At 36.5% G+C, this 60,948-nt stretch overlaps 1 protein-coding gene and 1 long non-coding RNA gene across 3 annotated transcripts; both read right to left on the bottom strand.

The window, feature by feature from the left end:
- Positions 1 to 15,268: 15,268 nt before the first annotated feature.
- On the bottom strand, positions 15,269 to 16,757 carry LOC131157093 (uncharacterized). Its single transcript, XR_009137218.1, has 3 exons — positions 16,733 to 16,757; positions 15,451 to 15,499; positions 15,269 to 15,344 (listed from the first exon to the last, which is right to left on the bottom strand). It is a non-coding gene; the product is annotated as an uncharacterized LOC131157093 (long non-coding RNA).
- A 14,115-nt stretch (positions 16,758 to 30,872) lies between these two features.
- Positions 30,873 to 46,085, bottom strand: LOC131157091 (small nuclear ribonucleoprotein SmD1a). 2 transcript variants are annotated; one of them, XM_058110976.1, is made up of 4 exons: positions 45,890 to 46,085; positions 45,719 to 45,795; positions 31,366 to 31,557; positions 30,873 to 31,236 (listed from the first exon to the last, which is right to left on the bottom strand). In XM_058110976.1, exons 1-4 carry the CDS (start codon positions 45,901 to 45,903, stop codon positions 31,175 to 31,177), a joined length of 345 nt encoding a protein of 114 aa, XP_057966959.1. In that variant the 5' UTR covers positions 45,904 to 46,085; the 3' UTR covers positions 30,873 to 31,174. The 2 variants fall into 2 exon arrangements, with proteins under 2 accessions (XP_057966959.1, XP_057966958.1); XM_058110975.1 differs by having other exon boundaries at positions 30,873 to 31,557; positions 45,890 to 46,042.
- Positions 46,086 to 60,948: the final 14,863 nt, after the last annotated feature.

The raw sequence follows: 60,948 nt of genomic DNA, 5'->3' as shown, positions 1-60,948 counted from the left end.
TAGGTTCTGCTATATTATTATTGAAATATCTTTTTGGAAAAAACTTTTGATTAGGGTTTAAATATATTTAAGCACCCTTACTCTACTGAGCATATTTCATATCATATTAGAGTGCATGTATTTTGAGATTTATTGTGCACATGTCTGCTTGTATTTTAGAAGCATTATTATATGTACAAAAATGTTTTTTATTGAAACTAGTTGGGTTTAGTTCGTTAATTGAACTGGGGAGTCTCAGCCCCATAAGTGAGACCGGTTCGGTTCAACCCAAAAATTGAACAGAGGAGTCTCAGCCTCGTAAGTGAGACCGGTTCAGTTCAACCCGAAAATTGAACTGGGGTTTTCCTCACCCTGTAAGGAGAGGATGTAAAATGCTCCTGCTCCCCCCGTTCAAGTGAGCAAGGTTAGTGGAATCTTGGCGGGTATGCGCAAGGCAGGGACATAAGCTGGTTTGGCTAAACCTCGATAACAAATATCGTGTGTCACTCTCTCCCAATCTCATTTACTTTCCATAATTTAATTTCAGTATGTGTATGCTTGTTCATGTTTTTTTATAACCATCTTGCATGTACACAGAACTAATTTAAATGAGATATGTAGCACACGTGTATGTACGCACACACTGATAACTTAATCGTTGTACATACACGTTTTCAATATTGAATGAGATATGAACTGTGGTGAATCGCCGTAATTGTTTAAATTAGCGAAAAATATTTTAAAACCTAATTCACCCCCCTCTTGGGATCACACCAATTCCAACAATTGGTATCAAAGCCAAGTTGCGATAAGCTTAATCGCTATTTGCATAAAAATTGTAATGGCTCATATTTCGGTGTATCCCTACTTTGAGGGTCAAGTCTTTGCAAATCCTCCCGTGGTTTTACTGTGTAGATTTTACGGTTTGAAATTTGAAAATGATTTTTTTAAATCAATTGATTGGAGGATTTGGAAAGTATTTGTGAATGTTATCATATCCCATTGAAAAATGATTTTAAAAATGCATAATTTCCCAAAACTTCAAAATGAATTAAATTTGCATGACATGTGTTTCAATGCATATCATCTGTGTTGCATACTTTTTCTATGCCTTAGTCACTAATGCTTTTGCAAGTTTATATCTTTCTATGTGTTAAGGATTTTGGGAATCATAAGGATTTTGAAAAATTGAGAGAGAAAAAGTCACCACTCCGAGCTCAAACGTTTAAGAATGAGTAAATTAGAAAGGTATGTATTTATCATCCCTCTAATTTATTGTATACTTCATGCCATGATTCATGATGCTTATATTGTGTAAAATATTATTTGAATCATGTAAATTTATTTGTGATTGCATACCAACTTATGAGGTGCACTTAAGAATAAAATTTTATTAATACTCATAAGATTTTTAGAAATTGTTGTAAATAGGGGTTACTATGCTTTGAATGCTTAAATAGTATTTGTGCTTAATATTCTAAATCTTAGTAAACACTATTACCATACTAAGAACCCTAACAAAATCTAGCCAATACTGAGTTTTAGTGATTATATCCAATCTTAGCTTAATATGTACATAACATTTTGATTGGTGAACATGTGAAGATATTGGCTATCCTCCTTGAATGGACAAAAGGTTTTAATTGCTAGAAGATTCTTAATGTTATATATATGCTGATGTAGAATATCTTGAATATAGCATAATTTGTGGGTTTAGCAAATTAATTTTCTATATAATTTATTTTCCTAAACTCAACATTGAGCTTAAATGATAAATCATTTTCAAATGATAAAACAAATTTAAGAAACTCATAAGTCTATCCCCATATTAAAACATCAGTTATGCCAAATAATATTAATTGAACATATAACTCTTTGGCTGCATAATTGCAAGGGGAGCAACAATTTTTAGAAAATTCATCCAATATGCATTTTATTGTAATGAGCTTATACTTTTTGGATCATTTGTTGTTGATCTGAATGCAAATATCTATCTCTACTAAATGAATATATTTTTTTATGGAAGAATATTTTTTAAAATTTGATCTTCTTTGAGTTGAATGTCACTATCCATTAGTTGCCTAATGATTATATCTTTGTGTCGATAGTTTATATTTTATTTGATATATTGATTGAACTACCAAACGCATGCCTGTATTGAATGCCTCCTGTATGGCAGATGTAGTGATGTGAATTGCATACTGGTAGTGGATATAAGTTATCGCATGCTTGAACTGAATTATAAATTGATTGCGTGAATCTATCAAGTTTTAGATACATGGGAAAATGGGAAAATGTTCAATTTACAGATGAAATGCTGCCAAAATTTTGATAAAATTTTTCCTATAAGTGAAACCATGTATTAGGATAGATAATTTAATGCATGCTAAAATATTTTTGAAAGGATGAGTGAATCATAAAAGAATATTAATTTCCATCCTTAGTTATAGGTGCATGCCGAACTGTCTGTTGGTGCATGTTGAATTTTTTAAATGATATATGCTAAACTAAAAAACATGCACAATCTTCATATTTGTTTCCTACGATGCTAGATAACTGAATAGGTAGTACATGTAAAATTCAAACCGCTATATAAATTGAAGACATGAACACATTATGTTATCCTAGGAGAGACTAGTTCATGGACACCATTTGGTCCAATTCTTGGGTTATACACTTTCATTCTGGACCCAAATGGTAAAGCATCATCCTTGTAATTAATCGTCACATGTTTTGATGATAGTCCATAAACTATGAACAATTGCATGACTTAGGGTGAATTTTTCATTTCACACACACTCATTGTGAATTTTGAGTTGTGTCGTCCTTATTAAACCCCTATTGCATTACCCCTAAGTATAACCTTGATTGGTTACTGTGTAATTAAATTGAAATGCAATAAGTCATGCTTGTATGTGCTAAATGTCTAATATTTGCAACATATTGAAATCCCTTGAAAAGGACGAATATTTGATGAGTTTCCTTTATTGTCTACCATCCTTGAACCATAATGTAAGTATGTGTGCACGCAAATATACAGGGGAGTTTAAGCCCTATTGTTAAGAAAAATGAACTTAATGCCTATCATCTCTTGCATGCTGAGTAATATTTAGAAGGATGAACATGTGATGAATGTGCTTGAATGAAATTTATCCTTGAGCGTAAATGCACTCGTGTGTGCGAGACTATACTAGGGAGTTTAAGCCCCATCCTTGAAAAAGGATTTGAATCACCTGACCCATGGACTCATATTTTTCATTGTTTCCACTTTTTGAGTCTGAAGCCTTTCTAAATACCTTGAACATCATATCATATCATATTTCTACTGAATATCTTTGATATGGATTGCTCCGGGTACACATGAACACCATGCATGACTTAGTATTTGATTTTTAGCACGTGTGTTTAGGGATATTTTACTAGTGGAAACCAAACGATTTAACCTATACCAGTAAAATTAGTTTATAAATGAAAAATAGTACTTATATTGCTTAAATGCTTAACTTTTTTTTTTTTATCAGTATAAGTAGTTAAAAGGATCTAAGCACGAACTCAAATTTATAGGGGGGAGCATCTTGGGCTAAATTTCTATATTGTTATGCTCACCAAATTTTTGGCTTAGATCTGTTGTTGAATTCATTGTGGCTTATGCTTAAACGAAATGATTTTATTGAAAATTTTGATTTAAAATATACTTCTTAGCCACGTGTGTCTTAGGTTTTGCCATATGATCCTTATTTTAAATTTATTTAATATATTTGGATTTATATGGTTGCATTTTTCTGATACTCTGTGATTTGTGCTTAAATGATAAACTAGAAAAATAATGCTTGCTTAAGTTTAAATTAAAGTTTCTTTTTCAACAAGCATGAGCCCCCAGTATTTATCAAAAACTTTAAGGGGATATATTTTTATACATATATATATTTATACTTATATACATATATACATTTATTTATTTGCAAGAAATGAACTTGCATAGAACATATCATGTTTTCTTGCTTTGCGATTGAATGTTTTCATGACTGTGCTTGTATTGTATTAAAATTTTATGTCATGAAATTACGTTGTTTATAAATTTTTTTAAGGGGTGTTGTATAGCTGGTTCATGGATCATATATAAAATGCATATGAACTTGTTAGACCGCTTTTACGCTCAAACCTACATTTGTTATCATATGTCGTGTGTGTTGAACTCAAATCTTTCACGGGTTTTATGATATGTTTAAATTGCCATGGTTTGTGGATAATCCTGGTCTGATCTTGTTTGTCATGTGCCTTTCAATCTCTTATTGACCAGTTATACCGTTGTGTGCTTTATTTCCATATTTTTTCAAGAAAATATAAGAATGATTTTCTATGCCCAAATCTTATGCCAAAAAGATGGAGTATTTATAGGAAATATATATATATATATATATATATATATATATATATTTTAAAATGGGGAGTTCTCTTTGCTAAGTTTGTTTCTAAGTGATTAAAAATTTATCTTGTTAACTTAGCATTTTTGCTGATGATAAAAGAGAGAGAATATTTTTTAGTAAAATGATAATGGTCGTAAGGGAAAATTTTAAGGGCAAATATCTAAGCTTGTGCTTTAACGTAAAAATTTAAATGCATAATTTCTTGTAATGCCTTCTTTTGTGAATATGCCTGAGCTTTACTCTTTATTTTTACACTATGCATATTCTTAGGGGGAGCATTTTCAGGTTGTACCCATTTTGCTTTTAGGTATTTGTCATCATCAAAAGAGGGAGATTGTTGACATTTTGAGTTCGATCCCTATTTTGATGTTGACAAAGCACATATATCTTATGTGTGTGCCTAGTGTTTTGAACAAGTTTACAATTCAGAATGCACACACAAAAGAGGAAGATGGAAGCTAGAAAGCTCACATCAACTGGTGTTTTCCACGAAATATAGAAGAACAAAGAAGAAGACATTTGTTTTGTAATTGTATTGCATTTATTTTTTATATTTGGTCTTTAATAATGCATGCATCTGCATGATATGGATTATATGCTCAGTTGGCCATAGTTTAACCATAGGGAACTGAATGACCTTAGAGCACCCTTCGATCAACCGACGCCCAATTTTTAGGGTTATTTCTCAAAAGCCTTAGACTCACGTTAGGACCCTAAATATTGCATAAAAATGTTCCCTATGGTCTTGAAAATAAACATCATATAATTAGAGACAATTTAATAAAGGGAAAAAACCGAAATGCCCAAGGATGACATGTTCGGTCAACCGAACTCAATTACACTGAGATCTTCGGTTGACCGAACTCTCACTGGGTCAACAAATTGACCTCTCAGTCGACCAACCAGAAACATATAGTAACGCCCTGGTTGACTGAACCTCCACCGGGATAATAAGTTAACCTTTCGGTTGACCGACTAGAAATGTAAAGCAACGCCTTGGTCGACCGAACCCCCATGTGAGAATTTCCAACCGCTCAGTCGAGCGAACCTCCAAGTTCAAAATGACCTAGTCGATCGAACCGCGCATATTTGGAAAATCGCCTTTGCAAAACCCTTAAGTACGGTCAACCATCCTTCTAATTCAAAATACTCCTGGTCGACCGAACTTAGCCACTCGGTCAACCGAACCTTAAGTTCAGTCGACCAATGCTCTCGAGTTGGCGAATTTTACCGAGGTTAAAAAAAACTGTTAAATTTTATTAACCTCACTTAAACCTCTTCTAAATTGACTAATATGTCCCTAACGGTCAGATTTTCTAAAAAAATCTATAAATACCCCCTCCATAACTCAGATTAGTAACTTTGATTGACTCTAAATTCTCTCTAATCCCTTGTTAATCAAAGTTCCCCCAAATCATTTCTATTACAAAAATCTTTTCTTTGGGGAAAAGATTTTCAAACTAAACTCTCCAGCACTCTTTCTATTCATTCATTTCAAAATCATTTTGTGAGAGAGTAAATTTGTTTTGGGCAATAATTTTTGTATTCACATGCTATACTCTCGCATACTATTTATTTTTGAAAATCATTTTTTGAGAATATGGTTTGGGTTTCTCCCGATTATTTTCATGATAAATATTTTTCAGGAGAAATTATTTATTACACAAACATTTTCTTGGATTTAAAATCCTAGATTCTCCAAATACTTTTATTCGCAAAAATCTTAGAACATATTTCTCATTTATATATATTCATATATATTATTTGTGCAAAAATTATTGAAAGAGCAAAACCCTAGGTTCTCATATATTATTATTATTAAAATATCTTTTTGGAGAAAATTTTTTATTAGGGTTTAAATATATTTAAGCACCCTTACTCTACTGAGCATATTTCATATCATATTAGAGTGCATGTATTTTGAACTTTATTGTGTACATTTCTGCTTGTATTTTAGAAGCATTATTATATGTACAAAAATATTTTTATTCAAATTCGTTGGGTTTAGCCCATTAATTGAACTGGGGAGTCTCAGCCCCGTAAGTGAAACCGGTTCAGTTTAACCCAAAAATTGAACTGCGGTTTTCCTCGCCCCGTATGGAGAGGATGTAAAAGGCTTCTTCTCCGCCCGTTTAAGTGAGCAGGGTTAGTGGAATCCTTGAGGGGTATGCCCAAGGTGGGGACGTAGGCTGGTTTGACCGAATCTCAATAACAAATATCGTGTGTCACTCTCTCCCTATCTCATTTACTTTCCACACTTTAATTTCAGTATGTGTATGTTTATTCATGTTTTGTTATAACCATCTTGCATGCACACAGAACTAATTTAAATGGGATATGTAGCACACGTGTATGTATGCACACACTGATAACTTAATCATTGTACGTACACGTTTTCAATATTGAATGAGATATGAACTATGGTGAATTGGCGTAATTATTTAAATTAGCAAAAAATATTTTAAAACCCTATTCCCCCCCCCCCTTCTCCCCCTTCTTGGGATCACACCAATTCCAACAGGATCCATTGGGTATACACCTGCTAAAATCCCCTTGGATCAAAATCTCAAGTTGTCAAGAGATGAGGGAGAACCTATTGGGGATCAGACCATTTACAAAAGACTCATTAGTCGATTAATGTACCAGACCATCACTCGAGCAAACCTCTCTTATTATGTCCAACCTCTCAGCCAATTCATGGAAACTCCATGAGTCCCTCATCTAAATGCAGCACACAAGATTCTTAGATATATCAAGAAGGCACCTAGTCGAGGACCCTTCTATCCATCAGATTTCAGTCTACAGTTGAAGGCTTATAGTGACAGTGATTGGGGTTCGTGTCCTGATAGCCGAAAGTCCATAATTGGCTACTGTGTTTTCCTTGGTTCTTCTTTGATCTCTTGGAGGTCCAAAAAGCAAAACACCATCTCCAAGTTTTCTACAGAGGCTGAGTACAGAGCCATGGCAATGGTATGCTGGGAATTGACTTGGATCCGTTACCTTTTTAATGATCTCCAAGTCCCTTATCCTCAACCTGCCACTCTCTTCAGGCTACTATTGGGAAATAAAACCTGGAGCAATAATCACACATGAAGAAAAATTCAAGCACATCCACAATGGAACACCGGATTTACGTGGTTCGGTCCAAACTGACCTACGTCCACGGGAGCACACACCACTGCACTATAAACTAGAGAATAAATACAAGGAGGAGCCACTGATCAACTCTATCTCACTATCACACCTCTCTGCTCCCTGCTCTCTGCACTCTGCACACTACAATACACACAATACTCACGCAGCTCACAGCTTACCTCTGCCTCTCACAGCTACACTACTGCACAACTCCACTACACTCACACAAAGCTCTCCACACACACACACGTATATATATATACAAGAGGGAGCGACGAGTTCAAAGAGGGTGGCTGCAGATTCAACAAAATCTGCAGCATAGGTGGCCACCGGTCTTTAATGTCAAAGGTGGTGGCTGGGTTGGTGCGGCTGTCGGTGGCTTCACACCTGCAAATTCAACAATCTCCCACTTGGAGGTGGAGACAGCATCTCAACCATTGTATATGCAAATGTCGTGCTCATGTCTATCTTCAATCATGAAGACCAACTGAAGTTGAGCATAACTTCAGTTTCTCTGTAGTTACCACCTTTGTCAACATGTCAGCTAGATTTCTGCTACCTTAAATCTTTTCAAGTGTCAGTACTCAATCCTCTAATAGAGATCTGATGAAGTGATAATGCAATCCGATATGTTTGGTTCTGGACTGAAATCTAGAGTTCTTTGCCAGATGTTTCGCACTCTGACTGTCGCTGTACAAAACATTCCTCTCCTGCTTTAACCCAAGCTCTGTCAACAAACCCTAAAGCCAAATCATCTCTTTGTTGGCTTCTGTCACTACTACGTACTCAGCTTCTGTAGTGGATAGGGCTACAATCTTTTGTATCTGCGACATCCAACTAACAGCTGTTGTGCCAACAATGAATACATATCCGGTGGTGCTCCTGTGGTGATCAATTTCACCAGCAAAATCGACATCTACATATCCTTTGACTTTCAAGTCTCCTTTGCCGAAACATAAGCACTTATCAGTAGTGCCTCTGAGGTACCTTAAGATCCACTTCACTGCTTCCCAGTGAGTCTTTCCTGGATTAGACATGAATCTATTAACTGCTCCTACTGCTTGGCCAATATCCAGTCTGGTACAAACCATAGCGTACATAAGACTTCCAATGGCTGAGGCGTAAGATACCTTAGCCATGAAGTCCTTCTCTTCATCAATCTAGGGAACCTGATCCTTGGAGAGGCGAAAGTGTCCTGCCAAAGGTGTATTTACTGCTTTGGCATTGCTCATGTTAAACCTCTGTAGAATACGGCCAATGTACTCCGACTGAGATAGTTGCAATGTTCCCTATCGCTTATCTCTGGAGATTCGCATCCCAAGTATCTGCTTCGCTGAGCCTAAGTCCTTCATGTCAAATTCCATTGAAAATTGCTGCTTCAATTTCCTAATCTCTTCTATATCTGGTCCTACGATCAACATGTCATCCACATATAACAATAGAATGATATAGTTACATCGATACCTCTTGAAGTAGCAACAGTGGTTGGCATTACACTTTAGAAAATCATTCTTGTGCATAGAGCCGTCAAATTTTCTGTACCATTGTCTGGGAGCTTGTTTTAGACCGTACAAGCTCTTCTTTAACCTGCACACCAAATTCTCTTTACCTTTCTCTAAGAATCCTTCTGGTTGATGCATGTAGATTTCTTCATCAAGTTCACCATGAAGAAACGTCATCTTTACATCTAATTGCTCAAGATGTAAACCCTCTGAGGCAACAATACTCAGAACAGATCTGATGGTTGTCAACTTCACAACTGGTGCAAAAATATCGGTGTAGTCAATTCCTTCCTTCTGCTCGAAGCCTTTAACTACCAACTGAGCCTTGTATCTCCTGGAGCCGTCATGCTCCTCTTTGATTCTGTACACCCACTTGTTGTGAAGGGCCTTCTTACCTTTGAGCAACTCAGCTAGTTTCCACATTCTATTGGAGGTGAGAGACTTCATCTCGTCCTTCATTGCAAGCTCCCACTTGCTCGCATCTCCTACCTGACATGCTTCATCATAGCATTCGGGCTCTCCTCCATCTGTAAGAAGTAAATAATCTATATACCTTTTGTTTGGTATATGGGGCCGAGTAGATCTCCTAAGCTCCGAAGCTGGAGTAGGAGACGGTGATGCGACGATCTGCTCCACTGGTTCCTCCACCTAAGGATTCTTGGCATTTTGCTGTTGTGTCCCGACACACTCTAGGACATCATCCATATCTACACAGGTTGGTTCTCTCTGAACTGGTTCGATGGATTCAGCTGTGTGCCTATCTTTGTACATCACCTTTTCATCAAAAATCACATCTCTGCTTCTGATCACCTTTTTGTTTTCATCATCCCAAATGCGGTATCCAAATTCATCTCCACCATAACCGATGAAAGTGCATTTCCGAGATTTCGGATCCAGCTTATCCCTGACATGATCATTGATATGTACATATGCAACACAACCAAAAACTTTCAAATGTGAAAGTCTTACCTCTTTGTTACTCCAAACTTCTTCTGGTAGGCAATAGTCCAATGGTACTAAAGGTCTTCTATTAATCAAATAAGCTATTGTGTTGACTGCATGTGCCCAAAACATCTTTGACAAGCCTGACTGCATACGCATGCTTCTGGCTTTTTCTGTCAACGTTCTGTTCATCCACTTCACTACGCCGTTGTGTTGAGGCGTACCTGGCATAGTCCTTTAAATTCTGATACCATGCTCATAGCAGAATTTCTTGAACTCGGTGTCAACATACTCTCCACCGTTATCAATTCTCAGCCTTTTGATTTTCAAACCAGTTTCATTTTCTACCATCGCTTTCCAATTTTTAAAAGCATCAAAAACATCAGATTTATACTTCAGGAAGTAAACCCATACCTTCCGTGAATGATCATCGATAAACATGATGAAGTAATGCTTTCCTCCTGTAGACGAAATGGTTGTTGGTCCCCATACATCTGAATGGACTAGCTCAAGTCTCTCCCTCTTCGGGGTACTGAGGTTTTTCTGGAAACTGACACTATTCTATTTTCCAAATATGCAATCCTCACATGTGTCGATCTTCACTGACTGTAAATCACTTTGAGTGCATCACCCTAAGTCCCTTCTCACTCAGGTGTCTGAGTCGTTGATGCCATAGGTTGCTATCATCATTTCCTGTAGCAACTGTAATAGACATACATGTATCAGGAGTTACATAAAGAGTACCACTTTTCTTACCTCGAGCAATTGTTAATGCACCCTTCGAAATCTTCCATTCATCACCAATGAAAGATGTGTTATAACCTTCATTTGCCAATTGACCGACTGAGATCAAATTCTTCCTCAGGTTTGGAATATGTCTTACACCTCTCAGTTTCCATACTGACCCATTTATTTTGATCTTCACTGTCCCTTTACCGACAATGTCGCAAGGTTGATCATTGCCCAAATATACTTTACCAAAATTACCTGATGTATACTCCTCTAGGCAATCTCTGCTGCAAGTGGCATGGAATGAAGCTCCAGAGTCTAACACCCAAGACTCCTTTTTGCTCTCCAAAGAGCAGATCAACAAATCATCATTCTCGAAAGCAATATTTGCTTCTGTCTTTGCCCTCGTATCTTTCTTCTGACTTCTGCACTGGTTCTTGTAATGACCAGTTTTTCCACAGTTCCAGCACTCAATAACTTTGGTGCTCTGGGAACCTGTGTCCTGAGTGCCTCTAGGATCTCTGGATTTGGACCTCCTGGTCCTGGATCTGCCACGATTGTTAGATCGTCCATGCCTGCTTCCCTTTGCTCGACTTTCCATAGTCAAAGCTGAACTTGAAGTGGAGGCATTGTTCGACTGCATTCTGATCTCCTCTATCAAAATCATGCTGATAACCTCATCGTATTTCAGCTTCAATTTTCCTACAGAGCTACTAATCGCAGTGACAATACCTTTCCAACTCTCAGGTAGCTGACTGAGAATTAGAAGGGCACGGATTTCACTGTCAAATGTAATCCCGACCGAGGCGAGTTGATCTGACAGCTCGTTGAAATTATTCAAATGCCTTTTGAAACTTTCACCTGCACACATGCTCATTGTAAACAGTTTTTTCATGAGATGTACCTTGTTCGCGGCTGATGGCTGCTCGTACATGTTAGATAGCGCATCCATAAAGGACTTGGTGGTTGTCAAGTGCTTGATGTTGAATGCCACAGGTTTCGACAACGTCATTCTGATGGCTCCGAGGGCTTTTCGGTCAAGCAACTCCCACTCACTCTCCTTTATGGATTCTGGCTTCTCCATCAGTGGTAAGTGCAACTCCTTACCAAATAAGAAGTCCTCGATCTGCATTTTCCAGAAACCGAAGTTCGTGCCGTCAAACATCTCGATGTGAGAGTTCTTTTCGTTCGACATCTTGATTTTCTGATCTAGAGATGGAATTAGCTTAATCGGATAGCACAATTGGATCCGGAACGGCCGAAAACCCTAGAAATGGCTTAAGTTGCTCGAAAAACAAACCCGAAATGGCTTCGAAAAACCAATTCAAACTTTCGGTCAAACCTAGTCAAAATTGGTCAACCCTGCTAACGTGGCACGTGGGCCCACTGCTGACGTGGCACTATGGGGCCACTACTGACATGGCACTGAGCCCACTTGATGATGTGGCACTGACATGGCGTGGGTCTGGGGCTGGCATGGCGGCTGACTCTACCGCTGACGTGCGCGATGCCGTGTCACTGGTCCCCTGCTAACGTGGCGCTGACACAGCACTGACTCACCCGCTTACTTGGTGCCATGTGGCGCTGACAAGGAGCGCTGACGAAGCGGGTCTCTGCTGCGGATCAGATCCGGTTCTCGCAGAGCGGGTTACAAGTCAACCCGTTATGACTGTGTCTCCGGATCGGGTCAAGTTCCAAACGGGTCGGGCTGAGTCTATCCGGGCAAGGAAGATGCGTGGGTGTGCGTGTGGCGCGTGACGGGCAGGCACTGGCGCGTTATCGGTGCGTGCGGAGGCGTCTTTCTCCGGCTCAACGCGTGGTGGCACGTGCTGGGTCTTCCAAGCTCTGTTCGAGCTCCGGTTACCTGTGTTAGCTTCGTCTCGTCGAGAGGAGCTCGATGGTAGCCTCAAAATCAAATTTCGAGCTACTGGACAGAAGGTCAAAATCCAGAATTTTTCTCGATCTGGCGATTTTACTCCAACCAAGCTCTGATACCAATTGTTGGGAAATAAAACCTAGAGCAATAATCACACACGAAGAAAAATTCAAGCACATCAACAATGGAACACTGGATTTACGTGGTTCGGTCCAAACTGACCTACGTCCATGGGAGCACACACCACTGCACTATAAACTGGAGAATAAATACAAAGAGGAGCCACTGCTCAACTCTATCTCACTATCACACCTCTCTGCTCTCTACTCTCTGCACTTTGCACACTGCAATACACACAATACTCACGCAGCTCACAGCTTACCTCTGCCTCTCACAGCTACACTGCTGCATAACTCCACTGCACTCACACAAAGCTCTCCACACACACACGTATATATATACAAGAAGGAGCGAAGAGTTCAAAGAGGGTGGCTGCAGATTTCAACAAAATCTGCAACGTAGGTGGCCGCCGGTCTTCAGTGTCAAAGGTGGTGGCTGGGTTGGTGCGGCTGTCGGCGGCTCCACACCTGCAAATTCAACAACTACCTTACACATTGCTGCAAACCCAGTATTCCAAGAACGCACAAAGCACATTGAGCTAGATTGTCATCTTATTCGCAAAAAAATTCAAGATGGCAGTATGATTACTCAACATGTCAGCAACAGCTTGTAAATGGCAGATATGTTCACCAAACCGATAGGCTCTTCCCTGTTTTATTCTCACCTGTCCAAGATAGGAGTAGAAAACATCTACTCTCCATTTTGCGGGGGGCTGTTACGAATTGAGGATGCCCAGACCTCAGCTCCAGCTCAGAGTCCAGCTCAACTCCCTAGCTCACACCAGAAATTTGAAGGAAGGGACCCCACGTGAATGGCTTGAACAAATCTATTTTTCTGTTCATATTATTCCTTTTCTGTTATCAATTTTGCTTGGTCAGTTCTATTTGCTCGAGATGCTGTAATTCTGTTGTTCCCTCTCCCTATTTATTTTGATCATGGTGTACTCAAGGTGTGAAAATGAGATGAATTCTTGAAGCTCCTTCAGCACCATATCGCCTTCCTCTGCTTTTCTGTAATGCTCTTTCTTCTTCCCGTGCTCTCTTCATTTTGTTTCAATCTATTTTACATGGTGCTTGAATTTTAAATGTTCAATGTGTCTATTTTATGAGAGTTTGCTTCAAATACAGATGCGCTTCCAGTACTGTTCATCAATTTTGTACCCTTTGATGCTAATCCATGTATATTTGAAGCTTATCTGGAAAGTGTTATTGTTAAAGCTTGTTTGGGAACACCAACAGAAGTTCTTATATTCATTTTCACTTTAATAAGCAATTGTGAGAAAAATATGTGTTGTCTGGATTGTATCAAATAAGTACTTATATATCATGAATGTTTATTTATTTTTCCACTTAATTAACACAATAAGTAAAAGTTAAAAATCGTAATTTCTACTTCGGAGTCAAGTGCTTCAGATGGAACTACTTTTGCTTATTAGGCTGAACCGCTTTCTTTTTGTCTTTCCTTGCTCTTCCCAATGAGCTCTCCAGTCTCCAGTCAGTGTCAAAGGCTTTGATTGCATTCCTCCTTCCCTCTCTTGGTTATGAGCTGATTTGATCTTCTGATTTTAGGTTGTTGTGAAGATCTCTGTGAGATAGCTGATACAGCCATAGCAAGCCAGATTTGATAGGCTGCTTCTTCCGGGGGTCTCATATCTGCTTTATGAATTTGATTTGAGGGAGGGATATATCTTTAGAATTACTGCAATTCTTTGATTTATTGAGCTTCAGGTTTGATTTGAGCTTCAATCATTCTTCGGTTTTCTTGCTATCATGATTGGCTGTCAGAGATTTGCATTCTCCTGATTAGTTGGGTAGTTTATTTTGAAAAATTGCATGCCGATATTGAGTCTTTAATCTCTTATATTGAAGCATTAATCACTTGTTCTTTATGTCTATGATCTTTGAACTACTTGCTGCAAATCTTACTTGACCAGTATTTTAGAGTGTGCCAACACTTTCTGGAGTATATCACCAAAATTGTTCAGCACCAGTAAATTTCTTGCCCCATACAAATTTTACTTGCATCAATTTTTCCACAAATTATTTGTTCTTTATATGTAATAACGTTTCCAACAATGTTCATGGCTTTTATACTTCTCTTCTGGCTGGAAATATTGTACGCAGACGGGGTTAGCTTATTTGTAAATAAAGATAATATATTTTTGAATTGTAATGCATGTAAAAAAATCATGTTTATGCTGTGAACTTCATTGATGGACCAGAAATTGGATTCCTTGAGATTTGACACAATGAACAGAATGCAGATTTTTTTTTTGTTAGAAGTAAGTTTGGCTGGTATGATGTTCCATGTTTGGCACTATAAAATTATGCGTCAATCAGGCTGTTAATCATGAGCATTCTTATGCACCTTAATTTGATGTAATGCAAATCAGTTGCAATGGCAAAGGATTGGTATCAACCGTGTAAGGAGCCTTTCTTAATAATGGCTCTACGCTACAAAATAAACAGGTTAGATTGAATGATTGAACAGAGGGTTGGTATCTGTCCATCTTTTTTTGGATTTTGTGGAGAGATTCTTTTTCAACTTCTCTCTCTGGTGGCTTTTGGGTGTGCCTTGATGCCTTTGTGTACTTGTGTCGGTTCCTGTCTGGGCCATTTGAATGGTTTATTTTACCTATAAACCAAAAAAAAAAATTAGTGGGTAAAGCATATAATTCTTGGTGCAAGTACTGTATTTGCTAACATGAGATTTTACACCAAAAGTGAGGGAGGAATCTCACATCATTGCTAAGTCCTCTGATACCAATGGCGGAGCTCAAATTTGGTTCCCTACCACAATAACACCATTCATATGTAAATTTATATATCATATAATTCTGACTTAAGATAACTGTTTCATTTGGCTCTTTCAAGGACTATTAGGAGCAGGAGTGAAACAAGAAATAGAAATTGCGAATGAAAGTGGCAGTTTAGTTTGATAGGATGTGTTAGAGGGGGATTTGGGAGTTAAAGATAGAAAGTAATTACAGGGGCATATTTGGATTTCAAATGACCATAACTATTAGAGGGGAATTCCGCTAAGAGTTTAAATTCAGTTTTATCATATTGGGTTTGTTTTATAGGAGCAGTGACGAGCAAAGATTTGATTCTGTTCACTTTGGCGCAAACTTACAGGTGAGACACACACTGCTTTTATGAACTGTGGCTTATCTTTGATATTGAACATGATGAAAATAGCAGGGAAAGTATATTTTTAAGTGGTTCTCTTCTCTTGTAAACCTCTGGGAAAAAGTTTATTGACATTGTTATTAGACAACTTTCAATGGTTGGCGCAGAATTTGAAGTTGTCCAGAAACTAACCTCATGCAAAAGGTGGGGGCTGGTTTGCTTTTCTTTTCCTCATGATTTGGGAATTTCTGGTTTTCATCTAGCTGCACACCTCTTCTCTACTGCTTCACTTCTATTAAACATCTTTCGACTTTCAAAGAATTCAATGAATCTAAATTCTGTCTTAATCATGCACCTGCATTATGCTAGATGGGAGTTAATCTAAATGATTTCTTGGTCTAAATTGCTGTCTATTTGCATATTCAGCTTCAACAAATTTTTTATTCATATTCGGATGCTCGAGGATGGGTGGGTTAGACTAATTAGTGTTAAAATGAAGAAAGGCTTTCTCTTCTATTTAATATTCAACATAACAAGTTGTATATATAATACATGAAAACGGGAACAAGATCCTAGGTTTTGAGGATGAGCTTTCTAACATGGTATCAGAGTTGGGCCTTGGGCTGCTTGGCTCCTCCGTGAATTGGACTTCTTGTCACGACCCCACTTTTTTACCTTTCCATAATTATCGCAATATTACATATATTCACAATATTCTAGAATATTACATCTATACCATTGTATGGCCAGCGGAATTAAAAAAAAAACCTTCCAAACATTCTACATGCCAGAGTACTACCTCACAACCACTACCATACAATTTCCCAAAAACCATGTTATAACCCAAAATTACCAAAAACGTTTATATATACAAAAATCCATACCAGCACTTACCCTAACTGTATTATTTACACCTCGACCCTGAGCTCTTAGACTTGATTTCTTGGCGGTCCTGAAAAGTTGAAATATTTATTAGAGTGAGACATCTCTCAGTAAGTATCAGTGTGTGGCAAATGAGTTTTTACGTAAGCAAATATATCCAATAATTAACTTTAAATGAAATTGCATTCAAAATCTGTACTCACATCTATAAAACTAAAAATAAATACTTTTCTCAAAATCATACTTTGACTTTATAAATTTCTTTGTGTACGTAAATCATTATATATGCATAAAAGAAAATCTCTGAATAGACAATCATATAACATTATGTATTAACCCCACATGATCGGGTTGTATAGTCTGAAAACAGGACTTAACCATGGCTAGCCTACCACCAAGCTAAGTCAACGTAATATATGTCTGTAGTTCGATTTGCCTACCATAGTCTGGTTCGGATTCTAAGGGCGGTCTACAACACTTAGCATGCCAAATCGACTATTTACTGCCTACACTTTCCATGATAGTGTGGCTACACTAACAACTCCACTAGCTACGATACTGTGCTCTTAACATATTTGGTCTATCAGGGTTTTTAAACTATATAATACAATTTATATAATATTATATAATAACAATATAACGACCTTCTCATATCCTACCAACATTATATTGCAATTAACATAATATTATATAATAACAATATAATGACCTCCTCATATCCTACCAACGTTATATTGCAATTTTCATGATAAAAATAGTAGCATGATCTCATTTTCATAATTCGGTATAAAACCGTCATTTCTCACAATTCCACAGTATTCTTAATATTTCCATTGATCAGTATAACACCACATTCTCTGTATACAATCATTACTCATTATAAAATCCATACTCAGTACAAAATCACATTTATGTATAAAATCACAATTTCACTATATAATATCATAAAAGGGATTCCAACCAATTTAATTCTACAATTAGAACAAATTGTTCTCATGCCACACAATTTAAATGCTTATACCATAATATAATAAACTGCCCAGGGAAAATATATTTTACAGGAAACAAAGGTCTGATCATCTCCATAATTTTATTCAACTCACAATATAAATTTTTCAGGAAAACGGGAGATGATTACCCTACTCACTTTGGTTTTCCCTCAATACATATATAATAACTAAAAAAAAAAACATTATTTCCATATGCCTAAATAATTCAAAAAACTCGACATAATCAGATTCGTGCTGTTTGATTTAATTCCAAAATATTCTCAAAAATATGATATAATCAAATCCCTACAATTTAATTTAACTCAGACATATTTTAATTAACATCAAGTTAATTAAATTCACGTACTAAAATTTAATCAAAAATATTTTAAAATAACTGACATAATCTATTACATTTACCTTATCCCAAGAGTGGGGCCTACGATGCTTAAATCACGAAATCTCCCTAATTAAAATGTTGGTGGCCGAAATTGGAACCCAAGGATATTTTTCGTTCTTCAATTGACACACGTTTGCTAAAAAAAATTGAGGAAAGAGAGAGAAAGTGCTTGAGGAGAGAGAGAGAGAGAGAGAGAGAGAGAGACGAGAAAGGTGGTGAGAGAGAGAGAAAGAGAGAGAGAGAGAGAGAGAGAGAGAGAGAGAGAGAGAGAGAGAGAGCTGGAGTGAGAGCAAAGGGAAGGGGGGTCTTAGGATTTAATTGAAATCCTGAAGCTCAAAGAAGCTTCAGGATACTTTACTTATATATATATATATAATATTATATTATATTATTTAATTATTTATTTTATTTTATTTTAGTTTTCGAATCATTACACTTCTCCTCGCCTCATTTCCTCCCATGGGCTCTCCTCATCTCATTTCTCTCATGGGCTCGAGGGGGAGTATTACTATGCGTCCAGTCCCACATCGTCTCTGTAAGCAGTTCCAAAGTTAGTATAAGATCCTCTTAACTCTCTTTCCTCGACACCTAGGTTTTGAGGATGAGTTCTCTAACATCCTTTATTCAATATTCAACGTAACAAGTTGTATATAATACATGAAAAAGGGAATAAGATCATAAATTACTCCTAAATATCTGCTCTATAATAACTGTACAATAATTGAAAGATGGAATGTAACGCCCCAAAATTACTATCATTTTTTTTTCACCTCTGATGCCATAATTGTATAACCCAAAAAAACATATATGTAGCGGAATCATAAATATCAAGCCAGAATACAATATACCATAGTTCTAGTGCTATCTTATACACACATAGGTCGCTCTCCCCAAAATGCTATCATAATTCCAGGTGTACAAATACATCTCCATAAACAAAAATAATTCTCTCCCATACTTTCAACACTCTCTCTCAATGCCCTACTCTGAAATGCTAGGCTTGATCCTCTCGAGATCCTGAAACATTAGAATAAATATTGTGGTGAGACACCTTTCAGTAAGATTGAAAAGGTTATCATCAGTGTGTGGCGACATAAGTTTAAATATTATAAACCATATTTATTTAGTCAATAATTCAATCTGAGAAAAATGTCTAAATTTGAATTCATATATATATATATATTGATAAAACATTCCTTTCCCTAAACATGTTCAATTTCAATAAAATACTTCCATGTAAATAATCAATATATGACGAGTGAAGCCATTCTTTTTGAGTATTTTTTAGGGTATACCAGTTAAGCCAAGTCAAAATGACTGTTCTGTAGGTGTCCACTGGTATCTTGGGTATAACAAGTCATACACATTACATATACCTCGATATTTCACTTGTTTATACTCGAATCTATATGACTACCTTAACTCTAAATTGTATTTCTAGTTAACTTCACGTGAGTATACTGTTCTTAACGGTCATATAACGATAAGACTTGCATGAATGACTTACTTTGGAGTTGCGTGCATTATATATGATGAGATTGTGTGAAATATGGTTACTCCTGTATGTGAAACGATATGGTTTTGTCGTATGTGCAGTCGTTTCATATTTGTTGGAATTAGTATTTGTGGATACCGCCCTGAATTTCATTCACATTATTTACTAGAGACTAGCAAAATGTTAGTTGGGGGGTGTGATTACAAGTCTAAATTGCGTAATTTGGAGTTTAAAATTATGCATTAAAGATTATATTTTTAATTAAACACTTAACTATGTTCAATAATTTAACATTGAGCTAAAATTAAAATATTTGGATCATTACTCAATAATTTATGATTTTTTGGTAACTTATTATTGCATGATATTTTTTGGACATTAAAGTCGAGATTAAAAATGTACGTGTGTGTACGTGAGCTAGAATTCAAATCAAGGTCATGTGCATGAAGCCAAATATCAAAGACCGGACCGTGAGCCACATGCCTACAAATGACAAGCCATGCACGCAGTTGTTTGTAGTCGTGTGCATGTGTAGAAATTGAAGAATTCGTGCTATGCAATGTGATAATTTTTGAAATTAAAGGAGATATAAAATAGAATCTGGTGTCGTGTGAGAATACTATGTGGGCTTCATGCACATGAATCCGTGTCATGCAATGAAAATTGGGCAACAGTCCGAGTCCGAAATTTGATAGGAGACAGCCTGAACGTATTTCAGTATTTTAATCATAACTCTTTCATATGACATCAGATTTGTGTGATTCACGTGTATTTGATAATATTACTAAGATACCTACAATTCATTTTGAAATAGCCTTTTGCTAATTCGAATGTTTACTGGGTCAAAATTGGGCTTGAAAGTGAAGTTACTGTGTTGGGCCGTGTGCAGTGCTTAAGGAAAAAAAGGAGTAATGGGCCACCAAAAAATGACCCATGCGCCTATCTCAAGAGGAGACATAGTTAGGGCAAAATATTAGAGGAGGAATAGGATATTTTATGGGGGAGAAGGGTTTATGGGGGAAAAGGGAGCAGCAGGAGGCGGCGGTGGTGTGTTAGACAATAGAAGACTCTCGGCCTCTCTCAAATTTTCGGCTATCTCTCTCTCTCTCTTTCTTTCTTATATCTCTCTTATTCTCACTTTTCTTAGTTTAATGTTAGATTTATTTTCATTGTCAAGCTTTTATTTTTCTTCAATTTAAAGTTGGGATTATTAATACTTTTAGTTTTGTTTAAAGTTTCTGTTAGAATTTTTATTATTCTCTTTTTCATTGTTGAATCTTAAATTCTATTTGGGTTATTTTTTGAAGTCAGTTGTCAATACCATTGTTGGAAATAATTTTGGTTTCTTGATTGTGTTAAGTTTAAATTTAAGTTAGTTAATTAATCAATTTACGGTTGAATGTTTCACTTGCGTAATAAAGTTTTCGTTTTTAGGCTTTTGTCCGAAATTTCAAACGTAGGTTTTATTCCCTATCTAAATGGTTAGATGTAGGATTATTTTTCCGCAGTTAATTTTTTTATTACCTATTTTAATGTGCTTGTTTCCTATTTCTTTAGTGCGTGTTAGGTTCATAAATTAAATTTCACATTGTTTTAATTTTTTCACAAAATCTCGAAACTCCCACGAAATTGAATCTGAACTATGTTCAGTAAATTTTTCTTTTCTTAATTTCTTTTGGAATTACATGAGTTTGGAATTAAAATGCATTCCCTGAGGAGAAGATCTAGCCCTTGGGCTAATTATTACACGACTGAACTCCTATACTTGGGATAGCTTCCAAGCTGCTCATTTTTCGAGTAAGTCGGGTTTGTTGATGAAGCTTCTTCTTTCGTCGACGAACCTCCTTCTATAATTCATCGACAAAGACGTCATTTCGTCGACGAAGGTGACCAGGTCAAAGGGTTACAAATTTATTTTTTGGTTGCTTAATCATTAAGAATTTGAATTTCTCTCTCTCTCTATCTATCTCTCTCTCTCTCTAACCAGCGCCCTCTCTCTCTCTCTCTCTCTCTCTCTCTCTCTCTCTCTCTCTCTACAATTTCACGTCGTTTTTTTCTAGATTTGACAATCGGAAGTTACTATGAGGATCTAGGGGAGATTCTCTACAAGTCTAGCATAGTGAATTTTTTATCTGAGTTTTTTAGGAATTACTCCAAAATCAAGGTAAGTAGGATATTTTAAGGCTTTATAGTTATTTTGGAATATAGGAGGCCTAGGAAATGCTAAATGAGGAATATTCTGGGGTTAGTGTTGATTTATCTAGGGAAAATGTGATTTCAGGATTTTGAACTGCAAACACCGTAGGGCGTGAATTTTTGGGTTTTCAGTGGGCTTTCTTATAAGCCAGGTAAGGGGATTATATTATGTCAGCTTTTTGTGGACCGCTTAAAATGTAGTATATGTTTTTTGGAAAATTTATTGTGGTTGGTTTGATCATCCCCTATTTTCTATTAAATATATAGTTTGAGTTAAATAACACCCTGGAGATGCTCATACCCTATTTTCAGCAACTTATGTTTTTCCCAATAAGGTTATTTTATTTATGGTTAACAAATGAAAATTGTGTGCAAGGGAACGGTTTTAAATGGCATATGTGAATAGAATGTTTTAATTGGTTTTTACACTATATATGATATAATGGCCGAGGACAAAGTTTTGATATAACAGCTGGGGGCCGAGTTTTGATATGACGGTCAAGGATCGAGTTTTGATATGACGGTCGGGGGCCGAGTTTGATATGATGGCCGAGGGGCCAGTTTTTTGTTAAATTACAGTTTTATATGAAATGAGTTATAATACAGTTTTATTATGTAAGTTGCCATATATGATTCTAGAACCATGTGGATTTGCAATATGCGATAATGTGAGCACGGTACCGTAGCTATATGTGGTAGTGAGTGCAATCACACGAGCATGGAGGTGTGATAATTCGATTGGAGACCTGGGCCGCAATACTACTCCGAGGTTTCTGCCGGGGGGCCTATCCATGGTATACCGAGTGACCATAGGTAGGCACAATCGTACTTGTGATGATAGTTTGACTCAGCTACGGAACCACCAGTTGCAAGTTGAGTCCAACCTTTGGGCCACATAACCCATCATGAGGGGAAGTATGTCGTATAAGTATGTGATAGCATGACGACGCTACTTTGGCAATCCAGGTTGTGTCTTTTATGCATATATGGGCAGATTTACTATAAATGGGATATATTGAGCCAACCATTATTACTAGTAAATTACATATCTTCTGATATACAGTATAGTATAGTTTTCTTTAAAAATGTCATTTTTGTGCATAGTTAAATGATGGGATTTATTTCACACGAGAACCCATGCTAGTCACATACTAATGTTAATATAATCCGTCTTACTAAGAAGTGTCTCACCCCCATTATAAAAATGATTTTTCAGGTCATTCAAGGAACCGTTCCTAGTTTGCCTCAGTGTGGGAATTAGATTTTTGGGAGTAGTTATCAGTGCTAGTAAGATACCAGTTATCATATTTTATTGTTTTGAGGATTGTAATATGTAGATGGATAGTGGTATGTATATATTTGAGGAACAATTAAAACTCTGGTAAAGAATGTTGATGTTTTAGAAATCTTTCGATGTATGGTTTTATTTCCAGTATTGGCAGGTGCACCCGGGATTCCCTGGTTAGGGCGGGTTGCATAACATAAATAAAAATTTTATGATACCACACATACATATATATACCACACACACACACACACACACACACACACACACATATATATATATATATATGTGTGTGTGTGTGTGTGTGTGTGTGTGTGTGTGTGTGTGTGGTATCATAAAATGTTTATTTATGCTTCTAGCAGCCCCGGGCCCACATGGCGGGTCGGGGCACTACATCTTGCATGAGAATTGCAATGATCCAAAGTTATTTACACTTTGGCATGATCTTCTTGGACATCTTGGAGATGTAATGATGCGAAGAATCATTGAGAATTCACTTGGTCATCCACTAAAGAACTAGAAGATTCTTTTATCAAGTGATTTCATGTGTACAGCTTACTCTCAAAGGAAATTAATTGTCAAACCATCTATTTCAAAGGTAAATATTGAATCTCGTATTGTTTTACAAATAATTCATGGTGATATATGCAGACCTGTTGGCCTAAACAAGGCTTACGACTCTTGATTTTGATGATAACAAAGTAAGGTTATTTAATTTGTTTCAAAGCTTTGATGTTTCAGGAAAAGTAGATATCTGAGCTTAGCATACTTCATAAGATTACAAGGAACAACTTTTGAAAGCTCATATCAATTCAAATGATCAATATTGAAAGCTCAAAGCAACAAAGACTTGAAGCTCAAAATCGAAGGGAACTCAAAGCAATAAATTCAAGATTTCAAGGAACTCAAGAAATGAAGAGTCAAAAGAGTCAATAGGACATGCTTTGTAAGTAATTCAAAGAATATTCAAGCATGAAATTTTTTGAAACTCATTAGGAACAAAGGCTTAAAGACCTAAAACTTAAATCTTGGAACATATTTTTTCAAGAAAACAAATTGAAATTCCAAGAATTAAGAAGCAAAGAGAGTTCTTACAAAAATCATTTTAAAATTAGCATTTTGTCTTGACAGGAGCCTAACTGGAATCATCAGTAGGCTTCCAAATTAAATGGTTTTAAAATGCACAAATAGAAGGTCATCAGGCTACTGCGTAGACCATGACAAGCGCCTGACGAGGAAATCTGAGAAGCTTATCTGGGTTCTGCCAGGCTACTGCCACTATACTGAATTTGTTTTAAACTGAGAAATTCAGTGACAAACGCCTAACCAAAAGGTGACAGGCAACTGCCAACCTACTGACTTTGTTTTTAAACTGAGTTTTAACGTGATAGGCGCCTGACCAAAAGTACCAAGCTACTACCACACGGCAGATTTCAAATTTTAACGGAAAGTTTGTTAAAAATTTTGATTGCTTAGGGCTCAAGCTTATTTAAACTTGGGCACTACTCCAAGTAAACTTGGTGATCAAGTTAAATGCTTTTCTAAATCTATAAATAAGCCTCAAGATCATTGAATTAAACCACGAAGCATCATATTCAGCATTCATACTCTTAATTGCTCTCAAGTATTCAAAGGCTCTCTTGCTCACTCATTGCGCAAGAATTCTACTAAAGCTTTGCTAACTCTCAACACTGATCTTGTGCCTCAAATCTGAATCTTTCAATCATTGAAAGACTTAATCGGTGATACACTCCCTTGAGCTTCAATTTAAATTTCATATTGAATTACTTTGAAGTATATAGTTTGAAACTATACTAATCAGCTCTTTTGAGAGCATCTCTTGCACAAATTTTCTTGAATCTCTTCTTGTAGATTGATTGATGGTTCAGGTCCTTGAATCGTTGTTGGACCAAGTGAGGGTTATCGTTTGGAGAGGCACACTCTAGCCTAATTAAAGGAGGAATTGTAACGGTGTTGTTCTGCCCGAAAAGGAACTGATTTAGTGGAATCCTTTGGTGGTTTGCCAAAGGCGAGGACGTCGGCTAGGGATAATTCGAACCTCGTAAAAAACTTGGTATTCTCCTCAACCCTACTCTGTTAATTTCAGCACTATATATATTCTTGTGTATGCTAAGTGCAAGTTACAGGGCTTAAACACTGAATTCAAAGAAGACTCTTAATCCATAGAAAGTACATTTCAATTAACCGTTTGCGGAAACCCACAAGGGAGTACATTGGTTAATTTGCGAAAATCTTAATTAAGAGAAATACAATAAAAATCAATCCAAAGTAGGGCTTGCATACAAATTATAGGGCTAATTACAAAAGCTAAAAGCAATTCAAAGAGTTGCAACTTCTTGGTTACTTTGGTTGTTGGTATTGTGTGGTTGATTGGATTGTTTAAGTTTTCAGCAAATTGTTGTGCATTTTGGTTTTGATTGATAATTGATTAATTTACTTAAGTTTTGATGTGAGTACTAAACAAGTAAGTAAAAGAATTTAAAAAGAACTTAAATTTTTAAATAACCCAATTCACCCCCCCCCCCTCTTGGGATCACTATTCTACTTTCGGGACCAATACATCCATCATCTGGATCATTTAGATATTTCAAGGTCTTAATTGATGCACTACTAGATGGTCACATGTTTCTCTATCATCAACTAGACTTTTTTCTCAACTGATTAGATTACGAGCTTATTTTCTCTATTATCCTATTAAACCAATTCATTTGGATAATGCTGGTGAATTTACATCCCAAACTTTTGGTAACTATTGCATGACACTTGGAGTAGATGTTGAATATCGTGTTGCTCATACGCATACACAAAATGGTTTAACTGAATCTTTTAATAAGAGACTTCAATTCATTGCTACACCTATGATTATGATAACCAAATTGTTTTTATCTGTTTGGGGACATGTTATTCTTCATGCTGCATGTTTAGTCCGTATAAAGCCAACTGCTTACAATAAACTTTCATCCATTCAATTATTTTATAGGCAACAACCTGATATTTCTTATTTAAAAAACTTTTGGTTGTGTAGTATATGTTCCTGTTATCCCTCCTCAAAGAACTAAAATGGGTCCTTAACGTAAGTTTGGTATCTATGTTGGTTTTGATTCTCTTTCTATAATTAGATATCTTGAACCTTTAAAAGGTGATTTGTTTAAAGCACGGTTTCAAGATTGTCATTTTGATGAAACAACATTCCCTACATTAGGGGGAGCAAAATCAATGTTTGAAGCACAACATGAAATCACATGGAATGCTATGAGTTTATCTCATTTAGATTCTTGCATAAATCAAAGTGAACTTGAAGTTGAAAAGATTATACATTTGCAAGGGATTGCAAATTAGTTACCAATTTTTTTTGTAGATACCAAGACCATATTAAAATCTCATATTCCTGCTACAAAAATTCCAGCATGTATTAATGTCCTTGAAGGACAACAGCCGGCTAATAAACCTAAATCGCAAGTTAAGAGTGAAAGGCCAATTGGTGCAAAATATAAAACTCTCAAAAGGAGAAAATTGAAATCTATAAACACTCTAGAAGAGGTTACAGAGGTGGATAATCCATTCTATATTCACAAACTCATTTCTCTTAAAAATGAAATCCCTATTATAGAACCTCCTAAAGAGAAATCTCTTTATAAGAGAAAACTCCTGAAGAGACATCCCTTGAAAAAGGATAGGTACTTGGAAATAATAATGAGATCTTAATTCATTATACAGGAGAAATGTGGGATAGAAATAAAGTTGTTGTCAACAACATATTTGCATATGCAATAACTACTGACATTACCTGAAGTAATGAGGATCCTAAATTTAAATATGTTAATGAATGTCGATATGGAAGTGATTGGCTAAAATGGAAAGATACTATCACATTAAAATTAAATTCTCTATTAGAAAGAGAAACTTTGGAACCTATAGTCCAGACACTAGAAGATGTCCAACCCGTGAGATACAAATGGGTATTTGTGCGCAAACAAAACGAAAATAATGAAATTACTCTATACAAAGTAAGGCTTGTGGCACAAGGTTTCTCATAGAATAATGAAATTGATTATGAGGAGACATATTCTCCCGTAATGGATGGAATCACTTTTAGATTCTTAATTGGGCTAGCAGTTACTGAACAACTGAGCATGCGTCTTATGGATGTAGTAACAACATACCTATATGGATCGTTGGATAGTGAAATTTATATGAAAAATCTCTAAAAGGTTTAAATTGCTTGAAGCAAAACTCAGAAATTTGTATTCAATTAAACTTCAATGTTCTTTATATGGATTAAAGCAATCTAGAAGCATGTGGTACAATTGATTAAGTGAGTACCTTGTGATAAAAGGATTCATAAATGATCCAATTTGTCCATGCATTTTTATTAAAAGATCAAAGTCTGAATTTGTTATAATTGTCGTTTATATTAATGATTTGAATTTAGTTGGGACCCTTGAAGAGCTCACTAAAGCTATTAATTATTTAATGACAAAATTTGAGATGAAAGATTTAGGAAAGGCAAAATATTTTCTTGACCTATAGATTGAACATGTAAATGGTGTAATTCTTGTTTATCAATATAAATATATCGAAAAGATATTAAGACAATTCTATATGGACAAAGTTCATCCTTTGGGATCTCCAATGATGGTGTGATCACTTGATGTTGATCTATTTCGACCTCATGACGATGAGGAGGAATTACTTAGTCCTAAAGTACCATATTTAAGTGCTGCGAGATCTTTGATGTATTTGGCCAATTGTACAAGACCCAACATCGCATTTTTTGTAAATCTACTAATAAGATATAACTCTACTCCTACTCGACGACACTGGAATGAAATTAAGCACATTCTACGCTATTTGAGAGGTACATCTGATTTGGATCTATTCTACTCATTTAATTCCAAATTTCAACTAGTAGGATATGCAGATGCTACATATCTATTTGATCCTCATAATGTTAAATCTCAAACTGGATATGTATTTCTTTACAAAAAAACAGTTATATCTTGGAAATCAATAAAGCAGATGGTTACAACAACATCCTCCGATCATTCTAAAATATTAGCTATCTATAAAGTTAGTAGAGAATGCGTGTGGCTCAAATAAATGATTTCTCATATCCAAGAAAATTATGGTCTTCAATAAATCAAGGGTATTGCAACAGTTTTATATGAAGACAACGTTGCATGTATAGCTCAACTAAGAGGAGGATACATAAAGGGTGACTGAATGAAACATATCTCTCCAAAATTCTTCTATACACATGAACTCCAGAAAAATGGTGATATAGATGTTCAGCAGATCCAATCAAGTGATAATCTAACAGATTTGTTCACCAAAGCTTTGTCTACTATAACATTCAAGAAATTGATTCATCTCATCGAAATGAGACATCTTAAAGATCTTAACAGAGTAAGTTAATATATGAATGACATCCAAGGGAAAGTGTTATGAAAAATATAAATGGTTGTCACCCCTTCATCTTCCACTCCTTCCTCTTCCACCTCTTCATCTTCCATCACCATAAATAATGTACTATCCTTATTGCCCTATAAAAGGGCCCTCTCTCTCTCATTCAAATACAAGAAAAATACTTGAATAGAATAGGCATATGGAAAGGATAAGAGAAGAACAGAGATAGAGAGAAGAAAGATATTTTGTATAAGGTCGATTCCAAATCATCTTGTAATTCCTCTAGAAATAGTGAAGTTTTTTATCCCATCCACCCGTGGAGTAGGCATAGCCAAATCATGTAAAATTTCTGTCTCATCTCTATTTATTTTCCTGCATCTTTTATAACAGTTCAGTCTGGAAGGTTATTAAATATTCTTCTCTTTTTTAAAACAAGTATTCATTGTAATAAAATCACACAACATGACAAAAGTCTAATATCATATCCTTAAACTCATTTTTATCTCCATATCAATGTCCTTTATATATCATCTCATAACCTTTATTGTCTTTTCCAATATGTCCATTCAAATCTACTCGCATGAATATTTTTCGGTTCTTGGTATTTCTTGTATAATACGATAAATATTTTCTCAAAATTGTTTCTTAAGGCTACTAAGCCTATTTGAGGAGCATTAACATTATGGCATCTATTATCTCTTGACCTAAGATCGAGCATTTTGATTTTTTATGAATCTATCATCTACTCTTGACATTTATAATACTATCTTTTAAGTTTGTGCTTAAAATGATTCCTTCCCTATTTTTATATTTTTCTTTTCTATTGTATTAAAGTTTGAATCCTAATTTTTCAATTTAATTTTCTCCCTTTCTTGAAGACATATTACATTTTTTTTTCTAATCGTTGTGTCTAATGTCTCCATGCCTTTTGTCCATAAGTTTCATTATATTTCAAGTCGCTAAACTAATCCTAGTCTCCTCAACTAACTTTTTTACCTACGCAAGTCCATAACAATGTGAGAATCCTCACATGCTTGACATTAGACTGGAACATCGATACAATGTGTTGTTTCAAAGCAACAATCTAACTCACACTCGCCCACTTTTTACCACACTAAGATAGTATAAGTGCAATACGTTGCTCATAGGAGATGCCTTTAGCAAATAATCAATGAGGATACATATCAATATCATAGAGATTTGATAATTTGTACATTGGCCATCAATATGTAACACAACCCTCCTCCTTTACCCAATTTTAAGACCAACTATATGTGCAAAGATTAGACCCAGAGAGCATCACAAGCCAGTTGCAACATGGAAATAATATGAAAAGAAAAAAAATCAGCTTCTATGTAATAATAAAGTATTAAAAAACAAAGTAGTCCTTCTATACTCATCAAAAAAGAAATAAGGGCCCCATTTAGTTGTGGAAAATATTTTCCACTATGCATTTTTAAGTTTTCCAAGTAATTATAAAAATTTTAAATTATTTTTAAAATTTTCAAGAGTCTATTAAAAAGATGCAAAATATAGAATTTGTTTAGTTGTACATAATAATTTTTTATTTTTTATTTGCGGACATTAGAAAAATTACAAAAAGTACAACTTCTTCTCTAATTTTCCAAAAAATTATACAAGATAGTAAATAGAATCATGCACTTGAGTTTTGATTTTTATAGATTTGAAAGAAACTCAATACATTAATCACACAAATCACAGTCCAACCATATGCAAAATAAGAGTTAAAAATTAAGAAAATAATAAAAAGATTTTTTCCAACTATCCTATAAAAATTTAAAAAACAAATTGAAAAACAAGATAATATTTTCATAATTATTTGAAAAATTATAAATAAAAATTAGAGCTATTTCCTAAGCAAATGGTGTCAGCCTTTTATTATTGTTGATTAATTTCATACAAATATTGTAAATTTAAAAATAAAAAAAAAATAACCTTTGTTGTAAATTTTTAAAAGTTAAAATGAAAAATAAAAGCCACTGAAATAATATTTATTTTATTTTAAAATTAATTATCAAAGCACCAAAGTTACCAATGTACCTTATTTTAAAATTTTTCAACATCTATATAAAACTAACAAAAACATGAAAGATTTTTCTACTTCCATATATAAATCATAAAATTCTCAGAAAGAGTGATATTTATAACTACAAAAAGGTCGATAGTTTTCAGAACCCACCCACACACATGGGCCCACACACTCACACACGCACACCCACGTGCACGCGCGCCCCACACGCACACAAATATATATATTTCCAAACGCAAGTTTATGTTTCTCCAATTTTGACATCACAAATTCATTATTGGCTCTTCATTATAAACTAAATGGAATGAAATGGCTGCTCAACTCATCATCAATAGAAAACTGCATGGGAGAATCCTACATAAAATACACACAAAACGTATAGAAATATAAGGAACCAAGAAGCAGCATCTTCCATTCTCATTCTAAGCATTTAACTAAGAAAGCACTGGCTAGCCACTAGCCACGTGCTACTAAAAATTTTCATTAGCAAAATATCAGCCCTTTCCTTCCTTGCTCTTCTGGGTAACTAATCTCCAATTAAGTCTTTCACTACAACACAGGTGTGTACATAGCCAGCACAAAAAAGAAAAATTGGAACCAAAGAAACATGAGTTAACGGCCTCGACCACGTCCACGACCACGGCCCCTGCCCCGACCACGCCCCAAAGGCCTCCCTGCATTGATACAAATGACCAAAATAAAATTAAAAATGAAATAATATTGACAGGACATAGACTTCACTAAACCCACACGCACATGACTCCAAAACGCAAGGAATTGCAGCCAAAGATTATTGGGTGTACCAGCAGTAGGCTTCTTGGGCTTGACCCTGGGTGTTTCTTCCACCAGTAATGTCTCGAGATTTATGCTGTCAGGAAGGATGTAATACCGTATATTGTTTCCCCTAACACTCAGGTGATCAAGATTTACAGGATTTTTTCCCTTTAGTGTAAGTTTCACAGTCTTCAGATGTGTGTTCATGCTAATATCCACTCCTATAATGAGCACCAGTCAGAAAATGTCACATGACCACATTTTTCAGCCTTTCACAAGCCCGTGTTTGTGGACTAAACAAGCAATTTCAACTTGATCATAAATATAAATCCATCATACAAGTCCCTCTAATTACCTTCTACTCTAGATGTACAGATTATATAAAAAGTTACCTACAAGGCTTCTACAAGAGCATGCAAATGAATTTCAGGCGATAACAATGCTTAGTTAGGGGGGAAAGAAAGGAAAAAAAAAATATTCTTGTATAAGCTCATGACACTTCACTCTCTCACAAACTAATGGAGGCCTTTATAGTCCATGTTCAGTGCACCCAAATTAAGAGATCAGACAAGCTAAAAAGCAAGGGGTGGGGTCAACATACACATTGGTTGGACAGCTATAATTACACAAATATAGCTATTTGATACAAGAGTTCGAATAAAAAAATGTTGCAACTAATATCTACATTCAAGTTTGCATAAAATTTCAAGCCTTGAAGTTAACATTCAAATCCTTCCCGATACCTCTCTTTGGAAATTTAATGATTTTGATTAATTTTGGATGACTGATGGAAATTTCAAACAGAAATTTTATTAGAATAAAATTACAATCATTTCAATTTCAAGGGGTGCGAAAAGAGGAAATTTTGAGTAAAAGTTCAACAATTTCATGAAGTTTAAGACCAAGGGTGCAAAGAGGGATTGTGGAAGTTAGAAATGACCGAGACACAATCAACTTTCGTCCAGTGATAGATAATTGGGTCCAAAAAGAAGAAGAGGATTTTAAATGCTATCTGAAATCCAAAAGAACCATATGGAGGGGCCATTGAACAGCTGAAAAGAATTCAAGGCTAGTTTTCAGAACAAATTAAGTTATCACGTGAACAAACCTCAGCATTTAATAATTAAATGGAAAGCTAACTTTGATTCACTACCAACCAATATGAGACCATTAAAACAAGGACACAGTTCACCTTCAATGCCAATTAAAGTTGGGGAAAATAAAAGAATAATACTTATTTCTGGAAAGGAATAGGAGTCTAGGAAAGAGTTTGCTAAAAATAAAAAATAAATAAAGGGGGCAAAAGACACTCACCTCGCCTGAGGTTTGGAAAAAAGACAGGGACCTCCCCTGAGGTTTCAAAAATTCCAGAAACCTCCCCTGAGATTTCAAAAATGTCACAAACCTCCCCCGAGGTTTAACAAAAAGACACAAACCTCCCCTCCAAAGACCTGTCTTTTAGCAAAATACAGGGGGAGGTTTGTGTCTTTTTGGCAAACCTCAGGGGAGGTTCTTGGAATTCTCGAAACCTCAAAGGAGGTCTCTAAGATTTTTGAAACCTCTGGGGAGTTAGTGTCTTTTGCCCAAAAAATAAAAAGGCAAGGCATATGTAATGCTAGTAGAGATGGAGAATTAGATAGCACCATTACTGTATTTCACTAGCACTACAATTACAGAGAAACCCATTGAACAATATTCTAGTCATTTTTAAATCAGAAAAGATACTACACACACACAAAAGTACTCAAACCATGAATTGCTCAAATTATTAGAAGCCTAAGGTTATGTTTAGTTTGTAGAAGACCTATTCCTTGTAACAAGATGAAACAAATAAGAATGTAATGAAAATTGTTGCATAGCAATGCAATTGATAAAAAAAAAAAAGTAACTTGAGCAAAAGTTTGTGTTGTTCCATCCAAAATGGTATAGATATTTCCATGGTGAAATATGGGAATGGTTATTCCTTGTCTAAACCCTATTATGGATTCATAAAAATTTTTGCATTGTTATTTCTTTTATGACAAGGACTCCTTTAATCTGTAAACTATCAAACTCTTCTATATAGACATTCCATGAACCAAACATAACATAATGGAAACACACACATTCACATGCATGCACACACACAAGATACAGTAGCTACTTACAATTTTGTGTGTACATAAAACAAACTAATGCATATAAATATATGATTATGTACATAAACATGCATGTTAATGCCTAAACATGGAATTGAGTTCATAAAAAAATTGATTGTCCTAGCAATGTTACAGAAATGAAAAAATATCTGACAATTACTACTCAAATTCAACTAAAATATTCTACATTTGGTTGTATATTACTCAAATGAACCTCCAGCAAAGAAAAAACCATGCAATTAGAGAAGATAATTTCATTAGAGGCCAGTTCATTAGAAACTATGCAACTTTTACTAGGGTTTTACAGTCAACTGCACCTTAGCAACCCAGGCAGCAGTTCATGTGAAATGTAAACAATTAGGTTTTTGGGCACTATGAAATGCCCATATGGCCATAACATTACAATACACAAGTCAAAAGGCCATCTATGTAGTGATCACCCCATCTAGAACAGCTAAGATCATCTATAACATGTTTACTTCAATTAACAAATTTTTTTGGACAGAAAAAGGAAGCTTCACTGAGAAACAGATATAAAGGAGAATTAGAATTCAGTTAAGAAAAAGGGAAAAGATACCAACATCAATTTAATTGACCCACCCGGCCTCAGTTGACATCATAAAAACAGCATCCCTTAAAACAGCCTGCGCTATAGGCACAAAGAGAAACCAAATATTTTATCCTATCCCAAAGAAGCCTTACTAATAATCACTTTACAGAAAAAAATTCCAGCATTCCTTTCAAATCAAGTTTCCCATAACACAGCACAAAGAGCACATTTCCACAATCTCTTTACATCCTTACCTTTCCCAAAACCAGTAAAAGAAATAGTAAAGAGCTCCTCCCCTGACTTCAGGCAAACCCACATTTCACCACAAGCCCCAAGCAGAACAATGCAGGAACAAATGCGACGCATCCTCAAAACTATTCCCGCACAAGAGACACATTGGGAAACAAGGCTTTTGAAGACATATATCACAGCAAATTGTTAGTGTTAACTCTATCAAGTCCAGTTTAAATACAATTCTCTTCTTTCTATGACGAACATCCTCCAACACCACATTTGCAAACAAGATAGCATCCACAATCTGCCTTTTACAGAGATGCACTTTGAGCAAGGGAAATGGTATCACTAAAGACACAAGCCTATTAGCAAGCACCATTGCAATGATCTTATACACACTAGATACTAAACAAATAGGCTGAAACTCCAATACTTGGTGGACCTGCTTTTCTTAGTTACTAAGGCAATAAAGTCAAGTTCACATTCTTCCTCAATTTTTCATCACCATCAAACTCATAAAAACTTTCATTAGATCCTTTCCCCACCACATCCCAACATTCCTAGAAAAAATATATATTAAAACCATCCAGCCCAAGAGCCTTATCCCTCTCTAGACTACAGCCCTGACCTCCTCCCCAAAAGACCTCTCCAACCAATAATTGGCATGTCCACAATGGGACTCCATTCCAACCCCTATATCATTGGTTTTACTGAATCTTCCTCAGTAAACAAGTTTCAAAAGAAATTAGTATCCTCTTCAGCTATCAACCTAAAAGAGCGGGGGCTCTAAGCATTAAAGATTTTCGTCCCATCAGCCTGGTCGGAAGCTTGTACAAACTCCTCTCCAAAGTTCTAGCTGCCAGGCTCAAATTGGCAATTTCAGAAGTAGTTGGGAAGCACCACCATGCCTTTGTGATAGACAGATAAATTCATGGACGCTACTCTTATTGTGAATGAGGTCGTTGATCCCTGTTTAAAGGGAGGAAAAAGCAGATTAGTGTATAAACTGGATATGGAAAGGCCTTTGACCATGTGAATTGGAGTTGTCTGCCTTATGACAAAAGGATGGGCAAGGTTGGTGCAATTGGACCAGTCATTGCATTCCCACCGCTTCTTGCTCCATGTTGATTAATGGCTGCCATATGGAATTTTTCAGATCATCTCGTGGTTTGAGGCAAGGAGATCCCCCCCCCCCCCCTCTCTTATTTATCTTGGTTATGGAGGTTTTGAGCCATATGATCAAGACAAATGAAGGTGGCCTTCTTAAGGAGCTCAACATCAGAAAGAGCACATATAATTTCTAGTCTCCCACCTCCTTTTTGCAGACGATACTATTATTTTCTACGAAGGTGATCCCGCTCAAATTCCTAACCTTAGATGCATCCTTCTTGGGTTTGAAGCAGTCACAGGCCTGAAGGTGAATTTGAGCAAGAGTTTGCTATTATTCCTACGGGACCTTGTGGCCCTGGGCCCCTCCTCACAAAAATTTTTGCATGTAACCTCAGAAGCTTCCCTATTTCTTACCTTGGCCAGCCTTTGGGAGCCAAGTTCAAAGGCAAAGGGTGTTTGGGATCCTACAATTGGCAGATTTGCAAGTAAACTCACTGGATGGAAAAGGACATATCTCTCCAAGGGTGGTATACTCACTCTTGTCAAAAGCACCTTAGTCAACCTCCCAGTTTATTTTATGTCCTTGTTTCCCATCCCTAGTGCGGTGGCCGCTCAATTGGAAGGCATCCAGAGAATATTCCTTTTGAGGAACACAAGAGAAAAATTCAAATATCATATTGTGAGGCGAGGGTTGTTAAGCAACCCATGCAAAATGAGGCCTTGGTCTTAGATACCTTCTCCTTTTTAATAAGGCACTCTTGGGTAAATGGCTCTGGAGGTTCATGTCAGATAAGAATCATTTCTCATAAGAAGTTATTGCTTCTAAATATGGCCTTCATCACAACGGGTGGGCCTCCAGAAGCACAGCCCACGACTATGGTACTAGTGTCTGTAAATTCATCAAAAAAAGGTGGGAGAACCCTTTTTTTTTCTTATATTCATTCTGTGAACATAGTAGCTAAATAACCTCAACGTGTCACATAAGGCAAATATTGTATAATCGACGTGGGAAATGATGAAGATATATTTTTTTGGCCTGATGTTTGATGCAGTCACTCCCAACTTAGGGCTTCATTCTCATCTACTTAAAAAGACTTGCCTACAACAAAAATGCCCTCATTTGCCATCACACGGAATGCTCAACCCATGGGAACATTTGGAACATTCCATCCATCAGAAATGTTTTTGACTAGGAAATTGATACTCTAATTGATTTTTACAGCAGCCTTTACAATGTTCAGAGCCAGGGCTCCTCCAACAATCCCAAGTGGTCCCTGAGCAAGGAGGGAACTTTCATAATCAAGTCTCATTTTAACCACCTTAGCTGTGCAACGGAGTGCACCAGCTCTTTTCCTTGGAAGCCCATTTGGAAAACTCAGCCCCTTCCAAGGTGGTTTCTTCCACCTAGGAGTGGGCAAGATCCTCACTCTTGACAGCTTTCAAAAAAAGGGCATCTCTACCATGAATAGGTGTTTTCTTTGCATCAAAGAAGTGGAATCTGTAAATCACATCCTTCTCCACTGCTACTGGACCAGGAATCTCTGGAGTTTGGCCATTTCCTTGATCAATCAGAAATGGGTCACTGCAGCGTTGGTTGAGAGTAAGAGAAAGGGATCTGTGCTAACAAGTTCAAAAGGAGAGCCCTTACTCTTATTCCTTGGGGCAGTTTGGAAAGAAAGAAACAGAAGGTCCTGCGATGGGATGGCTTCTTCTCTGCAGGCTGTTAAAGATAACTGGTTTTCCACGATTTCTAGTTGGCATTGTGGGTTGCCTGAGAGGGACTGATGTAGGACAAGTGAGAAAATTTAGATATTGAGAGAGAATTAGAAGAAGAATAAGAAGCAGCAGTAGGAGGAGGAAGACCAAAACAGAATAGAGTTGGGGAAAGAAGAAGAAGAAGGATGATGAAGGAAGAAGAAGATGAAGCCTGCAGGAGAGAGAGAGAGAGAGAGAGAGAGAGAGAGAGAGAAACTTCAGCAATTTGATTCAAAGCAATAACTGTACATCAATTTGCAAGTCCAGCACTTAAATCACTACTACAATTAACACATATTTACAAATATGATCCAACTAAACACATAATTACAAAATACTAAAGGAAGGCACTAAAAAATACAAAGAGGTCCTCCATACACATTATTTCCTAAACCTTTTTAAACCTACACTAAAATACATATGCTGAATGGACGGCCTAGGGGATGCAGATGGTCGGTCCTCCATCAGGGACCTCTCTATTTTTCTTGATTTCCTAGATATATTAGTGACTGGTGTTTGTTTAGTTTTTTGTTTGCTTGCGCTGTACTTGAATGGCATCTTTTTGATGCCCAGTTTGTCTTTAATAAAGATTCTTTACTGATAAAAAGAATTCAATCACTATTTCCCCGTTCTCAACTCCATTTCTCTTATATAATTACAACTCAGCCCATTTGCTGCCTTATGAAAAATTTTTGAGCTACAATCCCCATTCCTTACCCATTTAAACTAAGTTTTTTGCCTCCAACTCCTACCTTATTCAACAATACATCCTCTAAAATCATTCTTCAAAAACACTTGCCTTGCTCCCTCCTCTTCTGAAAGACCTTCCTCAATCTCTTTCCTAACTAGCAAACTCAATTCACTAAAAATACTCACTTTTTTTCTCTTAACATCTTCAAACACCCATAAGTTCCACTTTTTAAGACCTGTTTAATCCCCTTCAACTTCATAAAACTAAAACCTTTCCTCCAACATCACAAATACTCCAAGTCTCCTTAAATAACGTGTGAAAACCATGATGATCCATCCACATGTTAAATTCAAATTAACACATTAACTTGTTACATACGTAGTTCAATCATTGTGGTTTGCAGAATTCAGACACAATCTTTAAAAACTTATAAATACACTCCTCCTGACAAATTGTACAGCTCTGACCAGTAACACTTGCTAAATTTGCAAATAGAAAGGTAAATTACTAATTCCATTATCCCTTTGTATAGAGTTGAAATGAAAAGATTCTCCACTGTCATTTAATATTTTTGAAAATGTAACATGAACAGAGATTCATTTCTTAAGCACACAGCTGACATCCTACAACCAAAGACTGCATGAATAAATTAGAGAAAGATACCCATAGAAGTAAGGTAGAATAAATCGGATTAATCAAACAATCCTCTATGTGTGTGTGTGTGTGTTTATGGGCACATGAATAGTCTTATTGTCTACATAATTTCAACTTGAGAGGCAAATCCTGGGGAAAAGTTGCCAGAAAGGAAATGATTAAAATTGAAAAATATCTATTGCTAAACACTGGATTGTTCCATCTGCAGCAGCACTATTTTTGGATAAGTAAATCAAATGCACAAAAATGGAAATTTTGTTTAATTAATTAACTAATTCATTGGTAGTTAGAGAGACACTTGTTGGTAAATTTAATAGAAGGAAGCATTATTCAAGTATTGGTGCAAATAACATTTTTGAGATGAGACATCACTATACATTGGCATACTATTAATTCTCTTCATCATGTTGGGAAAAAAACAGATTCACACACACACACACATATATTGTTGGCAAAGAATAATCAAGACCAACTTCATCAAGTAGAATTAACATGTGGATCCTTGTACATGGAGAATAAACAAATTCCAAATGAAATCTCCTTGTACATGGAGAATAAAGTGGAAGGTTTTTTAATCAGAGTGAGCTGTGTCAACTATTCAATCAACTTATATTTGGCATGTTTCCTATTCTTCTTCAGAAACAACTGGGCTATTTCTTTGAAAAACTGTGTCCATTTTCAAATGTAAAAATTCGGCAATGATCTCGTCGCTAGTTGGGGAAAGAATCCATGTGAACTGGATTCTATGAGAAATGACAGAGAACAGGATTTTGTTAGAAAAATGTCTGGTTGGCAAACAAGGATTGGTTCAAGGTTCAAAGTGCATATAAATATTCTATATGATCCCACAAAATCTAGTATCATTCAAGTAATGGATTCTAGTCAATTGAAAGGATATTCTGATCATTTCAAAGATCATTTGGCATCCCTTGGTAATGACAAGTTGAAATATCAGAGACATTCAAAGAGAAATTCAACAATCAAAAGTAGGAAACTAAGGGACATTCGGAACCAGCAACTGTGTCAAAAATTATGATAATGAAAAAAATAAATAAAAACTAAAATCTTAAACATGTGTGGTTATTCACCAAATTAGAAATAAATCAACAACCTATTGAATGCATGTTCATTTTTGTCTTCGAAATTAACAAAGATTAATTATAGTACCATCTTTCCAATCACCACAAATTTTTCACAAGTACTAAGCAATTTAACAGCATCACTATTAGACCTTAATCAAACATTAGAAATAAAAATATTATTATAATATTAGAACAATGAAAATACCAAGAAAATACAAATTAAGATATTATATAAAAATAAGAATTACTTGATAATTTTTTTATTTAATAATTATATTTTCAAATTCATTCTTTAATACTGCAAGAAAATGGAAATTTGTTTGTGTTGAATTCTCCTACTCATATTAATATTTTGGATATATTTACATTTTTTTATTTTAAAATTCAACTGGCAGTTTTATTTTATGTTCTTGTCATTTAAAAATTAGGTGCACAATAATCTAATCCACAAAAGTGAACTCTAGAACTGGTTGCCACAAGTAAAAACCAGAAAATATAATTTTTAATTGTTGCAACAGCAGTTAAAATCAACAATAAAAGAAAAGCTAACAACGCAAACAAACAGGTAGCTGTCAGCTGCTGCTTGTAGAAAGTTTTATGTGGGCTTGTTTAAGAAATTTTGTAGATAGGAGAAAATTTAGGTGTTCAACATGAATGGTGGAGAGCAACATTTGTGACATATTTCATCAAGTGGGACTAAGGTTGAATGGCAGGGGTTATTTGATCTTTGTTCCAGGGGTGTGAAAGAATACAATTGACGAATTTTTCTCGATGGTCCTCTGGGTCTAGTAGGGTTGGGGAAAAAAAATGAGAGTCAAGGTTTGGAACCACCCAAATGAGGTTGTCAAAGGGGAAATTCTTTGGGATCACTTGACAGTGACAGGCAATGTGCAAATTGTGGACAATATGAGGTTGCAACAATCATAGGATGGAATGGGTTTTGGTAACTCATGTTTTATTGATGAAGTTGGGATCAGAGAAGTCTAACTCGGTCGCATCCTGACACGTGGGAAATGCTAATGCCCAATTCTTTAGAAGGGAAGGATTGATGATCAAATAGGCAATCTCAGACAGGCTTCTTCGACAAGCTCTGGTCAGTTGTTCAGGTAAGGGCCATGAAATCAAGCTAAATTGCACAAAGTATTTAGAAGAGCATAGGCTCCACCAAAAATTCTGGACGGAAAAGAAAAAAAAAATACTAAAGAGAAATAACAATGGGATTTTACTTGTGTCGACTACCCAACTAGCTCAGGATGTGGTTTTGGGAATGAAGGCCGAAATTGTGGCCAGGAGATTAAGGGTGAGTTTGGCCCCTTTTTCGAAGAAGTTCTCCTTTTTGAAATAAAAGTTATGTCTAATGCATTAGGTAAACAGTTTTTCAAGATTTTAATATCTAACTCTTGCTTTTTTGAGAAGCAGATTTGAAGCTTTTAAAACTTAAAGCTTGCTTCTTCTTTTTTCCCTCTAACAGACTATTCTACTCCATTGCATAATTTGCATCCCAGATTTTTTTTTTTATATTACACACTTAAAGAAACATTATTTATATCTCTTAAAATGACAGCCATTTTGGATATTCTAAACATTCCAAAAAGGATCCTGTTTTTTTTTTTTTCTTTCTTTTCAAAAGTTTCTTTTATCAGCAATAAAGGGGCCAAACTAATCCTAAGTATTACGCTAATGTATCGAATGAGGAGAGTGAGCTAGACAGTGATTTTGACTATGGCAGCTGTTTGTTATTGGATTTGGAAAAATTTCGTGCCCTTCATGGTTGTAGGACAAACTCCTGTCCACATCATATCTCCCATGTGTCAAGGACCATGTAGTTAAATTAAGAAGTTCCAATTTTTTAGGAAGAGAATTACTTTAGAAAAATTTATTGGTCAAGCAAAGAAGAAACAAAAGAGCACTCAAGAAGGAAATGGTATACTACCAATTCCTCTCCAAAAAATACTAGTGAGAAAGGCAATGAAGTTCAAGATTTGCCGGATGGTCTGCATCCTTGATTGACCAACCCTACCAAGCAAGAAATTAGGTTGGTTTGTGGGAAATATAAATGGAAACAACAATGTTTTAAAAGGCTCAATTGAGGCAAAGCCCAATTGAGGCTCGCCTCAAGATAAGACGTGCCCTAAGGCACAATAAAAAATATCAAGTCTCAAAAAGGCAGCAAATTATGCATTATGGCTTGAGAATTTATACAACAAACACACCTTTTGCACCTTTTTAGTTAAAATTTACACATTTTGTGTGTAAAACTCAAGTTAGATTTGGTTAGAAAATTTCAACCACATATTTGAATGAAAAAGGTCCTAATATAAATTGATCTCTAAAACTCTTGAACCTACACTTCTCCAAAATAATAGAGAATTGCACCCTAAATCGAGGGAATAATTTGAATTTTTTAATGTTATAACTATCTCTAGACATGATTCACTTATTGAATTCAGGTTTTCCCACAAAGGCCAACAAGTAGTTTACAAACTATAGTTTCATTTTTAAAAATTTTATTTGTAATTTTCTTGATGCTTAAAAATAAGTGTAAATAAAGGTTTGCACTTTGCCACATGCCTTTGCCTCTCAAAATATTGGGAAAAACAATCAAAGAGTGTTATATAACTAAACATGATCTATTAATTATGACGTGAAGGCTTTTTTTGGATAGGAGAAAATATACTAACAAAATAACAAAGTACAAACACGGGAGATCAAGATGTCCTCCAAAGAAACAAAAGAAAAGTTATAAACAATTACAAAATAACTGCCTACCAAACCCTCTGTAGGTCAGGCAGCGATATGCCCCAGAAGAACCTGAAAGAATGGGCCCAAAAAGAGGCAAGAAACACAACTCTATTCCATAAAAAACTAGGAGAGGCTGTGTGGTCTTTTAAGATTCTAGAATTCATCTCAATCTAAAGGTCCACAAGGGGGCAAAAGACACACATCTCCATAAAGCCTGCCCCTTTTGGACTTGCCAAAACCCAATAGATCACTTGCAAGAAATTCCTCATAATCGACCACCCATAGAGCCACCCAAGCTTCATCAAAACCAGTGTTTTAAAAGGCAAAGGCAAAGGCGTAAGGCGAGGCGTTTTACCCTCCGTGAGGCGAGGTGTAAGCCTAAAGGCGTTGACGCATAACCATTTTGAGATTGTATTTTTTTTTAAATAATTAATAAATAAAATTAATTTATATATAAAAAAAATGTAAACAATTTTAGAATAATAGAGAAAAATATATAAACATAATTTTTAAATATCATATAGGCCAATTTTAAGTTTTAACTAACAAACACAAATAATATAAGTTAAAAAAATAGCATAAGTCATGGTAAAAAATCCAAATTAAAAATGTCTTAACTCTAATTTCTAAAAGCCAGCTGCAGCCAACAGCGGCAGAGAGTACAAGAGGGTCGCGGAGAGAGGCAAGAGACTGCAGAGGGTCGCTGCAGAGAGACAACAGCTCCGAAGAGTTCGTCAAAGGGAAAAATACGTCAGAAAGAGTCATAGGAGGCAGATAAGAGTTAGGAAGGGAACGTTGACTCCTCGGAGAGAAACGAGAAGCTTGGAGGAATTGTTGGAAGCAGCCATCGAGTCGTTGGAGAGAGAGGAGGTGCTGGAGAAATCGTTGGAGAGAGAGCAGCGGCTATCGTCGAGGAGAGGACTCGCTGGAGGCTTCATTGAGAGAGCAGAAGGGAAGAAGCTTCGTGGCAGAGAGGGAGGTTCTAGGTTTTCTTTTTCAATTTATGTTTTAAACCGAGAAGCCCAAAATGCATACGCCTTGAGATTTGAGGCGTAAAAGGCGAGCATTTACAGGAGAGGCGTACGCCTTCTCCCTTGAGGCGTACGCCTTTTAGGATTTACACATTTCTACCTGCGCCTTAGTGCGTTTTAGGCCCAAATCGCCTCGAGGCACACCTCAATAACACCTTTTAAAACACTGATCAAAACAATAGAAGAGGGCATTTTAAAGGTAGTAAGCCACTTGGCAATGAAGAAAGTGGTGTGTAGGGGTGTACAAAAATTACCGAAAACCGGACCAAAACCGAACCGAAACCATAAACAGTTCGGTTTTTCGGTTTCTGGTTTCAGTTGCGGTTTTCAAAAATAAAAAAGTTCGGTTTCAGTTTCAGTTTCAGTTTCAGTTTCGGTTTTATGTTGAAACCGAATTGAAAAAAACCAAAAAACCGATTTATATAATATATATATATATATATATATATAATATGGCTAGTAAAAATATAGCATGCAATATAGCCACTATAGAAAATAAAAATCCTCAATAAATTTTTAAGAACTTTATGAAAAATAAAGGTTATTTTTGTTAAAAGTGCCCAACATATTTTATTTTGTTAAAATTATGAGTCCCTATAAAAAATTAAAATGTTCAATAAATTTTCAACAATTTTATGAAAAATAAAGGTTATTTTTTTTGTAAAAAAAATCAGTTTAAAACCGAAAAACCGCAACCGAACCGCCACATTTTCGGTTTTCAATTAAAGTATAATTTTGGTTCGGTTTCGGTTTCGGTTTCGGTTCAGAAATCCCAAAACCAAAAATTTCAGTTCGGTTTTCGGTTCTAGCGAAAACCGAAACGCACCAAACCATGTATAGTCCTAGTGGTGTGTGTGTTTCATCGGACTCATGACAAATGGAGCACATATTATGATAAAGGGCCTTATAGGGTCTTTTGCATTATGATAGGTCATGCAAATGAAACATGTTGAGAAAGACAGTCCAAATGAATGTCCTAATCTTAAAAGAAACCTTAGCCTTCCAAATGATGTGGCTCAAAAGAAAATGACCTGGGAAAAAGATTGGAAGGAAGAGTTTGAAGGAGGTGATGGGAAAAAAGATTGGATAGAGAAAAAACTGAAGAACAACACCAAACCCCCCCCCCCCCGGGGAAAAAATACTCATCATTCCTTTAAGAAACAAAAGGCTACACAACATTAAGCACAGTGGAGAGCTCTTCAACCTCTCTTTCATAAGAATTCCTATAAAAATGGAAATCCCAAGAAAGAGATCCTTCTACACATAAAAGAAAGAGCTGATAGGTAAATCGTGATGAGTGGAAATCTTCAAAAAACGAAGCACCATCATCTCCAATAATCTCTCACCAGCCCAAGCATCCTCCCAAAACTGAACCCTCTTGCCATTACCCACTATGAAACAGGTGAGAGGAAAGAAGAAGGGTTTCTTGACCTTTTTTTTTTTGGTCTGGAGACCCCCTCTTGTGGATTATAATATTTCACTCAATAAATTTTCTTCATATAAACAAAGGGGGGATCTGAGGTAGATTCTAAGTCAGGTTCCCTTTTGATGCCAAGAGCTGCAATCTTAGATTCGGGAAAAAAAATGGCAGTGGGGACTTGGGAGAAGAGACAAAAAAACAGTAAATTTAAACTCCAGTAGATCAAACTTGGAATAAAGGATGAAGGCTTTGTTGCTTTTCACTCCATGTGCATGTTTGAGGGTGCTAGTTGCCATGCATCATCTTCAGAAACTATATATTAGTTTAGAGGGTATTAGTAGTCCGCACTAAAATAAATATAGCTACCAGGCACCCAAGAAAACCCTGGTAAAATGAATAAATAAATAAAGCACTAGTGAACCAATATTATTAAGCTTACCAATGTATTCACTCCTCTTACCCATCCAAACCAAAAACGCATATCAAAACAATGGCACAGGTTCCCTACTTCTCCACATTTTACTTCCAAACAATTCAATTGCAGAACCAACAATTTTAATAGCTCAAATTATGGAGAAAATGATAATCTAAGATCTATACCAATAATATCAACCGAATCCCACATTAAACGTGGAACTACTGCACACCAGGGTCCAAATACCTACAAATGTGCAAGCATACACATAGATAACTGAGAGAACCCAAGTACAGTGAACCCTAACTTTTTGTAATTTAAACATAGATTTAAAAAAAATTACGATCCAAGATCTTCAAACTTAGGAAAACAGAATCGTCCGCCCAACTAAGCCTAGTCCAGCTACGTGGCTTAGCAGAGTCGACAAATCAGTTCACATAAACCATAGCCAAAAAAAAACATAAGAGTAGAGATTTAACATCTTTTCATTCTGTTTTTTCCTCAACCAAAGCAGAACACCGGTCAGTAAGAATTCGTTCGATTAAAGTTGAGGAAGAAACCTGTAATGGTGCCGTTAACAACAGTTCCGTTCTTGAGCTCAATAGACACAGTCTCGTTGTTCAACTTCATCAAAAACCTGCTCATTTCATATTCAAATGTAAGACAACAAAATAGCGTAACAAAGAGAGAGAGAGAGAGAGAGAGAGAGAGAGAGAGAAGAGGGAAGAGACCTGACGAGCTTCATCGCTGACGAGAGGAGGAGAAAGGGTAGGGCTTAAGCAAACAAAGCCAGGGTAGCCAGCAGAGAAGACGGGGCTTTAGGGCTTTGGGCACAATTTTTTTATAATACGATAAAATGTAAAACCTGCCGTAAAATTTTTCTATTTGCTATTTGACCCTCCGATTTCACAAATTGTAATCTCTGCCGCATCAGAATGTGCATTTTAATGTTTTATATATTTCAACGAAAATTTTGTCTTTCTATATAATTTTTCACTATAAAATACAAAATTCCATTATATGATATTTTTTATATCTAAATCGAAAAAAAATTGCCATGTGGGGTCCATATTTTATTTTAGAATTTTTAAATATGAAAATCTTTTTCAACTTCAAATTAAAATAATTAATTTTATTAGCACAAAATTTGTTATCTTAAAATTTTTTAAATTTTTAAAAGCTAATTTTTTTAGAAGTAAATATTAAAATTAAATTATTACTAAATGTAAAATCATGTTCTATGATATGAAATTTTTTTTAATGGCAATGTTGCATTTTAAAGTCTCTAATTCGAAATATAAAATTTTCTTTGTTTCTTGAGAAGTTTTAAAATACTAAAAATATCTTAAAAATTGTTTGACCATAACTTTCATGGTTGTAAAACTCAAACCAGTTATCACTCAATAAAGTCATCGGGTTGGTCAAACCAAAAGATTAAAACATGAATATTGTGTGTGTGTGTGTGTGTGTGTGTGTGTGTTGTGTATTATAAAAGAAAAAAGAAAAATTTTTATTTATTTAATTAATTAAAATTTTCATTTAGGTCCTGTTTGGATTAAGAATTTTGGTTGAGACAAGATGTAAAGAAAATAAAAGATGATTACCTATTTTCTATTACATTTTCTCTCTAATATCAAATACTATTATAAAAAACAAAAAAAAAAATGTGTTCTATTGATTACAAATTAAGAAAAATAAAATCTTAATAATGCACAAAAATAAATTTTCCTTCATTAATTTGGTAGATATACATAATTTTATTTTCTTTCTTACTTTCCTTTATATTTTTTTCTTTCCTTAATGTTTTTCATGTTCCAAACAAGGCCTCAAGGTAAAAGAACCCAGAACCCAATTAACATGTGTGTATTGTGTTGAGTTTATCATCTCATGTGTAACTTGCACATGGTGGCCTATAAGATGCTAAAGGGTAGAGGACAGGAAGTCAACCGCTTGGTACTCAACTAACATATATATTTTTTAAAGTGAGGTGGATTAATTTGGCTGGCACTTTGAGTTTAGTCAAGTTAGCTCGAGCACCCGAGTTTGACTGGGTGAAACACATCCAGAAAATGATAAACAATAAGAACAATAACAAAATTTACGTGGTTCGACAAAGCCTACATTCACGAAAATAATGACACAAGAATTTCACTAAGGAAATTTCAAAGTGCACGATACATTTCTCAAATGACCACTTTATCTCTCAATACATGCCCAAAATGACATATATAAGAGTCTCTCAAAGGTTTCCCTCCAATTACCCAACCATCACATCGTTCAAATTCAAAATTCAAAAAGTTGCTCGCAACCTAGGCGCACTCGTTGACGAGTACAAGGATTCGTCGATGATTCAAAGAATGATACTCATCAATGAGAATAGGGCATTCGTCAACGAGCCTATTTTCTGCTCTTGGTATCTCTAGAACTTTGAGATTTTTCTGCTGTTGGGATCTACTCGTCGACAAGCACAGGGCACTCATCGATGAGTCTCTGTTGTGTTGCCCCTTTATGTTTTTCTTCCTTCTTTGTTCATGAAATCCAAGTATAAGAGTCACACCATAAACAATAATCTCCACATTGGCAATTATACGCCCCTTAGGAGAATCTCAAAAAACATGTCTAACTGCTCCACCTTGAACTTGAAACACTCGGTTGGGTTTGTCTCCCTTCTATCAAATGGAGACATAGAGTAAGTCCAAGCAATGCTTGAACTTTTCAGAAGTAACCGATTTCGTCAAAATATCTGCCACATTTTCAGACATGTGAACTTTCTCCAACACAAGCTCACCCAAAGCAATCAATTCTCGAACCTTGTGGAATCTCACATCAATGTGCTTGTGTAATGACCCGAAGAATTATGGTATTTAAATAATAAAGAGGAAAAAATAGGAAATTAAAAAAAGGGCACAGCGGGTCCTCATCGACAAACACGGCGTGACATATTGGGCTCCTTGACAAACGTCCTTCTTGACCTCGTCGACGAGCCAAGCCAGTGTATAAATAGGCAAAAACTTCATTTTTGGCCAAAATTTCTTGCGCAGATTCTCTTTCATCCCTTCTCTCTAAGTTTCTTAGCCGGATTTATGTCGATTTGATGATTTAAAGCCACACGACATTCCTGGGAAAGTTCTCTATATATCTGCTGGAATGGATCGTCGGTAGGGCTACTTTGAAATTCATCCCTTATTCAAGGTATGGCTATTTATTCAGAATTTGGTCTTCCCATGGTTATAGGAAATTTTATTCACGGAAAAATACTGAAGTTTGGTTATAAGAGTTGTCGTTTTCAGGGTGTTGAACAGGAAACCTTGCGAGTGCAAGACCAGTGAATTCTAGGGGGATTTCTTTTCAATAATCAAGTAAGAGAATAAACTAAAGCAGTCATTTTCCATGCAAATTATTATTATTAATTAGCAAATTAATTTTCAGGAAGCATGTATTATATATATATATATATATATGAGTAAATTGGTAAAAATGTATATTTGGGAAAATACTGCTATTATGTTGAAATGTATATATATTATGAAATGTTAGAAAATATGATTTTAGAATAGAATGTATGGTTTTATTTAACATTGTGTTGCATGAATATTATTTTACATGGAAATTATTATGTTATGGCAATTTTACGAATAAGGTATGTTTTCAGAGATTATGAAATAATGCAGTACATTATGATTTCAAAATACATAATAAATTAATTATTTATTCTGAATGATAAGTATGAAATGTTTGGCGCAAAGTCGTGATTGATAGCCGGCGCAAGGCCATGTATTTCAGCGCAAGGTCGTATTTATGAATGTTCGGCGCAAGGCCACAAATATAAAAGAATTCGGCGCAAGGTCGTATGTATGTATGTATGTTATTACAAAAAATGCTATCAATCTATTTATGTTAGACAAGTATATTATCATGTATTATATGTTATCAGAACTCGGATGATAATTCAGTTCAGTTTCAGAAGCACGGTACCATAGCTATACAGATCAGATTATTATGTTTAAACTTGTGCTAACTGCCCCTGCAAGTAGAGGGGGTGGGAGATGGATAGTCGATGTGGCTTTCAGTGTAGAGTTGTAGACGTCCACCTGGCAGTCCGGACCAGGGTGTGGCGGGCCCATCATACTTACAGACATTTTTGACTCGGCAGTGGTCAGCCAGCCATTGTCAGGTCCCGCCTTCAGGCTGCACAACCTGTCATGCGGGGTAAGACATGACATCAACTAGCTATACATCATGGGTAAATTACAGTATTATCAGTTATATCAGACATTTCATGAATAGTATGATTTCTTAGAAATTATGAAAGTATATGTTATTTAGTTATGTTATGATGAATGCTTTCTAGTATATGAAATGTACTGTATATAAATTATAATACTAAATATTCATGTTGTCACACAGTTGTATTTAGTTTATTTGCCCTTACTGAGAGGTGTCTCACCCTCAACATTAAATCATTTTTAGGAAACCCAGATAGACCAACGGATCGAGGTCGTTGAATTAGTTCAGTACTACCCCGCTAAGAGGGTAAGTTTGATCTAGGAATAGGAAAATTGTGTTGTGGGATTCGTAGATATGTATATATTTTTTTATTTTTGGAGATTGTATATAAACACAGTATTTTGGGATGTAGTTGACTTTGGTATTATGTATTTTATGGTTATGAGAATGTGATTTGTATTTACTACTACTTAGGTTTCCGCTGTGAATGTCAAATGTGTCCCCATTACCCACGGGTTCAGGTTGACTATATTAATAAATATATTTTACTATATGATAACATAAGCAAGTCGTTACAACTTGGTATCAGAGCCTAAGATGCTAGGTTCTGTAGACTCTAGAATGCAGTAGTAATAATACCAGAGTATAGGATAAGAGAATTTGAGGTCTGGTTTTGTAATCTAGATGCAGAACTTCCGTGGTGGTTTGTGTGATTTTTCTGGGGTGACGATTTCAAGAAAGTCATAATAAACTATCGTCAATTTAGGTATCTAGGTTGCAAGATTGAACCTTGAATTAAGATAAGGAGAAATGAATTAATTAGGAATATACTATATTGATTAGATGATATATATAGTGAAGGGGTTCTAAGTTAAGTTATTTGTTTTTTAGGATGGACCCTGGTGGCAGTAGTGCCCATGCCAATAGGAATGAGGGTGCTAGACCCTCAGGCGCTGCGGGTGGTGATTCAGATGCAGTTTTGCACAGCGTGGCACAACAGGTTATGGCTGAAATTGCCAAGAATTCCAGGGAGCTGGGTGGTTCGTCTGTAGGCCATGGTAGCTCGATCGAGAAATTCATTAAGATGAATCCTCCGACTTTCTCAGGAGGAACTGATATTGCAGTCGCTGAAAACTAGGTGTAGGAGATTGAGAAAGTGTTTGCAGTGTTGCAGCGTACAAAGGAGGAGAGGATGTTGTTTGCTACCTATAGATTGATTAGAGAGGCCGAGAGATGGTGGATGGCAGTGAAACTCTTAGAGCAGCAGAGGACAGTATGTATGGGGATGACATGGGAGCGATTTAAGGGGATATTCTTTTATAGGTATTTTCCAGCCTTGTCCAGGGAAGCTAAGATAGAGGAATTCCTGAATCTGAAGTAAGGACAGCAGACAGTGTAATAGTACGAGGCGAGGTTCATTAAACTATCTCGCTTCGCCCCGTACATTATCCCAGATGAGTCAAAAAAGGTACGGTAGTTTGAAAGAGGTCTGAGGAGAGAAATATATAAGGAGGTGTCGATACTGAAGTTGCAGGATTTTGCTGAGCTGGTAGATAGGGCCACCATAGCAGAAATTGGAGAGCGATTAGAGGCTAAGGAACAGAGACAAAAAAAAAAAAAGGTTCACGCCTTCTGGTTGCCAGAAGGGAATCAGTCGTGGATCATGGAAGAGAGGTGGCTACTACAGGGACCAGAGGCTGGAGATAGGGAATCGTGGCTTTCAGGGGATGCAGCCACTTCCAGCTTGCCCGATTTGTGGGAAGAGACATCCGGGGGAGTGTCGTGCTAGGTGAGGTATCTGCTACCGGTGTGGGGAACCAGGGCATGTGATGAGGGATTGTCAGGCTCAGATTAGTGCTGCTCCTACTCCTAGACTTGCTCGAGGAAGCTATCAGGCATCACGTGGAGGCCAGCAGAGGAATATGGCTCCAACCAGAGTTTTTGCTCTGACGTCGGGTGATGTTGTGATAGCTGACGACGTGGTGACAGGTACGATTAATATGTTTTTATTTAAAGTTATTGCACTATTTAACTCGGGGGCCACACACTCGTTTGTATCTGTGGGGTGTGTTAAATTGTGTGGGGCTGAAACACAATCACTAGATGTTGAATTATTAGTGGGTACACCGACCGGGTCAACGGTGAGGTGTAATAGGGTACTCCGTGACTGTCCAGTTGATGTTTAGGGGAGAACTTTATTTGTTGATTTGGTGGTGTTGGACATGTAAGAACCCGAACCGTGATATGTGGGTTTAAATAAATAAGAAAAGGGAAAATTGGGAATTTAGTAGGATTCGTCGACGAAGCTAAAGTTCATTGACGAAGTCCATGTAAGTCTTGTCGATGAAGTTCAGAGGCTGGTCAACAAGGAAAAGCTAAGAGATTTCGAGAAACAGATGATATTAGGATTCGTTGGTGAATTCATCGTCTCGTCGACGAGTTGTCTATGTGGCCTCGTCGACAAGGACACCATATCGTAGATGAGGACGCCCGAGTCAAAGGGCTATAAATATCAATTCTCTTTACTTCTCAACTAAGAAAACTAAATCCTATCTCTCTCTCTCTCTCTCTCTCTCTCTCTAGAACTCTCCCTACTCTCTATCTCTCTAGATTTCTTCATCGTTCATCATGAGAATCTTTAATCTGAAGTTACCACGAGGATCGTGGAAGGATTCTCTACAAGTTCTACGGATCGGAATCCTGTTTCGGAGATTTTCATGCTTTGGCGTAAAATCAAGGTAAGACTCGGTTTTTAATTCTAATCCGGTAGTTTTGTAGGAAACAATCTTTTGAGTATCTTCTTTACTGTTGTTTGTAGGTTTTGGAACTCGATTCGTTGTTTAGGGACCTTAGAGTTCGGGAGTAGCTTTTTAGGGAAAAGGTATGGGGATTTGTGTTTATATCGGTTATTTTTGAAATCGGACTCAATGGAACTGTGGTTCACGGTCCTGTGTGTGTTTTGGCTACTCATTTGGAGGGATATAATGGGAAAAACTATGGGTTTTTCATGATTATAGTTTTGGGAAAAAGGGGGCAACGTGCTGCATCCTGTTTTGTTGAAAACCTAATGTATATGTTGATTTATACTGTGTTATAGGGATGGTCGTATCTTAACTTGTTTAAACTGTATTTGTTTGGAAAACCATGATTTTAGATTACCAAATGGGTGTGGTTTTTTTGGTTATATGAACATGCATGTGTGTGTGATATATTGAAATGCTACTAGGAACGCGGTTCCAAATTGTTCCAGGTACTGAGAGTGTCCGACTCTATATTCGAGGGCATATGAAATCGCGGGCCATAGATTCGCAGAGTGTTCGGCTCTATATCCGAGGGCGTGAGCCTATTCTGACAGATCAGGCCAAGGGGTGTGGATCCACCAGTTTAGTGCCAGTACGATGCCATGGGAGTCGGGGACTAGCCATGTGTCAGTGGCACCGTGTTACACGGGTTGGTTACGGGCCAACACCGTATGTCGCGAGCCGGCTTCGGGCCAATGGGTGTGACGACGCCGGGATTGCTGATCATGTGTGTGTGTGTGTGTGTGTACACTGTGTAAAATTAGTACTGGACTGCATTTAACTGCGTGTATGTTGCATCATGATTACACTCAAATGCCACACACCGATATAACATGTGTTCTTCCTTATTGAGAGGTGTCGCACCCCTACTGTACGTACATTTTTATAGGTCCTTCGAGTAACCGGAACTAGCATCCTGGTGTAGGGAGCGTAGTGGCCGGTGTACTGTGGTTAGCGCTTGGGTAAGTGCTAGGATTGTGTTTTGGTGGGTTGCCATTTTGGGATGTGTTGGGCACTCAGTTGTACATTGTATGATAAGCCTGTTTCTGCTATTGTATAGACTCTGGTATGATACTGCATATATATATAGAATGACCTATTTTCGCTGCGTTTATTCTGTTATGTTTGGATGTGTTTAGGGTGTCTGGGAACCCCACAGGGTCGAACCCTCATCCTCTGTACTGTATCTTTGGATGCTTTAATGGATACAGGGATAGGTTAGATTACATTTTCACCCCTGGGTCCCATTTTCGGGTTCGGGGCGTGACAACTTGGTATCAGAGCTAACCAGGTTGTTAGGTCTTGTAGACTTGGTTAGGCTTAGCTGTGAGTACATACCAGAGTATAGGATGTTGAATATGGGTAGAGTTGGTTGAGGGTTGTTCCGTTGCTAGACTGGGATTTGTCAGCGGTATTCCGTGTTTTTTTTGGAATGACGATTTTAGTAAAAGAAGGGCAGACCATTGAAGACTTTCGTGTTGGTGTGATAGGACAGACCTAGACCTGGGAAGAATAGTTAACATGATTGGGAATAGATAATTGTGTTAACTATACGTCGGTACGTGTTGTAGGGATACTGATAGGTTCCTATTGTGCTGTAGAATGGAGCCCAAAGATAATGACCTAGGATGTGGCTCCAAGGAGACTACGAGTGATGAGTCTCCTTCTGCACCTCGAGGTTTGACGAGGCAAGTGTTACGGGAGATCGGGCGGAGTTTGAAGAGATGCGAGCGCTCTCCTATTGCTGCGGGGTGCACCATTGAGAGGTTCGCACGCATGCATCCTCCGACGTTCTTTGGAATACTTGACTCGACGATAGTAGAGGATTGGGTGGAGAAGACTGAGAGGATCTTGGAGGTCCTGCACTGCACGGATAGGCAACGAGTCCTCTATGCTACATTCCAGCTATCTGGGAAGGTGGGTCGATGCTGGACTGCAGTGAATCTGCTTGAGAAGCAGAGGGACGGTCCTGAGGAGATCATATGGAGCTGTTTCTAGGAGGTGTTCTTCGATAGATGCTTCCCGACTTCTACACGTGATGCAAAGGCAGATGAGTTTTCTGCTCTGACTCAGGGGAGTATAACAGTGCAGGGGTATGCGACTCGGTATATAGAGCTGTCCCAATTTGCGCTGTGTCTGATATCAAGCGAGTATGAGAAGACTTGGAGGTTCGAGAAGGGCCTGAGAAAGGATATCCGCAGATTGGTGGGTATGCTTCAGATCCGCGAGTTTTCGGTGTTGGTGGATAAAGCCACGGTGATTGAGACCGGTATCCGAGAGGACGAGGTGGATTAGGAATTGAGGAAGATGATAGTACCTTCTGGTTCTCAAACAGGATTTCGTCAGGGATCATAGAAGAAGAGGAACAAGGGCTCAGGCTACCATCAGAATACCGAGTGCTAGGGTTCTCAAGGGAGCCAGATTAGTGGTTGTTGTACCAGATGCCACACATGGCACGAGGGTGAGTGTCGGTCATTTGGGGGTAACTGTTACAATTGTGGCCAGCCAGGTCACATGTTTCGTGATTGTCGTGCACCGAAGCGAGACGTGTCTGCATCTAGTGTGAATCGAGGGAGCAATCAGATACCTCGGGGAACTGTTCAAACGAATACAACTCTGGCCAAAGTATACTCTCTTACTCTAGCGGACGCTGAGCATGCAAGGAACGTAGTGACAAGTACCTTATTATTGCTTTCAAATAACCCATTTTGTGTGACAAGAGTAGAATTTATGATGAATTACTGTTTTATGAGAATATGATAATGATATGGATTTTTATAATAAAAAATCGACGTGCGGGCTGAGAATTTTATATATATGTTTTACTAACATACGGGCCGAGCTATGGATATGATTTGCCGGTGTACAGGCCGAGCTATGGATATGATTTGCCAGCGTACAGGCCTAGCTATGGTAAAATATGAAATGTCGCGCGTACGGGGTGATGATTTTCATGATATATATATACGAAATGATGTGATGATATTGATTTGGCAATTAATAGTATGAAATATCCATGTATCACAGTTTGATTATATGTTATATGTTATCAGAACCTGGTTGGCTTGGTTTAGGCTAGCACTTGCACAGTACCGCTGCTATGTGTTCATGATCATCATGATATTGTGTTAACGCTTCTATACGGAGTAGCGTGAGGACGGATAGTCGATGTGATTTTAAGAAGTGTGGACGCCCCTGGTGTACGTGTTAGCTTTACCGTGATCCCAAGAGGTGGGGTGAATTGGTATTTTTAAACTTTAAGCCCTAGGTTAATCTCCTAGCACCAGTATATTCACAACCCTATGGATAATCTAGTGCAAGTAATGTAAACGTATACTAGAAAGTAAATAAATCAATTTAATCAATCACACATGCAATAGAAAGCAGTAAAGTAAAAGTGACACACAGGAATGTTATCAAGATTCGGCCAATTGCCTACGTCCCAGCCTTGGCTAACAAGCACAAAGATTACCAATATAACTTGTTCACTTAAACGGGTGGAGCGGCACCTATACAAATCAGGTCAATTAGCACAGGATTGAGCTGAACCTTTACAACAATCCTTACCGGGTTAGATTACCGCCCCCTCAGGCCACGCCTGGAAACACTCAAATTTTACAATCAAATGGTACAATGAAATGGTGCTTTCACGTAAAGCAGATTTGTACCCAAATAATAAGCTCAATCAAATGTGCATCAATAGCATGGATATAGTGTAAGCTCAGTGATACAAGATTTGTTCTACCAATACTCAACACAGTATAGTCAATATGAAGCTCAAGGGTATCTAACACAATACAATCAGTATGATGCTCAAGAATAATCAGCACAAGCAATGACTTGGAATCTAAACAGAATATTTTAATAACACATCAATATTCCAAGTATACTAGATAGATAATCAAACTAGTTTCAAAATGGTTTTCTTCAATGGAATAAGCACAAAGCTAGTTTAAAAAGATTGCTTACTTGTTTGAAAAATTCTTTGCACACCAAGAACAAAGCTTTTGGACACTTGCAATGGAATGCAAATATCCTCTACTTTCTTGGTTTAATCCCACACAAGATTTATAATAAGCAAATCTGTGAGACAAACCTAAGCTATGCTCCTAATAAAATAAATCTTAATCACACACAACAATGGGAGTATTAGCACGAAGCAACAATCACATAAACACAAATTGAACTCTCACAATCAAGGATTTTGTCAAGAGGATGCAAGTTTGAGAGTATTAGGGCAAAAAAATGGATTTTCAAAAAAGAGAGAATTTTTTACTAATCACTTTTTGCTAATCATGTTTGTAATCATGCAAATGAAGGCCTATTTATAGGCAGGTAGAAAATTATAAGCGTTCGGGACACAATGGGAATAATTAAGAAAGTCCCAAATGATTAAAGTTCACTTAGCCCGTATTAACCCAGTTTACCGCGGTTAAAATAATTTTAACCGTACGAGGTTCGGGTGACTGAACCTTGGTTCGATTGCCCAAACAGACACAATCATAAAAGATTTCAAATGAGATTCGGTCGCCCGTATAAAGGTTTAGCAGCCTGAACCAAAGTCAGTAGTAAAGCTACATAACTTTGGGTGCCCAGTCTTGGGTTCGGGTGCCCAAACTCATGAATTCGGTCGCCCGGGGCTGATTTGAACTTAAATTCTTGGTCGCCCGACTTGGTAAGGAGTCCCTTTCGAGGCGTTCGGGCGCCTGAGGGAGATAAGCATGTTTATGGTTTGGTCACCCGAGGTCTGGTCAACTTTTTGACCTTCACGGTTCGGGCGCCCGAGGAGATTTGTACTCCTGAAGTTTGGTCGCCCGACTCCTCTTAGCTTGCTTAGATATGTTTAGTTTTCAGCGAAATTATTTCATACTCATATATTTTATGCTATGTGTGCGTGAGTGTTGGAGCCTATGGTCTTGCTAAGGTCTAGTTGAGCTTATACTATATCATATGTGCATGATGTGCAAGTGAAAGTATACATCCACATGCCTAAGTTACTATTACAGACCCTCATTATTACAGACCGATGAATTACAATACATATTGCAAAACTTCATGGTCTTCTTGTTTCCTCAAGTATCCTCCCCTGGGATATTAATTTAAACCTGCACAAGCACTTGTCAAACATCAAATATCAGTATTTATTATTATCAAAATCGGGTGCGACCTATATGGTCAACATTCTCCCCCTTTTTGATGATGACAAATACATTTTGCAATAATTGGGTATAGCTTAAATAAGCTCCCCCTAACAGTATGCATCATGTATTACAACCTTACCCAATTATTTTTGCCTCTTCATTATCTCCCCCTTTTGGCAACAGTAAAAAGGGCTATAAGAGTGAAAATTTCATGCAATAGGTAGATATTACATTTATATATGAGAGATTTTGGAAAGATTTTAGAAAAATTTCAACAGAGTGCCGTTTGTAAATCGAACTTTCCAAAATAAATCTTGTATAAGTGTAACATGTTTGAGTTTTATATATCCTAACAATTTATCCACAACTACTCAAACAGTTCAGTATGGTCCATCAATCAAGTATAAATTTTAATATCATCATGAAATAGACAAGAAAGTTGTACATCACAAATGATAATCATTATACATTACACCAATATTTTCATGCTATAGAAATAACGCATGTGCACACTATCAATAATCAACTTTCACAAGGGCTAAAGCAAGAAGATAAGTCAACAGTAGTATTAGTTGCTAAGACTTGAAAAGTTCCCATGAGAGAGCTCCCCCTAAATTTATGCAAGTTATGAAACATTTAAGTTTAGGAAGCTTCTCTACTATGCATCAAGCCTAACTCACGTCTAATTTGTATGAACCTATCCTCAGGTAGTGGTTTAGTGAATATGTCGGCCTATTGTTCATTGGTGCATACAAACTCAAGAGCCACATCCCCTTTTTGCACATGATCATGAAGGAAATGATGTTTAATCTCAATGTGTTTAGTTCGTGAATGTGAGATAGGATTTTTAGAGATGTTGTTTGCACTAGTATTATCACATTTAATCAGTATTGTTTCATAGTGCAATCCAAAATCCACAAGTTGTTGTTTCATATAAAGAGTTTGGGCACAACAACTTCTAGCCGCAATATATTTAGTTTCAGCTGTGGATAAGGCAACTGAGTTTTATTTCTTGGAGAACCAAGAAACAAGAGATTGTCCTAAATAATGACAAGTGCCGCTAGTGTTTTTTCTATCAACCTTACTACCGACAAAGTCAGCATCAGTATAGCTACCAATCTCAAAGGTAGTATGCTTAGGGTACCACAAGCCTAACTCTATAGTCCCAACTAGATACCTAAGGACTCGTTTGACAGCTTTTAAGTGAGATTCCTTAGGAGCAGCCTGAAACCTAGCACACATACATACACTAAACATAATATCAGGCCTACTAGCAGTGAGATATAGGAGACTCTCAATCATGCCACAATACAATTTTACGTCAACAGGGATTCCTTGCTCATCTTTATCAAGCTTAATGGAAGAGTTAATAAGTGTACCAAGAATTTTGCAATCTTCCATATTAAATTTCTTTAGCAATTCCCTGATATATTTTAGATTGGCATATGAAGGTTCCATGATTAGCTTGCTTAATTTGTAGCCCTAAGAAGAAACTAAGTTCACCCATCATGCTCATTTCAAATTCACTTTGCATGCATTTGGCAAACTCATTACACAGTTCATCATTAGTTGCCCCCAAAAATGATATCGTCCACATAAATTTGAACAAAGAGCATATCATCATTTTTGGATTTGATGAAAAGTGTAGTGTCAATTTTGCCACGGGTAAACCCATTTTCCAGTAGAAACCCACTAAGTTTCTCATACCAAGCTTTAGGAGCTTGTTTCAATCCATATAAGGCTTTAGACAACCGGTACACATAATCAGGATATTTATGATTTTCAAAACTGTGTGGTTGTTCTACGTATACCTCTTCATTAATGAAACCTTTTAGAAAAGCGCTTTTAACATCCATTTGAAACAATTTAAAATTTTTAAAAGCGGCAAAAGAAAGTAACATGCGAATGGCTTCTAACCTAGCAACAGGAGCATATGTTTCATCAAAATCAATCCCTTCCTATTGGTTATATCCTTGGGCAACTAACCTAGCTTTATTCCTAGTTACTACCCCATTCTCATCTTTCTTATTTCTATATACTCATTTAGTTCCAATGATGGTATGCTCATTAGGTATAGGAACTAGAGTCCACACTTTGCTTCTTTCAAATTTATTAAGTTCTTCTTGCATGGACATCACCCAAGACTCATCCTTTATGGCTTTTATAATATTTTTAGGTTCTTCTTGGGATAAGAAAGCAGAGTGATTTACTATATTTCTTAAGGAGGATCTTGTGGCTACTCCACGGGATGGTTTGCCTATAATTTGATCTATAGGATGACTTCTAATGAATTTCCAATCTCTAGGTAACTCTGGATGTTCATTATCTTCAGATGATTTTTCATTTTTTTCTAGGTTTTCACTTGCATTATTTTCAATAGATAGTTTGTCTAAGCATTTTCTAATATCAATATCATCTTCATCATCTTTCTTAAAAAATGGATTAGCTTCATCAAACACAACAGGAATAGATTCAATCATAGTCAATGTTCTTTTGTTGAAAACCCTATATGCTTTACTATTTAATGCATATCCTAGGAAAATACTTCCATCAGAATTGGAGTCAAATTTTCCTAGATGCTCATTATCTCTAAGCACAAAGCATTTATAACCAAATACATGAAAATAGGAAATATTAGGCTTATGGTTGTTCCACAATTCATAAGGGGTTTTATTAATCGAAGGTCTAATCAACACCCTATTCATAACATAGCATGCAGTATTAATGGCCTCGGCCCAAAAATATTTAGGTAAGTTATACTCATTCAACATAGTTCTACCCATTTCTTGCAGTGACCTATTCTTTCTTTCTATTACACCATTTTGTTGAGGTGTCCTAGGTGCAGAGAAGTTATGTGATATGCCTTCTAAGTCACAATATTTTTCTATGCTTTCATTTTTGAATTCCGTGCCTCTATCACTTCTTATGTGAGTTATTTTATATCCTTTCTCATTTTGGATTCTCCTACAAAGTTTGGTAAATCGTTCACATGATTCATTTTTGTGTGCAAGAAACAATACCGATGTGAATCTAGAAAAGTCATCCACAATTACAAAGGCATAAGATTTACCACCGAGACTTTGCACAGAATTAGGTCCAAAAAAATCTAGGTGAAGCATCTCTAAAGGTTTAGTAGTAGATATGAATTTCTTTTTCTTAAAACTAGATTTTGTTTGCTTACCCATTTGACATGCATCACATATTTTATCCTTTGTAAAAGACATTTTAGGCAAGCCTTTAATTAATTCTTTTCTAACAAATTTAGACAATAAATTCATGCTAGCATGTCCCAAACGTCTATGCCATAACCAACTAGCTTCATTTATAGCAGAGAAACATGTTACTTGTTGTGAAGCTAGATTATCAAGAGAGGTAGTATAAACATTTTCATGTCTATCAATAGTAAAAAGCACTTTGTGATCTGTTTTATTTTCTACTATGCATTTGTCATTTTCAAAAGATACTTTATATCCTATGTCACACAACTGACTTATGCTAAGTAGATTATGTTTCAGTCCATCAACCAACAAAACATTATCAATAGTAAGAGAGGAATCCTTACCAACCTTACCTACCCCGTTGATACGTCCTTTAGCATTGTCCCCAAATGTTACATAGCCT

The sequence above is a fragment of the Malania oleifera genome, chromosome 6, assembly GCF_029873635.1.
Source record: "Malania oleifera isolate guangnan ecotype guangnan chromosome 6, ASM2987363v1, whole genome shotgun sequence".
Taxonomy (NCBI): domain Eukaryota; kingdom Viridiplantae; phylum Streptophyta; class Magnoliopsida; order Santalales; family Ximeniaceae; genus Malania; species Malania oleifera.
Note: the sequence above shows the minus strand (reverse complement) of the source record. Positions and strands in the feature narration are given on the sequence as shown.

What these genes read in the sequence shown, in the direction of transcription:
- LOC131157091 (XM_058110975.1), bottom strand. An exon ending in TGTTAACGGCACCATTACAG is followed by an intron (nt 31,558 to 45,718) that starts GTTTCTTCCTCA and finishes TGCTCATTATAG; the next exon opens with GAGTGGATATTAGCATGAAC.